The sequence below is a fragment of the Salvelinus fontinalis genome, chromosome 6 (genome assembly GCF_029448725.1).
Source record: "Salvelinus fontinalis isolate EN_2023a chromosome 6, ASM2944872v1, whole genome shotgun sequence".
In the NCBI taxonomy this organism is placed as follows: Eukaryota; Metazoa; Chordata; class Actinopteri; order Salmoniformes; family Salmonidae; genus Salvelinus; species Salvelinus fontinalis.
Genome location: NC_074670.1, coordinates 68,927,963 through 68,994,922, shown reverse-complemented (window position 1 = coordinate 68,994,922; position 66,960 = coordinate 68,927,963). Strand labels below are relative to the sequence as shown.

At 43.3% G+C, this 66,960-nt stretch overlaps 4 protein-coding genes across 4 annotated transcripts; 3 read left to right on the top strand and 1 right to left on the bottom strand.

The window, feature by feature from the left end:
• Positions 1-8,255: 8,255 nt before the first annotated feature.
• On the top strand, positions 8,256-18,989 carry dnajc4 (DnaJ (Hsp40) homolog, subfamily C, member 4). Its single transcript, XM_055927520.1, has 8 exons — positions 8,256-8,419; positions 9,119-9,207; positions 9,862-9,996; positions 10,220-10,310; positions 11,780-11,952; positions 13,591-13,758; positions 15,352-15,438; positions 15,603-18,989. The coding sequence occupies exons 3-8, from the start codon at positions 9,905-9,907 to the stop codon at positions 15,700-15,702; spliced, it is 711 nt and encodes a 236-aa protein (XP_055783495.1). The 5' UTR covers positions 8,256-8,419; positions 9,119-9,207; positions 9,862-9,904; the 3' UTR covers positions 15,703-18,989.
• A 581-nt stretch (positions 18,990-19,570) lies between these two features.
• Positions 19,571-35,118, top strand: LOC129858351 (vascular endothelial growth factor A-like). The gene is made up of 8 exons (XM_055927519.1): positions 19,571-20,665; positions 26,070-26,115; positions 26,386-26,582; positions 26,745-26,818; positions 26,943-26,975; positions 29,399-29,479; positions 29,887-30,072; positions 30,262-35,118. The coding sequence occupies exons 1-8, from the start codon at positions 20,594-20,596 to the stop codon at positions 30,281-30,283; spliced, it is 711 nt and encodes a 236-aa protein (XP_055783494.1). The 5' UTR covers positions 19,571-20,593; the 3' UTR covers positions 30,284-35,118.
• A 5,406-nt stretch (positions 35,119-40,524) lies between these two features.
• Positions 40,525-49,529, top strand: LOC129858349 (syntaxin-5-like). Its single transcript, XM_055927516.1, has 11 exons — positions 40,525-40,633; positions 41,164-41,418; positions 45,703-45,773; positions 46,090-46,145; positions 46,254-46,324; positions 46,538-46,654; positions 46,776-46,832; positions 46,941-47,019; positions 47,156-47,262; positions 47,340-47,461; positions 47,664-49,529. Exons 2-11 carry the CDS (start codon positions 41,356-41,358, stop codon positions 47,821-47,823), a joined length of 903 nt encoding a protein of 300 aa, XP_055783491.1. The 5' UTR covers positions 40,525-40,633; positions 41,164-41,355; the 3' UTR covers positions 47,824-49,529.
• Positions 49,530-49,630: 101 nt separating this feature from the next.
• LOC129858350 (protein RD3-like) lies at positions 49,631-51,373 on the bottom strand. Its single transcript, XM_055927517.1, has 3 exons — positions 51,262-51,373; positions 50,270-50,574; positions 49,631-50,076 (listed from the first exon to the last, which is right to left on the bottom strand). Exons 1-3 carry the CDS (start codon positions 51,364-51,366, stop codon positions 49,707-49,709), a joined length of 780 nt encoding a protein of 259 aa, XP_055783492.1. The 5' UTR covers positions 51,367-51,373; the 3' UTR covers positions 49,631-49,706.
• Between the last annotated feature and the right edge of the window lie 15,587 nt (positions 51,374-66,960).

Here is a 66,960-nt window from a genome sequence, read left to right as displayed (position 1 = left end):
TTGAATATGACATTATTTGTGAAGAGGTGAAATGTAATTTTTGCTTCCAAATGAGAGATATGGACTTTCATAAGTGTTCCTCTGCTCACAGTGGCCCGCCCCTGTGAAGAGGCATGGGTTATAAACTTTTCAGACACACCCCTCTCTCTCCACTATAAAAGCCATTGACAAGAATATAACTTCCTGTTCCGGGTACACTAGGATGACGGTCCGGTGTCAGAATGGTTCAGATAATAACTACAGAACTAAGCCAACATCAGCATGGACTTTGATTGTGAATGGTATGAACTTTGAACTCGTATTCACTACAGAAGTGATATCTCCTAGCTGTTGCGTTAGCAACAGCTAAACGCAGATTAGGAAGGAATTTTGAGTATCCCGTCTACTACACACAACGTTCCTCCAACGTATCCAGTAAGGCACCAGAGACAATCTTCAAAGGACAGAGGACTCGGGTTGGCGACACGGCCCATCTACCACCAACCTACTGAAGCGCAGCTCAGAGTAAATATTTATTGCATTTTCCTTTTCGAATGGGCGGTAATTTAGAATGCATAAGATACTGTATTTACGATAGCACAGCTCGCCTATGTTCCAGTCTCCCGCTCTTTCACTAGGACTCAGCCCCTTCCCTTTGTGTAACAAGCTGTCATATCTATTCCGCCCGCTAGGGACGTTTTTCTGTATGACGTAATTTGTGATCAAGTTATGATTTAATTGTATATGTGTGATTCTGTGTGATTAGTTAGGTATTTAGTAAATAAATAATTAAACCCAATTTTGTATTGCTGATTCAACTTGTTAGCCAGGATTCTTGCAGATAATCAAGGATTTACAACTTTCAGATGAGACTAAATAAAAAGACGATTAATGTGACTTATGGATGTAAAATCTTACTAAATCTTTAAGAGTTTATTCGAAAGATAACAGCTCTATAAATACTATTTCGTGGTGTCCCTCTAGTTAATTAACATTTACATGATTAGTTAAATCAGGTAATATTAATTACGGAGAAATTATTTTATAGAATAGCATGTCATAGCAATTAATCTGGCATAGTCAAAGACACGACAACTCCAATACCATCATTAAGTTTGCCGATGATACAACAGCGGTAAGCCTGATCACCGACAACAACGAGACGGCCTATAGGGAGGAGGTCACAGACCTGGCCGTGTGGTGCCAGGACAACAACCTCTCCCTCAACGTGATCAAGACAAAGGAGATTATTGTGGACTACAGGAAAAAGAGGACTGAGCATGCCCCCATTCTCATCGACAGGGCTGCATTGGAGCAGGTTGAGAGCTTCAAGTTCCTTGGTGTCCACATCACCAACAAACTAACATGGTCCAAGCACACCAAGACAGTCGTGAAGTGGGCACGACAAAACCTATTCTCCCTCAGGAGATTGAAAAGATTTGGGTCCTCAGATCCTCAAAAAGGTTCTACAGCTGCACCATGGAGAGCATCCTGACTGGTTGCATCACTGCCTGTTATGGCAACTGCTCGGCCTCCGACGGCAAAGCACTACAGAGGGTAGTGCGAACGGCCCAGTACATGACTGGGGCCAAGCTTCCTGCCATCCAGGACCTCTATACCAGGCTGTGTCATAGGAAGGCCCTAAAAATGGTCAAAGACTCCAGCCACCCTAGTCATAGACTGTTCTCTCTGCTACCGCACGGCAAGTGGTACAGGAGCGCCAAGTCTAGGTCCAAGAGGCTTCTTAACAACATCTACCCCCAAGCCATTAGACACCTGAACATCTAGTCAAATGGCTACCCAGACTATTTGCATGGCCCCCCTCCCTTCTCCACACCACTGCCACTCTCTGTTGTCATCTATACATAGTCACTTTAAGAACTCTATCTACATGTACATACTACCTCAACTAACCGGTGCCCCCGCACATTGACTCTGTACCGGCAACCCCCTGTATATATTGTTATTTTTTACTGCTGCTCTTTGATTACTTGTTACTTTTATCTCTTATTCTTATCCATATATATTTTTTTTTAACTGCACTTTTGGTTAGGGGCTCGTAAGTAAGCATTTCACTGTAAGGTCTACACCTGTTGTATTCAGCACATTTTATTTTATTTGATCTGAGAAGCGCCTGAGTGCCAGATACTTGGGGTAATTGACATCAGTGTCCCTTTCCCCTGAATCAAGTTACCATTGTACAGCACACCCCACCCTCCGTGGGGATAGAAAAGTGTGATACGTGAGTGAGTGTTGCTAAAGACCCAGAAACGGAATGCGCTGAGATGGAGTCAGACAGCTTTTTTCTGGTTTCTTATGAAGCCTAGAGACTGAATACGGGACAGTAGCATGGTTGTGTGCAACACTGCTTTCCCCCTTGACTCCCCCATCACCAGCCAATCACTGTAATAGCATTCTGAATTTGTAGACTCCGAGGTGCTTGTTGAGGGCTTGTAGGCCTAGAATGGGACGCAAAGTCCCGTCCCTTTTCGCAACCAGGAATATCAGCTGTACTAGCAGTCCCAAATCTTTGACATAGCAACCACTCGGACTGCTTGCTTCTGAAAACGGGAGGATATTTCCTCCCTCAAAACAGACACTGAGGCCTCGGGAACCGTAGATGTGATGCAGCTGCAAGAGTGTGGGGAACGCACAACAAATTGTAGCCTGTACCCTGACATTACTGTTTGCATGATCCATGGCGAGGTGGTAAGATGTGTTCCGGTAACCAGCTGGCACCCAGTGCTGGACCGCACACATTAAAAATAGACGCAGGGAACTTATCATGGAGGCTACCCTACCGACCAGTCATAGGTACTGGTGACAAAGCACTTTGTAAAATAGCTGGGAATGGGACAGAGAGCTCTGAAAAATGGACACTTTCGGGTGTAACAGAAAGGGCCGATTTGTAAATTAATATAATTCCCAGGGACGAAAAGTGCTAAACTGGAGACAGACGGCTCGTTCGGAAGCGAATGTGAACCATAGAGACTGCGTGTGGGATAATAGCGAGGTCATGTCCAACCCTGCTCGTTCCCTCAACTCCACTACCAGCAACTAATCGACTTTGGAGCCCATAACCTGTACCACTAGACACTTCATAGGGACTAGTGAGCTACAGGCAGGAATTAGCAATGAATCCCAGTAATGAGCCATTTATGTGGGAAGAGTTCATGTTTTTGCTGATGGGCGCACTGGTCACTCAGACCCGTGTCAAGGACCTTCGCTCCGGGGGACACCCCAGCCAAGTGCTCGGGGGGCTGCTTCTTCATCAGAGGTGCACGCAAACCCTGTTTCATTCACTCCCCCCCAACTCCAGGAACTGAAAATAGGAATGGGTTTGCAATAAAGCCAGGTGAAAGCTAGCAGGTTTCACTCCCGGAAGTTAAGCATGCTAGCTAGCCTCTTTGGCCACAGCAAGTTCCGTTTAGAATAACCAAGCGACTTAACACTACGTATACTCGACAAGACAGCTACCCAAGCAACTCCACCATGGGGAGGCAGGAATAGCTAGCTCGCCTCTGTGAGTTATCCAACCTGGTTAGCAGTACTCAACCAGGATCTCAGCGATCACTGCCTCATTGCCTGCGTCCGTAATGGGTCTGCGGTCAAACGACCACCCCTCATCACTGTCAAACGCTCCCTAAAACACTTCAGCGAGCAGGCCTTTCTAATCGACCTGGCCCGGGTATCCTGGAAGGACATTGACCTCATTCCGTCAGTAGAGGATGCCTGGTTATTCTTTAAAAGTGCTTTCCTCACCATCTTAAATAAGCATGCCCCATTCAAAAAATGTAGAACCAGGAACAGATATAGCCCTTGGTTAACTCCAGACTTGACTGCCCTTGACCAGCACAAAAACATCCTGTGGCGTACTGCATTAGCATCGAATAGCCCCCGCGATATGCAACTTTTCTGGGAAGTTAGGAACCAATATACACAGGCAGTTAGGAAAGCAAAGGCTAGCTTTTTGAAGCAGAAATTTGCATCCTGTAGCACAAACTCCAAAATGTTCTGGGACACTGTAAAGTCCATAGAGAATAAGAGCACCTCCTCCCAGCTGCCCACTGCACTGAGGCTAGGAAACACTGTCACCACCGATAAATCCACGATAATTGAGAATTTCAATAAGAATTTTTCTACGGCTGGCCAAGCTTTCCACCTGGCTAACTCTACCCCGGGCAACAGCCCTGCACCCCCCACAGCAACTTGCCCAAGCCTCCCCCATTTCTCCTTCACCCAAATCCAAATAGCTGATGTTATGAAAGAGCTGCAAAATCTGGACCCCTACAAATCAGCTGGGCTAGACAATCTGGACCCTCTCTTTCTAAAATGATCCACCGCAATTGTTGCAACCCCTATTACTAGTCTGTTCAACCTCTCCTTCGTATCGTCTGAGATCCCCAAATATTGGAAAGCTGCCGCCGTCATCCCCCTCTTCAAGAAGGGAGACACTCTAGACCCAAACTGTTACAGACCTATATCTATCCTACCCTGCCTTTCTAAGGTCTTCGAAAGCCAAGTTAACAAACAGATCACCGACCATTTCGAATCCCACAGTACCTTCTCCGCTATGCAATCTGGTTTCCGAGCTGGTCATGGGTGCACCTCAGCCACGCTCAAGGTCCTAAACAATATCATAACCGCCATCGATAAAAGACAATACTGTGCAGCCATATTCATTGACCTGACCAAGGCTTTCGACTCTGTCTATCACCACATTCTTATCGGCAGACTCAACAGCCTTGGTTTCTCAAATGACTGCCTCGCCTACTTCTCAGACAGAGTTCAGTGTGTCAAATCGGAGGGCCTGTTGTCCGGACCTCTGGCAGTCTCTATGGGGGTGCCACAGGGTTCAATTCTCGGGCCGACTCTTTTCTCTGTATACATCAATGATGTCGCTTTTGCTGCTGGTGATTCTCTGATCCAGACGACACCATTCTGTATACTTCTGGCCCTTCTTAGAACACTGTGTTAACTGACCTCCAGACGAGCTTCAATGCCATACAACACTCCTTCCGTGGCCTCCAACTGCTCATAAATGCAAGTAAAACTAAATGCATGCTCTTCAACCGAACGCTGCCCGCACCTGCCCACTCGTCCAGCATCACTACTCTGGACGGTTCTGACTTAGAATATGTGGACAACTACAAATACCTAGGTGTCTGGTTAGACTGTAAACTCTCCTTCCAGACTCACTTTAAGCATCTCCAATCCAAAATTAAATCTAGAATCGGCTTCCTATTTCGCAACAAAGCATCCTTCACTCATGCTGCCAAACATACCCTCATAAAACTGACTATCCTAACGATCCTTGACTTTGGTGATGTCATTTACAAAATAGCCTCCAACACTCTACTCAGCAAATTGGATGCAGTCTATCACAGTGCCATCCATTTTGTCACCAAAGCCCCATATACCACCCACCACTGCAACCTGTATGCTCTCGTTGGCTGGCCCTCGCTTCATATTCGTCGCCAAACTCACTGGCTCCAGGTCATCTATGTCTTTGCTAGGTAAAGCCCCACCTTATCTCAGCTCACTGGTCACCATAGCAACACCCACCCTTAGCACGCGCACCAGCAGGTATATTTCACTGGTCACCCCCAAAGCCAATTCCTCCTTTGGCCGCCTTTCCTTCCAGTTCTCTGCTGCCAAAGACTGGAACGAATTGTAAAAATCACTGAAGCTTGAGACTCATATCTCCCTCACTAACTTTAAGCACCAACTGTCAGAGCAGCTCACAGATCATTGCACCTGTACAAAGCCCATCTGTAAATAGCCCAAATAACTCTGTGTTGTTATTTGTGTCGCACTGCTTTGCTTTATCTTGGCCAGGTCGCAGTTGTAAATAAGAACTTGTTCTCAACTGGCCTACCTGGTTAAATAGAGGTTAAATAATAAAAATTTAAAAAACTTGTTTAGCTAACCGGTCGCGAGTGTCCACGTAAAACCGGATCACCAAGTTGGGACCGGACCCTTCTTCAAAAAGTCTGGGAAGAGAGGCAAGTGGTGCTTGACCGAGGCAGACAAAGGCGACGGGGGGTACCCACCGAATCTGACCGCCCTCTCTCTTCTAGTAGCCTCCTGTAACTGGCAACAGTGAGCAGCCACCGCATACCCCATACCCAGGCAGACAAGACATTTGCTCTGACCACGGTCCCAACCGAGGTATTGGAAAGTCGCCATCCATAATTCCTAGCTTCCTCAAGAATGCTACATGTCTTTCCAGGGAGTGTGTATGCAGTACGTGGCAATATGCACACGGACTTGTTCAAGGGAGGGCAGTCTGAGCGCACTCCAAACCAAGACAAACTACACATAGATCGTGAGTATCTTTCATAGAAATGCTATAACCACATGACTGGAGGCATGATCTTGTCCCCGAACACGGCTTAGCCATCGTCGCCTCGGGTGTTTTCTTAGTCCTTTTACTAATTGCACCAGTAAATTGAAGAATAACACATTGTTTGTGGTTAGAAAATTAGGAGAACAAGTACAACCTTTAGCACACAACGTCCAGGGGGTGAGCACGCTCTACCACTAGGGGTAAGTTTTGTTGGCGCAATGTAACACAGTCTTGTTTTCCAATTGTTTGTTTAGTAGTGTGAATCATTCCTGTTCACACCGAGGTGAAGAGCGGAATAATTGAAGGAATGAATACCAGCCTCACATTTATCACTTGTGGAAGGCGGGGCTTCCAGCAAGGCACGGATTTCATCGGGCTCATCAGGCGTGATTGTAGATCCTTCAACCAAAGTCGCGGGAGTACCGAAGTTGACTGACTGAAATGTGATGCTTTTCATGGCACTCCGATTCCGAAGTGACTTTTTCGTAGCAGGTTAGGAGACTAATGTTAGGAAAATGTTAGTGAAAATGCTCTCCTAACCTGCTACGAAAATCACTTTTAAAAGTGTTGTGGAAATTAATTTTCGGGTTGAATCGGTTTATAAAATGTCCCCGAAATTACAAGAGTCCAATATCGGGAGAAAACTGTAGCTATGGAGCTGCTTTAAACTGAATAGCTAGTAAACTGGTTTGGTAGTAGCCCTTCATCATGACTCTCAGTTACATTAGATTTCACATACAGTGCATTCAGAAAGTATTCAGACCCCTTGACTTTTTCCACATTTTGATAAGTTACAGGCTCATTCTAAAATGGATTAAATTAAAAATGTTCTTCATCAATCTACAATGTGTGTATTCAGACCCTTTGCTATGAGACTTGAAATTGAGATCAGGTACATCCTGTTTCCTTGAGATGTTTCTACAACTTGATTGGAGTCCACCTGTGATAAATTAAATTGCTTGGACATGATTTGGAAAGGGCACACACCTGTCTATATAAGGTCCCACAGTTGACAGTGCATGTCAGAGCAAAAACCAAGCCATGAGGTCGAAGGAATTGTGGGGAACGGTACCAAAAAAACAACTGCAGCTTTGACGGTCCCAAAGAACAAAGTGGCCGCCATCATTCTTAAATGGAAGAATTTTGGAAACACCAAGACTCTTCCTAAAGCTGGCCTCCCGGCCAAACTGATCAATCGGGGGAGAAGGGTCTTGGTCGGGGAAGTGACCAACAACCCGGTGGTCACTGACAGAGCTCCAGAGTTCCCCTATGGAGATGTTAAATCAGTTTCTCACCAATATTCGTTTGACAGTTTGAAATAAACAACACCTTGTCCTGACAAGGTAACGCACACAAAAATAGATCTAGTTATAAAGATGCTTACCACATACGGTTCCCTCCACCGCTCTAGGATAAACAAGTAAAGTCAAGCCTGAACAACGAACATGTTTCGTTACAATTTCTGGAGTCGGCGCTGACTGAACTAAAGCCTTGAGCGTAAACATGTTCAAAAACGGTCGGTGAGAGACACAAATGTGTGGTCTCAAGTTTAAACAAAAGTAAGCCCAGGAAGTGATTTTTGGGATAGAGGGTCATAAGAATCAGGTCAGCCTCGCCCACTCTCACAACAGAGGTGTGTTCAGTTCGCTTGAACATTTGCTACGTTGCGGAACGGTTTGTATTGAACAACACGTTTCCCCAATACGTTATTGAACAGACTTTTGATTTAATGTAGATAATTGCTGTTAGCAAGAAAAAACAATCCACTTGATGCATATCTTGTAGAGAATGGAAAGGCATGAAAGGGTTAACCTTCAAAATAAAAAACGTTTAGTAGCGTATGGTCGTGGTCAGTATGGAATAAACGTTTAGAAAGGGAATGAAACTGGGTACTATCGTCCTGAATTTGTCCAATAGGAACACATGTGTTTTCCGTTGTAAAACATTTTTGCTACAGCGTTCCTTACTGAAAACTACTCTACCCAGACAACAATGTTGCAGACATCAGCACTGCAATCTGTTAAAGACACTTGTGTAACAACCCGTTCCCATTATTTTTTTGTTATGAAACGAAGAAAATGCAGTATTATGGTACGTCTGTGCTTCTTTACCCTTGATTCTGTCTTTTGTTAAAATACTAGTGTGTTTTTGCCACATGAAATCATAGGTCAACAGTCTTTTTAGTTGAGTTAGCTAGCTAACGTTAGCTACTACTGGCTAAATTCTTCCTAGTTAGCTAGCCATGCTAACTAGAGTATACTGTGTGTTGACTGTACAATTTCGACTGATAATAACTAAAGGTATATGCATAAAGTAAGTTAACTCGGTAGCCAGCTATGTCCACAAGTGTATAGCTACAGATACTATCAAGTTTGTTTAATGCTTCTCCACACTAGCTAACTAGCCAGTACAGCTAACAAATGCTCAAAACATAATCAAATGGAGTAACTAGTTAGATGATTTGCAAGGGACAGAACGTGTAACTTGCTGTGAATTACTGTAGGTAATGACTGAACTGTTGTTGTATTCATGCTGTGACTACAGTGTCTTCAAACTCTTCTAACTTTAAATTGGCCAAGCGTCAATCTCAGTGGAAAGATTCAAGAGACTAGCTATGTTGACTATATTTATCAAGTAAAAAAAATACTAGCTATGTTGACTATATTTATCAAGTAAAAAAAATACTAGCTATGTTGACTATATTTATCAAGTAAAAAAAGACTAGCTATGTTGACTATGCTCAAAGCCTGCACAATATATGACGCCCTCTTTGCTCTTGTTGTGTTGCAGTGACGTCACGTGCCCAGTGACTGAGTGGACTCTCCTCTTTGTCCTGTTGCTGACCACTATCTTTTCAATGACATCCTACTGACTGAACGGTATATGTGACAACGGCACCCTATTATCACATTATATGGGGAAAGTATTTGTAACTGTCTTTGATGCAATAGGCATATTTCTTTATACTGTATATTTTTTTTATTTCACCTTTATTGAACCAGGTAGGCAAGTTGAGGTCAAGTTCTCATTTACAATTGCGACCTGGCCAAGATAAAGCAAAGCAGTTCGACACCTACAACAACACAGCGTTACACATGGAGTAAAACAAACATACAGTCAATAATACAGTAGAAAATAAGTCTATATACAATGTGAGCAAATGAGGTGAGATAAGGGAGGTAAAGGCTAAAAAAGGCCATGGGGGCGAAGTAAATACAATATAGCAAGTAAAACACTGGAATGGTAGATTTAAAGTGGAAGAAAGTAGAAATGTGCAAAGTAGTGTGCAAAGTAGAAATAGAAATAATGGGGTACAAAGGAGCAAAATAAATAAATAAATACAGTAGGGGAAGGGGTAGTTGTTTGGGCTAAATTATAGATGGGCTATGTACAGGTGCAGTAATCTGTGAGCTGCTCTGACAGCTGGTGCTTAAAGCTAGTGAGGGAGATATGATATGATTGATAACTCATCCCCAGATATAGTTTTTATACTTCCACTACTGATATTTTCCTACGTCTTTTCTCCTCCGTAGGTCATTTGTTTTGTAAACTCTATAGGCAACAATACTTCCCACCATGCAGTTGGAGGCCCAGCTGCGTCTTTGTCAGAGCTGTCTATGGTGCTGCAAGAGCGGACTGCGCCTGCTCTTTCAGAGCTCTGTGCACAGGTATGCTCTCTCCCTCTACAGTATTTACCTTTGTGCACAGCTATACAATGTGTGTTTGTGTGCATTTGACACTTGTCTAATTACACTGTACTTACACTAGTATGCTGATGATTGTGGTCTGTTAGGCATTGTTGAGTCCATGGTCACAATACTGTACTGTATGTGGTCCCAGTACTGTGTGTTGTTATCCTGTATAATTAGGATTCCTTGTGTCTCATTGCAGAGCGGCATTTAACCACTACGACCTTCTTGGTGTGAAACCTGATGCCACACTGGAGCAAATCAAGAATGCATTTTTCGATAAATCAAAAAAGGTACGACAATCTCCGAACCTATCAACTAAAAGCTTTAAATACTTAGTAAATTCATAAAAGGCACATGGTTTAATGGTTTAAGCAGCACATATTTAGGGTTTATTGTTGCATGCAATTATGGTTTATAAGGAATTGCAGCTTCTCTCTCCGACCACACGAGTGCACTCTTCCACAGTATTTTTCTATCTTCCAACATCACATTCCCACTGTGTTCATGAATAAATATACAGTGAGCTCCAAAAGTATTGGGACAGTGACACGTGTTGTTTTGGCTCTGTACTCCAACACTTTGAATTTGAAATGATACAGTGACTATGAGGTTAATGTGCATTTTCATCCATATCGGTTGAACCTTTTAGTAACCCCAATTTTAGGGGACCAAAAATATTGGGACAAATTCACTTATGTCTATTAAAGTAGTCAAATTTAGTATTTGGTCCCATATTCCTAGCACATGATTACATCAAGTTTGTGACTCTACAAACTTGTTGGATGCATTTGCTGTTTGTTTTTGGTTGTGTTTCAGATAATTTTGTGCACAATCGAAATTAATGGTAAATAATGTATTGTCATTTTGGAGTCACTTTTATTGTAAGTAGGAATAGAATATGTTTCTAAACACTATATTAATGTGGCTGCTACCATGATTACGAATAATCCTGAATGAATCGTGAGTAATGATGAGTGAGAAAGTTAGACACACAAATATCATACCCCCAAGACATGCTAACCTCTCACCATTACAATAACAGGGGATGTTAGCATTTTTTAGGGGTGTTATGATATTTGTGCGTCTAACTTTCTCACTCTTCCTTATTCACGATTCATTCAGGACTGCCCGTAATCATGGTAACATCCACATTAATGTAGAAGAGAAGAATATGGGACCAAATACTAAACTTTTGATTACTTTAATACACATATAAGTGAATTTGTCCCAATACTTTTGGTCTCCTAAAATGGGGGCGACTATGTATAAAAAGTGGTGTAATTTCTAAACGGTTCATCCGATATGGATGAAAATACCCTCAAATTAAAGCTGACGGTCTCATACTCGCGTATCATTTCAAATCCAAAGTGTTGGACTACAGAGCCAAAACAACAAATGTTTCACTGTCCCAATACTTCTGGAGCTCACTGTTGTACTGTTTGTTTTGGTGTTGTGAGGATCTCTATGTTAACAGGGATGTACAGTATATTTACCAGTACATATTTGTATTGTGTGTGTGTTGTATTATGTCAGTACATGAGTTTTCTGCAGTTTGTAGCTACACAGTAAGTTTATATCTATCTGTATGTATGCATGTACAGTAGTAACCCTGGTTTGTCCTAATCCTCATCCTGACTGCTCAAATGTAGTGTACACACATCCATTTAGCACCGACTGAAACAGCGGGAGCATTCAACAGTGTGCTGGTATCGACTGCTTTTTCATCACTAATCTTCACTGCCCCCTGTCTCTCTACCAGATGCACCCAGACAGTGACCCGTCTAACCCGGGGCTGCATGGCCAGTTTGTGGAGCTGAACGAGGCCTACAGGGTGCTGAGTAAGGAGGTGTCTAGGAGAGAGTACGACCTGCGGCTACGGCACCCTTACACTGGGGGACAGGCCTTCAGACCCACCTCCACATACAACCCCAGGTACATAAACAAGTGTGCACACACTCAAGCAAGCAGGAACTAACCCATGCACACACACACACACACACACACACACACACACACACACACACACACACACACACACACACACACACACACATACACGTGTCCCATTATGCCTGGTGAAAACCAAACACTGCATTCCACAGTAAGAAGCTCATACAAATGGTCAAGCATGGTGTTTGTGGTAGTGTAATGGTTTGGGGATGCTTTGCTGCCTCAGGACCTGAACGACTTGCCTTAATAGAAGGAACCATACATTCTGCTCTGTATCAGAGAATTCTACAGGTGAATGTCAGGCAAGAATGTCAGGCCATCCGTCTGTGAGCTGAAGCTGAAGGACAGCTGGGTCATGCAGCAAGAGAATGATTCTACATAAAAAATGGCTAAAAATAAACACATTTGACGTTTTGGAATTGCCTAGTCAAAGTCCAGACCTAATCCCAATTGAGAATTTGTGGCAGGACTTGAAACAAGCAGTTCATGGTTGAAAACACACATATGTCGTCGAGTTAAAGCAGTTCTGCATGCAAGAGTGGGCTAATATTCCTCCACAGCGATGTTAGAGACTGATCAACAACTACGGGATTGGTTGTATTTGGTTGGAGTCATTGCAGCTAAAGGTGGGGGGGAAATTACTTTTTCACACAGGGGAATCGGGTGTTGCACAACTTTGTTAAGTAAATAAATAAAACAAGTATCAATTTTGTTTATTTGTAAACTCAGGTTCCCTTTATCTAAATTAGGTTTTGGTTGAAATTCTGATAACATTCAGTATCAAAAATATGCAAAAGTAGAGAAAATTAGAAAGGGGCAAATACTTTTTCACAGCGCTGTATATACTATATTTGTATTTATTATGGATCCCCATTAGTTCCTGCCAAGGCAGCAGCTGCTCTTCCTGAGGTCCAGCAAAATTAAGGCAGTTTATACCATTTTAAAAACATTACAATACATTCACAGATGCTATCTTCTGTACACCACCCCTACCTTGTCACAGCACAACTGATTGGCTCAAATGCATTAAGAAGGAAAGAAATTCCACAAATTAACTTTTAACAAGGCACACCTATTAATTGAAATGCATTCCAGGTGACTACCTCATGAAGCTGGTTGAGAGAATGCCAAGAGTGTGCAAAGCTGTCATCAAGGCAAAGGGTGGCTACTTTGAAGATTTTCAAATATAAAATATATTTAGACTTGTTTAATGCTTTTCTGGTTATTACAGGATTCCATATGTGTTATTTCATAGTTTTTATGTCTTCACTATTATTCTACAATGTAGAAAATAGTACAAACAAAGAAAAAGCGTTGAATGAGATTGTGTGTCCAAACTTTTGACTTGATTTAATTTACTGTATATATACTCTGGACTGCGAAATTGCTCGTCCTAATATTTCTTAGTTCCATTCTTTTACTTTTTAGATTTGTGTGTATTGTTAGATATTACTGCAGTGTTGGAGCTAGGAACACACGCATTTCGCTACACCCACAATAACATCTGCTAAATATGTGTATGTGACCAATAGAATTGTATTTTATTTGACAAACAGCCCTGTGTGAGTTCATACACAAATCTCAAGAGTTTTATTCCCCTTTTCTCTCTCTCTCTCTCAGGGCGGAAGCTCAGGAGAGTATGCGCTACTGGGATCAGTTCAAACACTCTCAGCCTCAGGAGACCACAGCTGAGGAGTGGGAGAGGAAGAGGAAGAGGAACTTTAGAATAGTTAGCTACTGTATGCTCATCATGGGCCTGAGCATCAGCACTCACGTTCTCTTCTTCAGGTAACATCATGGGCCTGAGCATCAGCACTCACGTTCTCTTCTTTAGGGAACATCATGGGCCTGAGCATCAGCACTCACGTTCTCTTCTTCAGGTAACATCATGGGCCTGAGCATCAGCACTCACGTTCTCTTCTTCATGTAACATCATGGGCCTGAGCATCAGCGCTCACGTTCTCTTCATGTAACATAATGGGCCTGAGCATCAGCACTCACGTTCTCTTCTTTAGGTAACATCATGGGCCTGAGCATCAGCGCTCACGTTCTCTTCTTTAGGTAACATCATGGGCCTGAGCATCAGCACTCACGTTCTCTTCTTCATGTAACATCATGGGCCTGAGCATCAGCACTCACGCTCTCTTCTTTAGGGAACATCATGGGCCTGAGCATCAGCACTCACGTTCTCTTCTTTAGGGAACATCATGGGCCTGAGCATCAGCGCTCACGTTCTCTTCTTTAGGTAACATCATGGGCCTGAGCATCAGCACTCACGTTCTCTTCTTTAGGTAACATCATGGGCCTGAGCATCAGCACTCACGCTCTCTTCTTTAGGTAACATCATGGGCCTGAGCATCAGCACTCACGCTCTCTTCTTTAGGTAACATCATGGGCCTGAGCATCAGCACTCACGTTCTCTTCTTCATGTAACATCATGGGCCTGAGCATCAGCACTCACGCTCTCTTCTTTAGGGAACATCATGGGCCTGAGCATCAGCACTCACGCTCTCTTCTTTAGGTAACATCATGGGCCTGAGCATCAGCACTCACGTTCTCTTCTTTAGGGAACATCATGGGCCTGAGCATCAGCGCTCACGTTCTCTTCTTTAGGGAACATCATGGGCCTGAGCATCAGCGCTCACGTTCTCTTCTTTAGGTAACATCATGGGCCTGAGCATCAGCACTCACGTTCTCTTCTTTAGGGAACATCATGGGCCTGAGCATCAGCGCTCACGTTCTCTTCTTTAGGTAACATCATGGGCCTGAGCATCAGCACTCACGTTCTCTTCTTTAGGTAACATCATGGGCCTGAGCATCAGCACTCACGCTCTCTTCTTTAGGTAACATCATGGGCCAGTGCTCACGTTCTCTTCAGGTAATATGGGAAAAGACCAGAGTGAAACTGATACTTGGACATTAGTACTGTATGTATGTACACTCAGCACATAATTAAATAAGAAATGCAGTACTTCTGTCACGTTCAAGGAAAGGAATCACACTTCTGTCACTCAAATGCATTTCTGGGTAATGTGCCAAAATGTGACATTTGACTATTACTGCTACTACTATGTTTTTACTCATTCATAGTCTAGACTAAATAGTCTGTAGACTCCGATAACTGTCTGTTTTGTAGGCACAGGTGCCCCTGGCTCAGACCCAGGTTGTGCTGTCATATATCTGGTAATCTGTGTTTTGGCACGATGACTTGAAAGCACTTTTATTGTTTTTAGAAATTCAACTTTTCCTGGTATGACTATTTGTACTAGTACAGAATAATAAAACATGAATAATAATCAAAATACCAATTGAACTGGCAATGATATTCCACTGTGTGTAAGTCTGTTGTCTGACAGGTCTCTCTGTCTTCCGGTCACACAGAAAGTTGGAGTCAATCCATAACAACTTCATGGACGAGAAGGACAGGGTCATCACACAGATCTACAAAGAGTCCAAAGAAAGGGCAAGGTGTGTGAGAATTCAAACGTGTTATAAGTGTTTATTACATGTGTTACTACACTGTTCTAGTTACGGTAGTGGTAATTATCAACATTGCATCAAGTATGTATTAATATGATTTGTTTGTAGGATATACCTGAGACTGGATCTGATTTCTTCATTTTGATTTGCAGAGTGAACGGGTTTAAGAAGCAGACACAGATTCTCAGACAGAAACATGCAGACTTCCTGGAGAAATACAAAATCACTCGCAACAATGGAGAGGACAAGTAGGAGTTTCGTAGAATAAGAGTACACCTTAAAACAAGGTAGATTGAGTTGGCGGAAGGCCAATGAAGAGGAATGGAGTCAGTCAGGATGGGGAGTGAACGGTTGAATGTGTTAGGAGTAGTTAGCTTTCAAAGAAAATAACATTGGGGCAAACGTTTATGATGTGCACAGCTGACGTTTATGATGTGCACAGCTAACGTTTATGATGTGCACAGCTGACGTTTATGATGTGCACGGCTGACGTTTATGATGTGCACGGCTGACGTTTATGATGTGCACAGCTGACGTTTATGATGTGCACAGCTGACGTTTATGATGTGCACAGCTGACGTTTATGATGTGCACAGCTGACGTTTATGATGTGCACAGCTGACGTTTATGATGTGCACAGCTAACAATTATGATTTGCACAGCTGACGTTTATGATGTGCACAGCTGACGTTTATGATGTGCACAGCTGACGTTTATGATGTGCACAGCTGACGTTTATGATTTGCACAGCTAACAATTATGATTTGCACAGCTGACAATTATGATGTGCACAGCTGACGTTTATGATGTGCACAGCTGACGTTTATGATTTGCACAGCTAACAATTATGATTTGCACAGCTGACGTTTATGATGTGCACAGCTGACGTTTATGATGTGCACAGCTGACGTTTATGATGTGCACAGCTAACGTTTATGATGTGCACAGCTAACGTTTATGATGTGCACAGCTAACGTTTATGATGTGCACAGCTAACGTTTATGATGTGCACAGCTGACGTTTGCTTGGACCTCGGATACTAAACTGAGGAGTAAAATAAAAAAAAGACGTGTATTAGCTGGGATATTGTAACAACATAGTATGTAATGCCTGGGTGAAACTGGAACAGCATATGGGGTACATGTCTTTGTCACAGTAGAAAGTCGACCCCAGCCGTTCTAGGTTTCTTCAGAAGGAGAATGTTTGTGGAGGTTTAGTCCGGTATCACAAGACTAACGGCAGTAGGACCTGGTCGTTAGCAGCACTTCTCTTCCTCTGTTGGATGGAACCAAGACTCCTGTTAGCCAGTTGCTAATTGGTTCGCAGTGACATGCCGTTTTCCCCCACGCCCGTTCAGAGGCAGTCTGATGGGGGTTCATATGACAGTGTGAATTTGCCCACTGGAGGTGCAGTACAGTGTTGCGTACTGAAGACAAATCAAAGGTAAAGTCCCTTAATGATGGATAAGGGGTGCTGTGCACAGCTGCCCTTGAACCAATGGGATTCAGTCATTGTGCCTCTCTGTGAGTCAATGATATCATGGAACTCTTGACATCGCTACTGGGCCCATGGTGGACCCAAATACAGTCATAAAGAGTTTTTCCTGACAATGATACCTATAGGCAATATTTTGGGCCTAGAGCATTTCCTGGTCATATGATGAGGGAAAACTGTTCCCAGATACAGTGCATTTGGAAAGTATTCAGACCCCTTGACTTTTTCCACATTTTTTTACATTACAGCCTTATTCTAAAATTGATTAAATAGTTTCCCCCCCCTCATTAATCTACACACAATACCCCATAATGACAAAGTAAAAACCGGTTTTTAGAAATGTTTGCAAATTTTATAAAAAACTAAAAACTGAAATATCACATTTACATAAGTATTCAGACCCTTACCCAGTACTTTGTTAAAGCACCTTTGGCATTCTTTTCTGCAGGTTTTCTCAAGCTCTGTCAGGTTGGATGGGAAGTGTTGCTGCACAGCTATTTTCAGGTCTCTCCAGAGATGTTTGATCGAGTTCATGTCCGGGCTCTGGCTGGGCCACACTAGGACATTCAGAGACTTGTCCCGAAGCCACTCCTGCGTTGTCTTGGCTGTGTGCTTAGGGTCGTTGTCCTGTTGGAAGGTGGACCTTCACCCCAGTCTGAGGTCCTGAGCGCTCTGGAGCAGGTTTTCATCAAGGATCTCTCTGTACTTTGCTCCCTTCATCTTTCCCTCGATCCCGACAAGTCTCCCAGTCCCTGCCGCTTTAAAACATCCCACAGCATGATGCTGCCACCACCATGCTTCACCGTAGGGATGGTGCCAGGATTCCTCCAGACGCGACACTTAGCATTCAGGCCAAAGAGTTCAATGTTGGTTTCATCATACCAGAGAATCTTGTTTCTCATGGTCTGAGAGACCTTTAAGTACCTTTTGGTCACTCTCCCATAAAGGCCTGAGTGGTGGAGTGCTGCAGAGATAGTTGTCCTTCTGGAAGTTTCTCCCATCTCTACAGAGGAACTCTGGAGCTCTGTCAGAGTGACCATCGTGTTGTTGGTCACCTCCCTGACCAAGTCCCTTCTCCCCTGATTGCTCGGTTTGGCCGGGTGGCCAGGTCTAGGAAGCGTCTTGGTGGTTCCAAACTTCTTCCATTTTAGAATGATGGAGCCCACTGTCTTCTCTGGGACCTTCAATGCTGCAGAAATGTTTTGGTACCCTTTCCCAGATCTGTGCCTCGACACAATTCTGTCTCTGAGCTCTACGGACTATTCCTTCGACCTCATGGCTTTGTTTTTGCTCTGACATGCACTGTCAACTGTGGGACCTTATATAGACAGGTGTGTGTGCCTTTTGAAATCATGTCTAATCAATTGAATTTACCACAGGTGGAATCCATGTTGTCAAAACATCTCAAGGATGATCAATGGAAACAGGATGCACCTAAGTTCAATTTCGAGTCACATAGCAAAGGGTCTGAATACTTATGTAAATAAGGTATTTCTTTTTTAAATTTATACATTTGCAAACATTTCTAAAAACCTGTTTTCGCTTTGTCATTATGGCGTGTTATTTGTAGATTGAGATTTTTTTTATTGAATCCATTTTAGAATAAGGCTGTAACGTAACAAAATGTGGAAAAGGGGAAGGAGTCTGAATAGTTTCTGAATGCACTGTATAATGTATATTTTTTTATTGAAAGGACATGGAATCAAGAAAAACTTGAAAATTAAGTCATATTATGACTTTCTAGAAGTGTATTTAATTGGACCCTTGTCTGATGTTGACAAATTTATTTTAGGAATGTTAATTATACTATGGAAATATTTGGTTTTATTGCCCGTGTGGGCAGCTTCAATCTCTGAGATGAGTAAATTGTATTTCATTTATTGCTATGTTGACTGCTGACTGACACTAACCATAATGCCTTGTTTCAGTGTCTTATTAGTCACAGATTGTGTTTCAGAGTGATTTTTTTATGACCGCATTTAACTCTTCCCGGTGTCATTATAGATTCATTCAATGATAAATAAACACTGTTCCTCTGGTCTCAACCCAAATCATCCAATGTTTATTTTTGAGTTTGTTTTTCACTGATTTCAATATTGCGTGTCGTGTCAAGTTTGAGAGTGAGTGAGGGGTGCTGAAAAACATGGGGTGCAGAGTGTTTTAATGACTCCCTGGCCTCATGTTGTTTCGCAAGGCCTTAGCTGAAACCACAGGAGCGATAACAGGTCCTGGCATACCCACATCCCCCATGTGGTGTATGAGTGCCCCCTCATAACCCAAACACACTACACTGACAGGCTCTTCTTTCAATGTAAAGACAAACTGATGGAAGACAGGGTTCACTGTAGTCTGTGCTGCTGACAGAGGTTTTGTAACTCTGTGACTTAAAGTAGTTGGGGAAAATGTGTTCTTCTTTTCAAGTAAATTCACTGGGGGTGATCAGAGATTTTATAGTTTTGTGTGTCCTGTCAGTCTGAGAGAGAGAGCTTGGAGGTGGATTTGAATGAATGATAAAGGGATTTTCATGTAATACAATACCCCTTTAATTGTATTCTTAGAAAAAAATTATCGTGTGGCTGAGAAAGTGAAGTGGTAAATTATTGACCGTCTGAATGATTAATTGAAGGGCGACGTTCATCTGTATCCATTGCGCGGGTGCGTCAGTGTCATTTTGAAAAAGTTGGCAGTGCAACGGTTACGCGGAATTCGGAGTGCGTCGAGTGGAGTGCGCCTTCTAATTGTGATCTGAAGGGCAAAGGATATGAGGAACCGATCATGACAAACCAAGAAACGCTGTCAAGGACATTTTCTCTTTATGGACTGCTTTGGCACGACGAACTTTAATATCTTATTCTCAAAAGAGGACATATTGCTTAAAGTATAAGTCGTTGCGGTGCAAGCGTCTTCAGCAAAACGTCATCTATAGGCTCTTTCTCAGAGACACCGCTCTGTATAGGCTACGCAGTGTCATGAAATGTGCGTGTGGCACCGTACCTTATGTGATTCAAGACAGTCGTGTTGGAACTTAAATAAGGGATATTTGTCCTATTTTAACGTTCCTTAAGACAAGGATACAATATTGAACATTTTCTACTCAAGACTATAAATGGACCTGCAGTCACGCCACCCCTGACGCTCACCCACAGACCGTTTCATGGGTTCCCGACCAACAATGGGCGAACCTAACCGGCTTACATGCCCAGACCTCCGGCTTTGGAATATTGGGGGCCATCATTCAAAGTTCGCACAACTCTCAGTAAAATAGAGGCAACCAAATTGTATTGCATTGAAAGTGATCGACTGAGATTTATAAAATTAGGCTATTTGTAAGAGGCATCATATCTGTGCGCTTGATTGCCAAGAATGATTATTGATGGCAATCAATACGTTGTTACATTGTAGCTAATTACATTGTGTAATTGTTCATTAATTAATCAAGTTACAGTTTTAAGTCAATCATTGGAGTGTTTGCCTACTCATTTGCTCATGATTTTTCACGTTCATGCGTAACGGTATGGGAATGCCACCAGCGCTGTCATTTCATAGGATGGAACCTAAGGACAACAGATGGAATATTGATTGAGTGGAGAGAAAAGCAAAACACCAATTCATTGACCAACATTTGGCGTGACTTTTGGTGTACTGCACAATGGGGATTTTGCTTCAAGTCATTCTAGGAATGTTCCTCTTGCTCTCAAGAATACGCACATCCCATGCCAAGGTATGTCAAATAATTAACTACACGCTGGTAGACTATTGTCTGCATGGGAATATACAGAATTGAGATTGTTGTATTTCTTTGCACTGTGTTATGCTACAAAGCATCTGGTTTAGTTGAAGGGAAAGTAAAGATAGGAATACAAGGAATTTAGTAGCAGTACAAAAATATCGAATAAAAGTCTATTTTGAACTGATTCTTGTGTATACATTTCCCACTTTTGGATATTACCCCCATGGTCATTGACGGTCTTGTATGGAGATTACCCCTATGGTCATTGGCGTCTTGTATGGAGATTACCCCTATGGTCATTGGCGTCTTGTATGGATATTAACCCCATGGTCATTGACGGTCTTGTATGGAGATTACCCCCATGGTCATTGGCGTCTTGTATGGAGATTACTCCCATGGTCATTGACGGTCTTGTATGGAGATTACCCCCATGGTCATTGACGGTCTTGTATGGATATTACCCCCATGGTCATTGACGGTCTTGTATGGAGATTACCCCCATGGTCATTGGCGTCTTGTATGGAGATTTCCCCCATGGTCAGTGGCGTCTGGTATGGAGATTACCCCCATGGTCAGTGGCGTCTGGTATGGAGATTACCCCCATGGTCAGTGGCGTCTGGTATGGAGATTACCCCCATGGTCAGTGGCGTCTGGTATGGAGATTACCCCCATGGTCATTGACGGTCTGGTATGGAGATTACCCCCATGGTCATTGACGGTCTGAGTTTACAAAGGTTGATAGAATTGTGTGTAGCACCACTCGCGCTCTCCTAGACTCATGTACCATGTTGATACAATGTGGCACAACTCTGCCATACTGACGGGCTGTACTTTGTAACACAAGGCAGATGTAGGCTACTGTACATGAGTTACATATGGGGATAGATAATAATTTGCCAACACAGTAGTCTCCATAAACTTCCAGACACACAATTCTTCACATGGCAGATTGGTTTTATTTATGTCTGGAGTCTTCATATCAAGAACATGTAGTGCCCTGAAGCTGCCCGCCCTGATTGAGCTGTGTGGACGTGGGATATATCAGGTTGGAGGTCCTGGGAATCATCCTGGAAATCATGTTGCACTGGGGCCCCCATATCACACACACACACACACACACACACACACACACACACACACACACACACACACACACACACACACACACACACACACACACACACACACACACACACACACACACACACACACAGTGTTAGTGGTCACAATGGCTTTTTCTACTCGTCCCCCTGGGAAAGGCTGGGTTAATGTTTGCAGTTAGAGGGTAGAAGCGTCTGATGCTGCAGCTAGCATTGTGTGGTCTGTTGCAAGAGCTTGGCTGGCACTGTTTAGATTACTTGTGTGTGTTTTGAGAAAGCGCAAGTGTGTGTGTCAGAGAGGGAGACAGAGTGAGAGTGTGCCAATGCCTGTGTCGGACAGGATCAGATACAACCAGACTGGGAGGGAGCTATAGACCACTGTGGAGCTATAGGCCACCCTACTCATTCTAGGGGCCAGTATGTGGAGCTATAGGCCACCCTACTCATTTTAGGGGCCAGTCTATGGAGCTATAGACCACCCTACTCATTCTAGGGGCCAGTCTGTGGAGCTATAGCCTGCCCTACTCCTTGGGATGTTGTGTACTGATTGATTTATGATATGAATGAATCACCAGTGTGATCTGACATGTTTCTTGTTGCTCAGACACTTACGACAGTAAAATGGCCACACACACATCGGTAAACTCAGAGTCAAACTGTGCCAAACCAGAAACTGTGGAGAAAGCACGTGGGTGGTGGGGTATGGGGGTGTGGCGATTGAAATGGGGGCAATTGGGCAAAGTCTACATTCCCTCAGCAGTGGCCTTGGTCTACTCAGACCTGATAACGACATTGTGTGTGTGTGTGTGTGTGTGTGTGTGTGTGTGTGTGTGTGTGTGCGTGCTTCCATGCTTGTGAGAGTGTGTGTGTGTAAACTACATAGTATGTATTTTGTGTGTTATTCACCTGGCTAAGGTATTTGATGTCAGTGTAGAGCGTGACAGTGTAGTAGGGGCTGTGAGGTACTAGGGGCCCTCACTGTATATAGGGTTATAAACACAGTGACACCAGGGATGTAGGGCTGTCGTAGCGCAGTTGAGCGGTGCTCCCTCATGTTTTTCAATTTGAAAATATACAGAGCTGGTAGAAACATTTCTGGAAAATGAATTTGAATAAATTATATTAAATTACCACTGAAATTCCATGAAAAACAATAGAAAGACAAACTATATAAATACTGTATATAGGCTATAGCAGCCTATATACAGGTAGGAAAATGTTCTTCCCAGTCTTAGCGGTGGTCCAAATGATGAATAACTGTAGCATGTGCAGCATGTCCAGCCTCCAGCCTTTGGTTGGAGGCAGGACCACTTTGAGTGGGACAAATCCCATGGAACAAGAACTGCCACAGACAGGAAACTCCAGGGGTTGCTAAAACGACTATGGTCAAAACAGTTTGTTATGCATTTGGGCTCATGTACGACGCACTTAACTCACCTTATTGTCCAGATGCCTAGCTTACGGAAACGTACCACCTCTATTGCGTATGCAGACAAACTGAATCCCCACATGAACCTTATCATCACAACAATGAGATCTAGGATCCAAATTCACTGTGTGTCTGCCTTGATGTTCATAAAACTCCACAGAGCCCATCTTGTGCAGTGGAACCCAAAACGACATGTGACCACTTGTTTAGGGTGCTGTCCTTTCAGCACTACTATTCGAAGGGTGCTCGAACCACTTAAAATAACCCTCATAACCAAGAGCTGTTGCCGACACCTAATAGTCCTACTCATCATTTACTATTATTATTATTATTACAAATAGAAGATTATCACTTCTCACAATGGTGCTTGTTTAGTAAAGCTAGATCAAAGCTGAATCAATGTCTCGCAAGATCACAATGATTCATTAGTATTTTACATAACAGAACCAAATATCATCGCATATACTGTATCACAGTTACACCAAAAACACCTCTTCAGTAACTTCTTAACCGAAGGCGTTCAAAACTCAACAGAGCACCATTAGACAGGATATATAGTTGAAGTCGGAAGTTTACATACACCTTAGCTAAATACATTTAAACTCAGTTTTTTACAATTCCTGACATTTAATCCTAGTAAAAATGTCCTGTTTTAGGTCAGTTAGGATCACCACTTTAATTTTAAGAATGTGAAATGTCAGAATAATAGTAGAGAGAATTATTTATTTCAGCTTTTATTTCTTTCATCACATTGCCAGTAGGTCAGAAGTTTACATACACTCAATTAGTATTTGGTAGCATTGCCTTTAAATTGTTTAACTTGGGTCAAACGTTTCGGGTAGCCTTCCACAAGCTTCCCACAGTAAGTTGGGTGAATTTTGGCCCATTCCTCCTGACAGAGCTGGTGTAACTGAGTCAGGTTTGTAGGCCTCCCTGCTCACACACACTTTTTCAGTTCTGCCCACAAATGTTTTATTGGATTGAGGTCAAGGCTTTGTGATGGCCACCCCAATACCTTGACTTTGTTGTCCTTAAGCCATTTTGCCACAACTTTGGAAGAATGCTTGGGGTCATTGTCCATTTGGAAGACCCATTTGCGACCAAGCTTTAACTTCCTGACTGATGTCTTGAGATGTTGCTTCAATATATCCACATAATTTCCCATCCTCATGATGCCATCTATTTTGTGAAGTGCACCAGTCCCTCCTGCAGCAAAGCACCCCCACAACATGATGCTGCTACCCCCGTGCTTCACAGATGGGATGGTGTTCTTTTGGAAGACCCATTTGCGACCAAGCTTTAACTTCCTGACTGATGTCTTGAGATGTTGCTTCAATATATCCACATAATTTCCCATCCTCATGATGCCATCTATTTTGTGAAGTGCACCAGTCCCTCCTGCAGCAAAGCACCCCCACAACATGATGCTGCTACCCCCGTGCTTCACGGATGGGATGGTGTTCTTCGGCTTGCAAGCTTCCCCCTTTTTCCTCCAAACATAACGATGGTCATTATGGCCAAACAGTTCTATTTTTGTTTAATCAGACCAGAGGACATTTCTCCTAAAAGTAGGATCTTTGTCCCCATGTGCAGTTGCAAACCGTAGTCTGGCTTTTTTATGGCGGTTTTGGAGCAGTGGCTTCTCCCTTGCTGAGCGGCCTTTCAGGTTATGTCGGTATGTGACTTGTTTACTGTGGATATCGATACTTTTGTACCTGTTTCCTCCAGCAACTTCACAAGGTCCTTTGCTGCTGTTCTGGCATTGATTTCGCATCAAAGTACGTTAATTTCTAGGAGACAGAACGCGTCTCCTTCCTGAGCGGTATGACGGCTGCGTGGTCCCATGGTGTTTATAGTTGCGTACTATTGTTCGTACAGATGAACGTGGTACCTTCAGGCATTTGGAAATTGCTCCCAAGGATGAACCACACTTGTGGAGCTCTATAATTTTTTTTATGAGGTCTTGGCTGATTTCTTTTGATTTTCCCATGATGTCAAGCAAAGAGGCACTGAGTTTGAAAGTAGGCCTTGAAATACATCCACAGGTACACCTCCAATTGACTCAAATGATGTCAATTAGCCTATCAGAAGCTTCTAAAGCCATGACATGGTTTTCTGGATTTTATTAAGCTGTTTAAAGGCACAGTCAACTTAGTGTATGTAAACTTCTGACCCACTGGAATTGTGATACAGTGAATTATAAGTGAAATAATCTGTCTGTAAACAATTGTTGGAAAAATGACTTGTGTCATGCACAAAGTAGATGTCCTAACCGACTTGCCAAAACTATAGTTTGTTAACAAGAAATTTGTGAGTGGTTGAAAAACAAGTTTTAATGACTCCAACCTAATTGTATGTAAACTTACGACTTCAACTGTATGCTTTGATTGAAACAAAACACAAGAAAGACAAATTGTTTGTTAACACCATCTGCTCAAGTTCTATCACGAGACAGGATTTAAAGAAGATCTAAATGCATATTCCCATGAAACTGATTGAGATCAAATGATTGACATGGAGATGCAGTTTGGACATTTCACCGGTAAAACGTAAAGAAGTATCATTTACAATTAACAGTGATGATGACCTATTTTGAAATGAAGTATGCCTAACTTGGTGTTTGAGGGTATTCAAAATCTGAAGTTTACTGAGACAATATGTGTGGGCCTAGGCAGACGTTGCAATTGGAGGATGCATTTTATGTATATAATTCTATAATGATATTCAATAGGCTACCTCTGTCTGTGCAAACTTTGATTGAGAAATTATAACGTCATTTAAAAAAAGATGTGCGCTCCCTCACCTAAAAACATTGCACTTCACCACTGCCTGACACACCTCTTCTTCTGCCACTCTCCTCTTCCAGCTAGCCCACTGGAGACCTGCAGACACCACCCCCAAATCCAGAGAAGGTACTTCCTCTTCCCCAATGTGATAATCCCAGCATATGTGAACAGGCTGATGATGAGTAACTATGTGTGTATAAATAACAGATGTGAGAATTAATACTATATTTGTGACGTGTGGTGACCTTGTAAAACGTATGCATCTGAAATGTAAATCTCCCTCCCTCCCTCCCTCCCTCCCTCCCTCCCTCCCTCCCTCCCTCCCTCCCTCCCTCCCTCCCTCCCTCCCTCCCTCCCTCCTTGTGTCTCTTTCTCTCTCTCTCTCTCTCCATCCAGTGCGTCGGTGGTTGGAGGTGTACTCTCGTAGTGTTTGTGAGCCCAGGGATACCCTAGTGGAAGTATGGCAGGAGTTGCCAGGGGAGACGCATCACCTCTTCGTGCCCTCCTGTGTGTCGGTTCGCCGCTGTGGCGGGTGCTGCTCCGACGAGGCACTGGAGTGTGTGCCCTCACTCACACAAACTATCACCATGGAGGTACACACACGCACGCACGCACGCACGCACGCACGCACGCACGCACGCACGCACGCACGCACACACACACACACACACACACACACACACACACACACACACACACACACACACACACGCAGGATTATTAGTAACTATAGTTTGTGTCTTTGTACTCTGCAGCTAATGAAGACCTCCTTTATGAAGCATGAGCTCATCGAGCTGGACTTTGTTGAGCACAGCCAGTGTGAGTGCAGGTGAGCACACACACACACACACCACACACACACCACACTCACACACACACACACAAACCACACACACGGTATATGCATAAATGTATTCTCAGTGTGTGTCCTCACATAACCTCTCTCTCTTTAGACTAAAACAGGATCTTCAGTCAGCCCCAACCAGGTACAGTACTGTATGTATGTGGCTATCTGTGTACACTACCATTCAAAAGTTTGGGGTCACCTAGAAATGTCCTTGTTTTTTAAATAAAAGCAAATTTTTTGTCCATTAAAAGAACATCAAATTGATCAGAAATACAGTGTAAACATTGTTAATATTGTAAATGACTATTGTAGCTAGAAACTACAGATTTTTTAATGGAATATCTACATAGGCGTACAGAGGCCCATTATCAGCAACCATCACTCCTGTGTTCCAATGGCACGTTGTGTTAACTAATCCAAGTTTATCATTTTAAAAGGCTAATTGATCATTAGAAAACCATTTTGCAATGATATTAGCACAGCTGAAAACTGTTTTGCTGATTTTAAAGAAGCAATAAAACTGGCCTTCTTTAGACTAGTTGAGTATCTGGAGCATCAGCATTTATGGGTTCGATTACAGGCTCAAAATGGCCAGAAACATAGAACTTTCTTCAGAAACTCGTCAGTCTATTCTTTTTCTGACAAATGAAGGCTATTCCATGTGAGACATTACCAAGAAACTGAAGATCTCATACAACGCTGTGTACTACTCCATTCACAGAACAGCGCAAACTGGCTCTAACCAGAATAGAAAGAGGAGTGGGAGGCCCCGGTGCACAACTGAGCAAGAGGACAAGTACATTAGAGTGTCTAGTTTGAGAAACAGACGCCTCACAAGTCCTCAACTGGCAGCTTCATTAAATAGTACCAGCAAAACACCAGTCTCAATGTCAACAGTGAAGAGGCGACTCCGGGATGCTGGCCTTCTAGGCAGAGTTGCAAAGATAAAGCCATATCTCAATCTGGCCAATAAAAATAAAAGATTTAGATGGGCAAAAGAACACAAACACCTGACAGAGGAACTCTGCCTAGAAGGCCAGCATCCCAGAGTCACCTCTCACTGTTGACGTTGAGACTGGTGTTTTGCGGGTACTATTTAATGAAGCTGCCAGTTGAGGACTTGTGAGGCGTCTGTTTCTCAAACTAGACACTCTAATGTACTTGTCCTCTTGCTCAGTTGTGCACCGGGGCCTCCCACTCCTCTTTCTATTCTGGTTAGAGCCAGTTTGCGCTGTTCTGTGAAGGGCGTACACAGCGTTGTATGAGATCTTTAGTTTCTTGGCAATTTCTCACATGGAATAGCCTTCATTTGTCAGAAAAAGAATAGACTGACGAGTTTCTGAAGAAAGTTCTACATTTCTACGGCAGTGTACATTTATAGATACTCGTCTAAATGTTCCTTTTATGTCCTAAACTGTTTATCACATCAAATTGTATGCGCCGAATACAACAGCTGTAAACCTTACCGTGAAATGCTTACTTACAAGCCCTTAACCAACAATGCAGTTTTAAGAAAATAGAGTAAAGAAAATATTTACTAAATTAACTCAAGTAAAAAATACAAAATACAGTTTTTGAAGGGTGCTGTGCTGAGCTGTAGAAAGTTATGATTTGTGCAAAACTAAAGTAAGTCTAAGGCAAGGCTTTTGACCATACAGAGGAAGAGCTACTTTTGCTCTGTCACAGCCCACCCCTGACCCAGTAGCAGACTGACTAGCTGGCCTTAGACCAACAGAGCTGAAAGGAGGTCAACGCCCACAGAGAGGAAAGTTAGGGAAAGGGTGAGAACAGGCTGATAGAGGTCAACGCCCACAGAGAGGAAAGTTAGGGAAAGGGTGAGAACAGGGGGACAGAGGTCAACGCCCACAGAGAGGAAAGTTAGGGAAAGGGTGAGAACAGGCTGATAGAGGTCAACGCCCACAGAGAGGAAAGTTAGGGAAAGGGTGAGAACAGGGGGACAGAGGTCAATGCCCACAGAGAGGAAAGTTAGGGAAAGGGTGAGAACAGGCTGATAGAGATCAACGCCCACAGAGAGGAAAGTTAGGGAAAGGGTGAGAACAGGGGGACAGAGGTCAACGCCCACAGAGAGGAAAGTTAGGGAAAGGGTGAGAACAGGCTGATAGAGGTCAACGCCCACAGAGAGGAAAGTTAGGGAAAGGGTGAGAACAGGGGGACAGAGGTCAACGCCCACAGAGAGGAAAGTTAGGGAAAGGGTGAGAACATGCTGATAGAGGTCAACGCCCACAGAGAGGAAAGTTAGGGAAAGGGTGAGAACAGGGGGTTAGAGGGAAAGAGTGAAAGCTAGAAACGGAGACGGAGGTTAGGGAAAGGGTGAGAACAGGGGGAACAGGGGGATTTTCCTAACTTTCCTCTCTGTGAGCGTTGACCTCTATCTTCCTGTTCTCATTTTCTTTTCTAATAAGGCTGTTGGACTCTAAGGGAATCCCCCAAAAATGTCATTTGAGGCAATAACTCAAAAAATCTATTACATATCTATTTAGATTTTGATCTGCTATGGTGATGTATTGTTGTTTGACACAGATGTATGTCTCTGACTAACAGGCCTGTGAAGCCTCTGAGGAAAGGCAGGAAAAGGGACAGAGAAAAATCCAAAAGAAAGAAAATTGGAACTATCAAAACCACGTAAGTTCAACTAAACATGCAACTCATACAGGTGCCTCAAAATAATGAACCACTAAGTTGTTGCTTCTTTCTCCATTTATAACACTATCATTTAAATGTTTTATCACAAGTCTAAGCAAGTGTCTGTTTCTCTGCGGGTTTGTGTGTTTCTGCACACATACATCATTCCTAGAAAATCGCTCTACCCAGAGAGCAGAAAGAGAGAATTCAGTTCTTCTCCTTTTTCATCCCTTTTCATCAATTCTCCATTCATCATGCTGCTGTCAGTTATTTGCTGTTATAGGGGTCAGAGTTCACTCAGTGTCTCTCAGGCTCGTCCATCATTCAGATCAGAATGCCAATGGTGTCTGTTTAAAGGTTCTATATTTATTCTATTCATAAATAGACTATTCTCTTTATCACTCCAGACCCTCCTCTCCCCCCACTACCCCATTTCCTCTCCCTACCACCCTGTCTTCCTTGCCAGGCCCTCGATGTACCCCTTGTCCTGGGAGGAAGTGGACGCTCGATTTACAGTCTTGTCTGTGTCGCTGCAACGTGACCACAGAGAGCTGCAGTCAGAAAGGGAGGAGACTCAACCAGCACCTCTGCAGGTCAGTGTCCAGTGACGGCAAACCACCATCAGAACCAGAGCGATAGAAGGAGAGCTCTGACCACTACCACAGACATAGTACCAACCGTGACCATGCATCACAGCCACATTCAACATGGCTGAACCACAACCAAACATTACACATTTAATCAATCTGATCTGAACTCTCTCTTGTTTCTTTTTGTTTTAGATGTGAGGCCATGAGGCGGTGATGCTCTCTCTCCCCTCTCTCTGTCTCTCCACTGGTTCCAATGTCACTCTCAGCCATGCTTAGCGCAATCCTGGGTACCTCTCTGTCAGGGGTGGGATGGGGAAGAATATTCCTAAGTACTCCCTTCTGTGTCCCTCCTTGTCCTCCAGAAACCCCTTCGGGAAGTTTTCAGACCCCTTGACTTTTTCCACATTTTGTTAGGTTACAGCCTTGTTCTAAAATTGATAAAATAGTTTTTTTTCTTCATCATCAATCTATACACAATACCCCATAATGACAAAGCAAAAACAGGTTTGTAGAATATTTTGCTAATTTATTAAAAATGTAAAACTGAAATATCACATTTACATAAGTATTCAGACCCTTTACTCAGTATTTTGGTGAAGCACCTTTGGCAGCGATAACAGCCTCGAGTCTTCTTGGGTATGACACTACAAGTTTGGCCCACCTGTATTTGTGGAGTTTCTCCCATTCTTCTCTGCAGATCCTCTCAAGCTCTGTCAGGTTGGATCGGGAGTATTGCTGCACAGCTGTTTTAAGTTCTCTTCAGAGATGTTCGATCGGGTTCAAGCTACTCCTGTGTTGTCTTGGCTGTGTGCTTAGGGTCGTTGTCCTGTTGGAAGGTGAACTTTCGCCCCAGTCTGAGGTCCTGAGCACTCTGGATCAGGTTTTCATCACGGATCGCTCTGTACTTTGCGCCGTTCATCTTTGCCTTGATTCTGACTCGTCTCCCAGTCACTGCCGCTGAAAAACATCCCCAAAGCATGATGCTGCCGCCACCATGCTTCACCGTAGGGATGGTGCCAGGTTTCCTCCAGATGTGACGCTTGGCATTCAGGCCAAAGAGTTCAATCTCGGTTTCATCAGACCAGAGAATCTTGTTTCTCATGGTCTGAGAGTCTTTAGGTGCCTTTTGGCAAACTCCAAGCGGGCTGTCATGTGCCCTTTACTGAGGAGTGGCTTCCGTCTGGCCACTCTACCATAAAGGCCTGATTGGTGGAGTGCTGCAGAGATGGTTGTCCTTCTGGAAGTTTCTTCCATCTCCACAGAGGAATTCTAGAACTCTGTCAGAGGGACCATCAGGTTCTTGGTCACCTCCCTGACCAAAGCCCTTCTCCCCCGACTGCTCAGTTTGGCAGGGTGGCCAGCTCTAGGAAGAGTCTTGGTGGTTCCAAACTTCTTCCATTTATCAATGATGTTCACTGTGTTCTTGGAGTCCTTTAATGCTTCAGAAATGTTTTTGGTACCCTTCCCCAGATCTGTGCCTCGACACAATCCTGTCTTCTAGCTCTACTGACAATTCCTTCAACCTCATGGCTTTGTTTTTGCTCTGACATGCATTGTCAACTGTGGGAACTTATATAGACAGATGTCCAATCAATTTAATTTACCACAGGTGGACTCAATCAAGTTGTAGAAACATCTCAAGGATGATCAATGGAAACAAGATGCACTAGAGCAGAATTTAGCAAAGGGTCTGAATACTTATATAAACAAGGTATTTCTGTTTTTTATTTTTAATACATTTTAAAAACCTGTTCTTGCTTTGTCATTATGGGGTATTGTGTGTACATTGCTGAGTTTTTTTTATTTTTATCGATTTTAGAATAAGGCTGTAACTTAACAAAATGTGGAAAAAGTCAAAGGGTCTGAATACTTTCCGACACCACTGTATATATACACATGCCCCAACTGTGTCTAGATCTGTATATGCGCAGTCAGTCAGTCTCATCATCACACAGCTTCTTCAGGCACTTAGTCAACATGTTTAGAAACACCGTCTCCTTCACAAGGGACAATGATGGGACCAAATGTAAAGCACAGTTTAGATGTCCGGTATCATGATGGCAATGTGAGGCAGTGGGTGGCCAGGACGTTAGTTGTGGACCGGACAGGATTCAACACTCACACCTCCACTTCTGTATGAGACATTGGGACATGAAGAGGATTTAGAGACTGATCACAGATTAGATATAACAGACATGTTCATGTTGAGTTTTGTTTCTTGTCTTCATAGACACGGTGGGTCAGTGTTGCCCATGAACTGCAGTTGGACTGTTTTGCAGAAAGACAATGGCAACAGTGATGATGATCCTGGTCTTGAAACACGTGTTATATTTTCTACAGGGAGACTCCGATAGGAGAATGATTCCAGGGTCAAGTCATTAAAGTGCAGTAAAGATATAGAATACTGAATGGACACACACACACATGGACAAACACATGCACACACACACACACCAGCTCTGTGTATAAAGCCGTCAGGCTGCACCCCCATAGACCTATAGCTAAGTGAGTTGAATAGCTGCATAGACTGTATTTGTGTGGTCTACACACTGAATGGCACAGATGGGTTACCCTGCTGTCTCTCATTCACAGCGTATGGTCACAGGCTGAATCACTGAGGGGTTTTCTGTCATTTGTTTGATTTGGTTTTTGTCTCCATCTTTCTGCTCCGGAGTGAAAGGGCTGTTCACGCCGACAGGGCAGTGAGGGGAATGACAATGATGAAGCCTGGCCATCGTCCAAGGGTTCTCACACACGCACGCACGCACGCACGCACGCACGCACGCACGCACGCACGCACACACACACACACACACACACACACACACACACACACACACACACACACACACACACACACACACACACACACACACACACTTACTTCTAAATAGAAATGAATGCAGGTATCTTATAAGATTTTCTTTTACATGCAATATAAAGAGTGGAAATAAGTATAACATTTTTAAATCCAAATGTTTTTTATACTTCATTTTATTGTATTTGTATAAGTTGTTATATTTTGGCATAATTTTGTCCTGTTGACTTAAAAGATGTTCTATATTGTGAAATGTTTCTTTGTTTTTGTTTGTTCTTAATCCGTGGACATAAAGAGTCCCTCTGGGTGGCCGACTAATACCACTACGTAGACATGAGGCGTCTAAACATATGGATAACTGTGAGGCATTTAAACAGGGAGAGACTTCTCAATGGCCAAAAAACAATATACATTATAATGTGCAACAAAAATATTCCCCAGGGAAATGTTGTCTCGCAAAAGGAAAACATTTAGTATTATATAGCATTATATGGTGTTTGTATTGTTTTGTGGAGCTGAGATGGGATGGGTGTCTGGAACATAACGGATTTATTTACTGATAGAGTCAGTCACCTCTCCTACCCCCCATATAGCATGTCACTGGTGAAACAGGATTTGGTCCATAGCTATCGTCCACGGACGTGTCAGAAATCGATCAGTGTTTGAACAACTTGTCCATTAGCATGGTAAGCAAGCTACAGATACAGTTACGGGTCTATTTACTTTGGGTAGCCATCAATCTGAATCAGGGTGGCAGGCTTTCTGTCTGTGAGGGATGCTTAGAGCTGTGTGGGTAAGGATACAGCTACAATATAATATTGTTTAGCAAGAATCTCATTCAACAAACAAGCAAATGATCTCTCTTCTTTCTCATCATTGTTCATGTTTCCATACCTGTTAGCAGTTCTAGAAGCCTCCTCATGTAAAACAGATTGCAATTCCAGAACCTGAGTGTCACATTCCAAATGTTATTCCCCTGACATTCCTTTTATTTTGTCCTTTTATATTGTCCTTTTATTTTGAACTCGGTCTGAAATGTTTATTTTCACTAAGCAATAAGTATGGCCTCTGATTGAGAGACTGGGATGAGCATACAAATATTTTAGCTGAAGTAGCAGATTCCTCTCCAAAAATAATGAGATGAAACTCTGACAACATATCAATGATTCTCCTGAAGTCTGCCTGTTAACAGATTTAGCTGAGGGATTTGTGAGCTGTATGTGAAAAGTGCGTTTGAATTCAGGCTCTGAGATTGGTCCTGTGATGGCAGTCAGACCAGACACTACGCAGCTCTACTGAGTATGTCTCCCCTCCCCTCTCTATACATCGAAGCATCTGTGAGCTCCTCCTCTGTGAGCTCCTCCTCTGTGAGCTCCTCCTCTGTGAGCTCCTCCTCTTAATGGTGGCCTGTGAATGCCAAAACAACCCCCCCTGCTGTAGAGTTTGCAAAGCGTCATTGTCAAACTTTGTGTGGGTCCACAGGAAACTGTCCGTGACCCCACTCTCCGAGGGCGTCTCAGGGAGAGTTGGGATATGCAAAAAATGCATTTACTATTCACACATGAATATAATACACACTTGTGGATGTGTGAAACAGGACAGATATAACCACCCCACATTATCATTATGAAACTTGCCAGTTACAGAAAGACTTGGAGAAGGGACTATATTCTCCATTCATACAGTAATATACTACAAATGTCCATTACATATCCAACATGAATGTGCTGGTTGCGCACCTAGTCTTCCCTCAGCCACTGTGTTGTAGACCCATGAGTTTGGCAAAGCGAGTCTAGCACATACCCTATCTACTGTCTAGGTAGACCTATTCAAGCCCTAACTGTCTTATACTCCGCTATAGCAGGCAGACCCTGACTAAAAGTAGATCATAATAATAATAATACTATATAATGTCTTATATCCAACCACCATCATGTGTATGACATAGAGCATACTTTAGAATGTCTTGTAATTCATTCCAGCTATACTCCCATGTTACAGAATCTACAATTACAAATGCGTTGTAATGTGTATAACACTGATATTGCTGCTACACCATTTATGCCCTATTTGATGTGTGTGTGCCGCTGTACCATGCCGTTTTGTGTCACAGTATATTATGACGATTAATCAGTTCGATGTTTATGTAAGGATGTTAATACTACTAGGAAATGTTCAAAACAAAACAACCATGATACAATGTTCCAGATATTATTAAAGGAAATGTCTTATTTTTTGTAAAATGTTTTGTTATTGGTAGTCTCTCCAATGCTTCCAATGCCCTTCCTGTAATCTCTTTGATGTCATCCCTCTTTTACCACCATGCCTCCTCCCTCTCTTCTTTTTCATCCCTCTCAGCAGTAATGAAAGATAAACAGGCTGATGATTGAAGTGACATCTTGGGAGTGAGGGATGGAGGGATAGTGACACCCTGGGAGTGAGGGATGGAGGGATAGAGAGCGTGTGAGTGACATGATGATATGAGAAATAATATTGACTCTCCTCCTGAACTGTGCTGAGTCAGCCGCGCGGCAAGTACTGTGTGTGTGTGTGTGTGTGTGTGTGTGTGTGTGTGTGTGTGTGTGTGTGTGTGTGTGTGTGTGTGTGTGTGTGTGTGTGTGTGTGTGTGTGTGTGTGTGTGTGTGTGTGTTGCTGAGTGCCAATTATTTACATCTTCAAACAAGTGATGATAGTATGATTTTATGGGAATATACTCCATTGTCCTCATATTGACTTTTCATGTCAGAGGCTGTGAGAGGCAGTGACAGTGCAATATCCGATAGCGGATTATATCTTGAAACTGGCTTCTGAGAGGAGTAATTATTTCTCATCCAGTCTCTATATCTCTCAGTGATGCAGTTCATTTTTTGGGGCCCTCCCCACCCTGAGACAGCCATGCCTGTCTGTTTCTCTGTCTGTCTGTTTCTCTGCCTGTCTGTCTCTTTCAGTGATGCAGTTTGTCTTCCTCTCCACCCTGAGATAGCCATGTATGTCTGTCTGTCTCTTTCAGTGATGCAGTTTGTCTTCCTCTCCACCCTGAGAGAGCCATGTCTGTCTGTCTGTCTGTCTGTCTGTCTCTTTCAGTGATGCAGTTTGTCTTCCTCTCCACCCTGAGATAGCCATGTATGTCTGTCTGTCTGTCTCTTTCAGTGATGCAGTTTGTCTTCCTCTCCACCCTGAGAGAGCCATGTCTGTCTGTCTGTCTCTTTCAGTGATGCAGTTTGTCTTCCTCTCCACCCTGAGAGCCATGTCTGTCGGTCTGTTTCTCTGTCTGTTTCTCTGTCTGTTTCTCTGTCTGTTTCTCTGTCTGTCTGTCTGTCTGTCTGTCTGTCTGTCTGTCTCTTTCAGTGGTGCAGTTTGTCTTCCTCTCCACCCTGAGATAGCCATGTCTGTCTGTCTGTTTCTCTGTCTGTTTCTCTGTCTGTTTCTCTGTCTGTTTCTCTGTCTGTTTCTCTGTCTGTCTGTCTGTCTGTCTGTCTGTCTGTCTCTTTCAGTGGTGCAGTTTGTCTTCCTCTCCACCCTGAGATTGCCATGTCTGTCTGTCTGTTTCTCTGTCTGTTTCTCTGTCTGTCTGTCTGTCTGTCTGTCTGTCTGTCTGTCTGTCTCTTTCAGTGGTGCAGTTTGTCTTCCTCTCCACCCTGAGATAGCCATGTCTGTCTGTCTGTTTCTCTGTCTGTCTGTCTGTCTGTCTGTGTGTCTGTCTGTCTGTCTGTCTGGCTGTCTGCCTGTCTGTCTGTCTCTTTCAGTGGTGCAGTTTGTTTTCCTCTCCACCCTGAGATAGCCATGTCTGTCTGTCTGTTTCTCTGTCTGTTTCTCTGTCTGTTTCTCTGTCTGTTTCTCTGTCTGTCTGTCTGTCTGTCTGTCTGTCTGTCTGTCTGTCTGTCTCTTTCAGTGGTGCAGTTTGTCTTCCTCTCCACCCTGAGATTTCCATGTCTGTCTGTCTGTTTCTCTGTCTGTTTCTCTGTCTGTCTGTCTGTCTGTCTGTCTGTCTGTCTGTCTGTCTGTCTGTCTCTTTCAGTGGTGCAGTTTGTCTTCCTCTCCACCCTGAGATAGCCATGTCTGTCTGTCTGTTTCTCTGTCTGTTTCTCTGTCTGTCTGTCTGTCTGTCTGTCTGTCTGTCTCTTTCAGTGGTGCAGTTTGTCTTCCTCTCCACCCTGAGATAGCCATGTCTGTCTGTCTGTTTCTCTGTCTGTTTCTCTGTCTGTTTCTCTGTCTGTTTCTCTGTCTGTCTGTCTGTCTGTCTGTCTGTCTGTCTGTCTGTCTCTTTCAGTGGTGCAGTTTGTCTTCCTCTCCACCCTGAGATAGCCATGTCTGTCTGTCTGTTTCTCTGTCTGTTTCTCTGTCTGTTTCTCTGTCTGTTTCTCTGTCTGTCTGTCTGTCTGTCTGTCTGTCTCTTTCAGTGGTGCAGTTTGTCTTCCTCTCCACCCTGAGATAGCCATGTCTGTCTGTCTGTTTCTCTGTCTGTTTCTCTGTCTGTCTGTCTGTCTGTCTGTCTGTCTGTCTGTCTGTCTGTCTGTCTGTCTCTTTCAGTGATGCAGTTTGTCTTCCTCCCCACCCTGAGAGAGAGCCAGTCAGCTCCAGTGAGATTGAGCTCAAGGCTGATGCTGCCTGGCCTACCTGTCATGGAGGGCATCCTGCCAGTGACTAAATATAGAAGCCTGCACAAGATTAGGGAGACAGAGAAAGGGAGGGAGGGAGAGACAGTGACTCATCCATCAGAAGACATGGATGTATTTTCAACCTTTAATCCTATTCCCCTTTTTGTAAAAAGGTTTTCTACTCTCTGAAAAAGTCCCAGAACCTTGTCATGTTAGTGCAGAATAATATTGGAACTGTCTAACTGTCTCTGATTCGATGGTGGTGCCCCTGAGAACCAGTGACTCGTTGTGTGTCCCTGAAACTCCTCATCTCTCACCCGCTCTCTTTATCCTTCACTCCCTATCTCCCTCTCTCTCTTCTATCTGTGGAAGTGGTTTCCTGTATTTTTCCATCGTTCTCTGTATGTATTCGTACTATAACCCTAGAGACGTGTTTTCCTCTGCTTTTGTAGCAGCAGCTGTGTGTGAGAGGCAGAGACAGAGAGAGAGAGAGAGAGAGAGAGAAAAAAAAAATGCAGACTCGTACATTTTCTCAGTGAAAACAATATACTGAGCAAATGTAAAATTGGCTTTTTACCAAATTACCGTACCACAGACCACGTATTCACCCTGCACACCCTAATTGACAAACAAATAAACCAAAACAAAGGCAAAGTCTTCTCATGCTTTGTTGATTTAAAAAAAGCCTTTGACTCAATTTGGCATGAGGGTCTGCTATACAAATTGATGGAAAGTGAGGTTGGGGGAAAAACATACAACATTATAAAATCCATGTACAAAAACAAGTGTGCGGTTAAAATTGCCAAAAACACACATTTCTTTCCACAGGGCTGTGGGGTGAGACAGGGATGCAGCTTAAGCCCCAACCTCTTCAACATATATATATATAAACGAATTGGCGAGGGCACTAGAACTATCCGCAGCACCCGGCCTCACCCATCTAGAATCTGAAGTCAAATGTCTACTGTTTGCTGATGATCTGGTGCTTCTGTCACCAACCAAGGAGGGCCTACAGCAGCATCTAGATATTCTGCCCATATTCAGCCAGACTTGCCCTGACAGTAAATCTCAGTTAGACAAAAATAATGGTGTTCCAAAAAAGGTCCAGTCACCAGGACCACAAATACAAATTCCATCTAGAAACCGTTGCCCTAGAGCACACAAAAAACTCTACATACTTCAGCCTAAACATCAGCGCCACAGGTAACTTCAACAAAGCTGTGAACAAGCTGAGAGACAAGGCAAGAAGGTCCTTCTATGCCATCAAAAGGAACATAAAATTCGACATACCAACTAGGATCTGGCCAAAAATACTTGAATCAGTTAAATAACCCATTGCCCTTTACTTCCAAACCTCCTGCCAAATTTATGACCATATTAGAGACACACATTTCCCTCAGATTACACAGATCCACAAAAAAATCGTTTAAAAAAATCACTTTTTGATGAACTCCCATATCTACTGGGTGAAATACCACAGTGTGCCATCACAGCAGCAAGATGTGTGACCTGTTGCCACAAGAAAAGGTCAAACAGTGAAGAACAAATACCATTATAAATACAACCCATATTTATCTTTATTTATTTTCCCTTTCGTACTTTAACTATTTGCACTGTATATATACATAATATGACATTTGAAATGTCTTTATTCTTTTGGAACTTCTGTGAGAGTAATGTTTACTGCTAAAAAAATGTGTTCTTCACTTTTGTTTATTACCTACTTCACTTGCTTTGGCAATGTTAACATATGTTTCCCATGCCAATAAAGCCCTTGAATTGAACAATTGAATTGAATTGAGAGAGAGAGAGAGAGAGAGAGAGAGAGAGAGAGAGAGAGAGAGAGAGAGAGAGAGAGAGAGAGAGAGAGAGAGAGAGAGAGAGAGAGAGAGAGAGAGAGAGAGAGAGAGAGAGAGAGAGAGAGAGAGAGAGAGAGAGAGAGAGAGAGAGAGAGAGAGAGAGAGAGAGAGAGAGAGAGAGAGAGAGAGAGAGAGGAGAGAGAGAGAGAGAGAGAGAGAGAGAGAGAGAGAGAGAGAGAGAGAGAGAGAGAGAGAGAGAGAGAGCAATGTGCGTGTGTTGACTATGGCCAGCCATGTCTCTCTCTGACAGGAAAATTAATGTTGTTTAAAGTCCCCTGTGACGCATGAAAAAACAAGCTGTTATCTGTTACGGAAACATGCATCTCTGTGGTGCTTTGATAATTCTTTATCATTTCAGACAACATAGAAGCCATTGAAAGATTTATGGCAATGGCATCAATTTGAGACATTGTAAAATGTGAATGCCCTCAAATGCACAGATATTGTTAATTTATGCATTATCAGAGAACATATGTTGTTTTTTCACAGACGTGGTGTTCAGGTGGAAAGAGAACAGTCTATAGGAGGACCGATTGAGTGGGAATAGAAAGGTGAGAATTGAAGATCGGGAGAAGATAGGTGAGGGCATAGTTGTGGTCTGAACATGCCAGCTCTTGTTGAGGTAAGGATGTGGGAGCCAGTAGGTATAGAATGAGATCTGAGCAAGTCCTGGATGTTATCTCTCTACCTGTATTCGTGTGTGTAGCTTAACTTCGCTCTGTCTCTCTACCTCCCTTTCCCTCTCACATTCTGGAGTTTGGTAATCACGGTTATCTCCACTATACTCTAAAGCAGGTTAGCGTTTTTGGTTATGAATCTTGTTCTGGAGGCAGCTCTGCAGAGTTGTCAGTAGCTGGCACAGTCACAAAGTATAACCACACTGCTAACCCAAATGCCTAAAAAATTTTTTTTCGTGAATGTTTACAATATAACCAATTTTGACTTTGCAGCTGACCTATGTAATGGGAAATCGCTTATTTCTGCCTCCAGGACAATACTCGTGACAATAAACATCAACCTTCTACTCTGTATGCGCTTCACTATCCACGCATAATTGAATACAGTCCAGTTGATTTTAATGCTGCACAAGTTGACATATATGTTAGAAAACATAAGATATGGCGACATCTGGTGGTATGTGGTGACTCCTTTCTCTAATATATCTAATTTAAACAGTGGTGGACGTGGCAATGACGTCAGGATCCGGAAATGACCCGGATTCAAACTTTCAGTCCCGGCTTTGTAAAAACATCGAACGATCTGTGAATTCTTGTGGAATTTTGCTAATAGTAAGTTGAAACTGATCACGTTTATCGAGGGAACCTAGATATATATACACATCTGATTGACGTGGTGATGAGAGAGTTTTCTTTATTCAAACAAAACATTCAAGCCACGTCTTTAGGGTTAGCTAAAAATCAGCTGTGATGGAGTCGGCTCTTTAAAACTAGCTAACGTTAGTTAGTCAACGGTAGCTTGGCATAACTAAATAGCTCAGTATCTAAGAACATTTAAATGACAACAGATATCTAGCTAGTTAGAATTTTATATTTCATCACTGTCAGATAAGCTGTCTGGTAGCATTTCGTTTCAGTTTGTGTTGCCGTGGTAATGATGGCTTTGCTAACATTAGCTTACTTGTTACTAACTAGACACATAAATGGGGGTGGGGGCTTGATTGCAAAAAAAATGGCCAAGCTCCGATTTGTTGGGGGAACTGAGACAACGTATTGGTAGCTAGTTAGGTAGCCCGGGGCACGACAACTTAGCAAACTGTAATTTTAATTAATTTGGTTATGTTACTCCTATCATATTACAGATACATTGAGAATGCCTGTGTGCATCATTGGACACGGATTGACGCCTTGCAGTTAGGAGTTGACATCAGGAGGTGTAGTGACTGTTTCCACGGAGCACGGACCGGTCTATAGTACACTACCGAGATCTTTCAAACGTCAGACCCTTTCTCCTTGGCGTGCCCAGTGCAGGCTGGTGATATACATTCGGCAGGATGACGTGCAGGGATCGAACCAACGAGTTCCAGTCCGCCTGCAAATCCCTACAGAGCAGACAGGTATGTAGGTATGGGAGAGGCAGTGGCGATTTTAGCATGTAAATCTTGGTGGGGCAAACATTTTGGGGGGGATGCAGGCCAGCAAAGCCACAACACTAAACAATACATTTATTGCACTCTAACGGTGACAAACGGTGCCCACAAACTGTTCGGGCCTACATAATTAAAAATAAAACATTCTTCACCTTTATTTAACCAGGTAGACCAGTTGAGAACAAGTTCTCATTTACAACTGCGACCTGCCAAGATAAAGCAAAGCAGTGCGACACAAACAACAGTTACACATGGAATAAACAAATGTACAGTCAATAACACAATAGAAAAGTCTATATACAGTCTGTGCAAATGAGGTAAGATTAGGGAGGTAAGGCAATAAATAGGCCATGGTGGGGAAGTAATTACAGTATAGCAATTCAACACTGGAGTGATAGATGTGCAGAAGATGAATGTGCAAGTAGAGATGGTGGGGTGCAAAGGAGAAGAAAAAATAACAATATGAGGTAGTTGGATGGGCTATGTACAGGTGCAATGCTCTGTAAGCTGCTCTAACAGCTGATTCTTAAAGTTAGTGAGGGAGATATGAGTCTCCAGCTTAAGTGATTATTTTTTTTGCAATTCGTTCCAGTCATTGGCAGCAGAGAACTGGAAGGAAAGGTGGCCAAAGGAGGAATTTGCTTTGGGGGTGACCAGTGAAATATACCTGCTGGAGCACTTGCTCCGGGTGGGTGCTGCTATGGTGACCAGTGAGCTAAGGCGGGGCTTTACCTAGCAAAGATTTATAGTTGACCTTGAGCCAGTGGGTTTGGCGACGAATATGAAGCGAAGGCCAGCCAACAAGAGCATACAGGTCACAGTGGTGGGTAGTATATGGGGCTTTGGTGACAAAACGGATGGCACTGTGATAGACTGCATCCAATTTGCTGAGTAGTGTTGGAGGCTATTTTGTAAATGACATCGCCGAAGTCAAGGATCAATAGAATAGTCAGTTTTACAAGGGTGTGTTTGGCAGCATGAGTGAAGGAGGCTTTATTGCGAAATAGGAAGCCGATTCTAGATTTAATTTTGGATTGGAGATGCTTAAAGTGAGTCTGGAAGGAGAGTTTACATTCTAACCAGACACCTAGGTATTTGTAGTTGTTTACATATTCTAAGTCAGAACCGTCCAAAGTAGTGATGCTGGACGGGCGTGCGGGTGCGGGCAGCGATCGTTTGAAGAGCATGCATTTAGTTTTACTTGCATTTAAGAGCAGTTGGAGGCCACGGAAGGAGTGTTGTATGGCATTGAAGCTCGTCTGGAGGTTAGTTAACACGGTGTCCAGAGAAGGGCCAGAAGTATACAGAATGGTGTCGTCTGCGTAGAAGTGGATCAGAGAATCACCAGCAGCAAGAGCAACATCTTTGATGTATTCAGAGAAAAGAGTTGGCCCGAGAATTGCACCCTGTGGCACCCCCATAGACTGCCAGAGGTCCGGACAACAGGCCCTCCGATTTGACACACTGAACTCTGTCTGAGAAGTAGTTGGTGAACCAGGTGAGGCAGTCATTTGAGAAACCAAGGCTGTTGAGTCTGCCGATAAGAATGTGGTCATTGACAGTCGAAAGCCTTGGCCAGGTCGATGAAGATGGCTGCACAGTACTGTCTTTTATCGATGGCGGTTATGATATCATTTAGGACCTTGAGCGTGGCTGAGGTGCACCCATGACCAGCTCGGAAACCAGATTGCATAGCGAAGAAGGTACGGTGGGATTCGAAATGGTCGGTGATCTGTTTGTTAACATTGCTTTCGAAGACCTTAGAAAGGCAGGGTAGGATAGATATAGGTCTGTAACAGTTTGGGTCTAGAGTGTCTCCCCGTTTGAAGTGGGGGATGACCGCGGCAGCTTTCCAATATTTGGGGATCGCAGATGATACGAAAGAGAGGTTGAACAGACTAGTAATAGGGGTTGCAACAATTGCGGCGCATAATTTTAGAACGAGGGGTCCAGATTGTCTAGCCCAGCTGATTTGTACGCGTCCAGATTTTGCCGCTCTTTCAGAACATCAGCTATCTGGATTTGGGTGAAGGAGAAATGGGGGAGGCTTGGGCAAGTTGCTGTGGAGGGTGCAGGGCTTTTGACCTGGGTAGGGGTAGCCAGGTGGAAAGCATGGCCAGCTGTAGAAAAATGCTTATTGAAATTCTCAATTATTGTGGATTTATCAGTGGTGACAGTGTTTCCTAGCCTCAGTGCAGTGGGCAGCTGGGAGGAGGTGCTCTTATTCTCCATGGACTTTAGTGTTCCAGAACTTTTTTGGAATTTGTGCTACAGGATGCAAATTTCTGTTTGAAAAAACTAGCCTTTGCTTTCCTAACTGCCTGTGTATTTTGGTTCCTAACTTTGCTGAAAAGTTGCATATCGTGGGGGCTATTCGATGCAAATGCAGAACGCCACAAGATGTTTTTGTGCTGGTCAAGGGCAGTCAGGTCTGGAGATAACCAAGGGCTATATCTGTTCCTTGTTCTAATATTGGGACATAAAGCTGTCACAACACCTTACCACTGCTACAGTTCATTCAGCCTCATTTACTGCCTTTAAAAAAAACATAGCTGATAATGCTGACTTGCTTAAACAAATGTGGTTTCTACTGGCAATTGAGATGTGCAAACTATGGCAATAGGGGACGACAAGTGGATATGAGGCAAGCTATAATTTCGATGAAGACATTAATGAGCGAGAGACGACGGATGTAGTCAATATAACTCTTTGTTCAGCACTTTTGAAATGTACAGCGACAGAATTCAGAACATGGACCGCTCTTACATATAAACAGACAATGAAAGCTCTTACAATATTCGATGATTACATTTCTCTTAAATTGTTTTTTGGCAAACAGGCACACACCGGCTGCGAACGATGTGTTTACAATACCGCGTTGGTGAAAATAGACCAAATTGTTAGGGTGAGGCACATGTGCTACTAACAGCTTACTACACAATATTCACTTAGTATTACTTTATTAGCTACAGAATACATATCTCTCTGGCATCCTACATCATTTATGAAGCAGCGTAAGTCATTTTTGGACTCACGTTGTTCTGATGTGCTTGAACAGAAAAGTGGCGCGGCGGTCCTTCGTGGGCAAATTTTGTCATCAAAGAGAAAGATGCCGGATTTGCAATTCCGAGTTGAATGACCGTTCAAAACGTGTTTTTCCCTGAGTTCCCAGTTGTCTTGAACTCAGTTAGCCACTGATTCCTTCCCAAACCACTCATTGTTGAATTTGCGACTTCCAACTTGTCTAATGTTTGTGTAATGTTTATGTCCAATGGCCGATGAGCACCGAGACGTTATATCTCTAATTTCTCTTCATATGACAAGGATGGAAAAGGATTTGATTGTTGACTTGATTCATGGTGACGACTGCTAGCTAAGATTTTGAAAGTATGATGTTGACAGTCCAATCAAAGCTACTGTAGATTTAAAGATGTCATTCTATCTGTGGCAAATGACCTTGAGCCTTCTTGGATGGGCACTTCTTTTTTCTATTTGTTACTTTTACCCCTTTTTCTCACCAATTTTGTGGTATCTAATTGGTAGTTAGTCTTGTCTCATCGCTGCAACTCCCGTACGGACTTGAGAGACAGGCGGAGATCGAGAGCCATACATCCTCCGAAACCCAGTCAAGCCGCACTGCTTCTTGACACAATGCCTGCTTAGCCCGGAAGCCAGCCACACCAACGTGTCGGAGGAAACGCAGTACTCCTGGCGACCGTGTCAGCGTGCATTGCGCCCGGCCCGCCACGAGTTGCTAGAGCACGATGGGACAAGAACATCCCTGCCGGCCAAACACTCCCCTAACCTGGACGATGCTGGGACAATTGTGCGCCGCCCCAAGGGTCTACCGGTCGTGGCTGGGTGAGACAGAGACTGGACTCGAACCAGGATTTCTAGTGGCACAGCTAGCACTGCGATGCAGTGCCTTAGACCACTGCGCCACTCGGGAGGCCGGATGGGCACTTCTAATATAACTCTAATCTTAGAATTGGCGATGACGTACTGTTCCATGAGTGACACTTTTTTTTTACCTAAAAATGCAGGGCTGAAAACAGTTGGGGCTCTGCACTAAATGACGGGTCGCCACTGGGGAGAGGCAAGGGCAGTGATGTTGAAATAGCCATCTGATAAAGGCCGGGGGATACTAAACAACCTATGGGAGATAGAGGAACCTATTCATTCCCCCTCTTGTAATCTGTCACAGATGATGTGTCTCTTTTAATCCCTCTTTGTCATTCTTTCTCTCTGCAGAATGGTGTTCAGCACACCAAGCCAGCCCTCAGTGCTCTCAAGCAACGCAGTGACTTCACCCTCATGGCCAAGTGAGTCCCACTGCCAGCCAACTTGCTCACGTTACACAGTTAATCCACTCAGGGGTGTAGTTGGCACCTGTGTCTGATTTGAAGTTTGGTAAATAGCCACTTGTTGCTGTTAGTTTCTCCATGGCGTTTTGATCATATTGTAGATCTGCATGATCTCTTTGGAATGCAGGCTGTTCTTTTCTGTTGTCTTATCATTTTACCGAAGGACATACTTTACATTCTGCGTATGTACATGCGCTAGCAGTTTCTTTTCACTGTATTCATGTTTAGGCCTATCACTGTGATACCAATCTTGTGTTGTTTTGAACCCCTCCAGGAGAATAGGGAAGGACTTGAGTAATACATTTGCTAAACTAGAGAAACTCACCATATGTAAGTATATGTCAATATTTCTGTTTCAATATTTATGTGACAAATAGCTATTTGGAAAAACTCTGCGTTTTTCTATAGTTCTGGATATGTCTGTTTTGACCTTTTCAGTGGCTAAAAGAAGATCTCTATTTGATGACAAGGCAGTGGAGATTGAAGAGTTAACCTACATCATCAAGCAGGTGAGATTTGTTTTTGTTTGAATTGACACCAATACAGGAAAAGCTGTCGGCTGTTTCTCGTTATGAACTATAAATCGCAAACACGATGACCAGTCAGTCAGGTGGAATCTCTATGCAAGTGACAGACCTAGCTGTTTTAGTGGGCGCAGTCTGTGTTACACTGCTGTGCCCTGTTTGACTCCCTCCGCCTGTCTCCCACTATTCCCCTCGCAGGACATTAACAGCCTGAACAAGCAGATAGCCCAGCTGCAGGATCTGATCCGTTCACGTGGAGCGCCCAGTGGCAGACACATCCAGACCCATTCCAACACCATCGTCGTCTCCCTGCAGGTCTGACTGCCAGTGCCTCTCTACTGCATTATGTAACTGATGTGGATGAGTAAAATGATGTAGCCATATGAAACCTGAGGCTTTATAAAATCAACAACTCCTTGTTTTTGTTTTGTTGCAGTCCAAACTGGCGTCTATGTCCAATGACTTCAAGTCGGTTCTAGAAGTAAGAACAGAGGTAAGATTCACTGGAACTTTCTGTCACTCTGGAACTTTCTGTCATTAAACCTCAAGAATCCTCATAATTGTAGGTTGCCTATAACGTTCTCATTTTCTCTTTTTCTAGAACCTGAAGCAGCAGAAGAACAGGAGAGAACAGTTCTCTCAGCGTCCTGTCTCTTCTCCTCTCCACGCCAACAACTTCAGTAAGAAAACACACCACGTTTACCTCACCTTCAGCCTCTAATTCCTATACCAGATCAAATGTCTCTGTGAATTCCAATCACAGAAGTTTCTTTTCTCTTCCTTCTAACTGACTATCGTTTCTCTCTCCTCTGCCAGAGAGTTCAGTGTTGATGCAGGATGAGTCAAGGAGTATGGGGGCTGAGGTCGCCATCAACATGGACAACCAGTCTAACCCTCTACAGCTCCAGCTCATTGATGATCAGGTACAAACACTTTATTATCACCTGTATTGTGTGTGTGCGTCGTTGTGTTAGTATAATGTTGTGTCTCTGTGGTGCAGGACTCGTACATCCAGAGCCGTGCAGACACCATGCAGAACATTGAGAGCACCATCGTAGAGCTGGGCTCTATCTTCCAGCAGCTGGCTCACATGGTGAAGGAGCAGGAGGAGACGGTACAGAGGTGAGGGAGGGGGAGGAGAGCAGTATGATGGGGAACAAGGTTGATGAGGGAAAGAGGAGTTGAGGGAGAAAGAGATGTGGAGGGGAGGAGGAGGGGAGAAAGAGATGTGGTGTAGAGGGGAGGAGGAGGGGAGAAACTTTGAGATGCTCGAGCACAACCCGGAGTGTCTCTCAAGCCCTGTGTGTCTTCCTCTCCCATGTAGGATTGATGCTAACGTGGAGGACACTCAGCTCAACGTGGACATGGCTCACACGGAGATCCTCAAGTACTTCCAGTCTGTGTCCTCCAACCGCTGGCTCATGGTCAAGATCTTCCTCGTCCTCATCGTGTTCTTCATCGTCTTTGTGGTCTTCCTCGCCTGAGCATGGAGAAATGATAGATAAAGAAGTGGAGGTTGAAAAGTTCATTGTCTTTTGACAGGTTGCGTCACTCCTATGAAACGGTAGTCCCTTGACCAATAGTTCAGACGGAGTCATGCTATCTGACATAAGACAATGGGAAAGGTTGGGCTGAGACGAGGGGTTGCCACAGCAACAGGACAATGGGACAGGTGGAGTGTTATTGAACGGTTTGGGACTTGAGGTCCAGCAGCCCAAGAAATGATAGTAATCTGCTGCCTAAAGCCCTGGAGAGCGTTTCTGGACCCTAGCAGATCTATTCTGTTCCTACAGACATTGATGAAATACCCCTAATGAAAAGGATATGCTATCGGAACACGCTTTGTATAGTATAAACAGAATACTTGTCATTCTGTTCTTTGTTACTTTAGAGAATAATTCATCTTAAACATTTAATCAAAAATGGCTTATTTAATGGTTTGATTCTGCAAACCTAGTTTTGTTTCTTGGTAGATTTTCTTTTACCCCTCATGTAGCTTATTGTTGAGTTGTTGTAAGATAGGGTGTAATCAACTTTCTCTCTGACATGAGGGCCAACACAACAGACTGGAGTTTTCTTGAATTGTAATCATTTCTTTCGATTTTAGTTTTATTAATGAGAGACTTGAACAATTCTCCCTCACTATCATTCACGCCACGCATGACTGGAAACTATTGTTGGTTTACTTTCTCTTTTTCTTTCAATGTTTCTTATTTGCCAAAAGGGTACTTTCAGTTTCAAAGAAATGTGACAAGACACCTGTGGTCTAAGCTGTTTTATGGCGTACAGGATTAAAGGTGGTTTAAACTGAAGAGGACATTCCCTTCATAGCCCCAATCATAAACACAATGTGACGAGTCAGACCTGAACAGTTTGTAACAAGTTACTTAATACTGTTATTGCAGATCTAACAGTTTAGATTGCCTGGTTTACCTGCCAGCAAGTCAGCTGGGGTAAGTCTGAATACTGTTGCCAATGGCTGCATCCCAAATGGCACTCTATTTCCTATATAGTGCACTACTTTAAACAGAGCCAAATGGCCCTGGACAAAAGTAGTACACTAAATAGGAAATGGGTTGCTATTTGGGACCCTAATTAACAGGTTGTTATAACATCTGTTATAAACATGTAGAGCTGAAAGTACACTAGTGAAGTCTCTCTACCAAACTTCCCTGCAACTTGTGCGTTTGGACCTCACTGCTTTATTGGGGACTGTCCTATTCATCTTCTCTCATTCTTACTGAGGACAGATGTTTATGTACATGCTATTATTTAATGACCAACCAGAACTTTTTTAATAAGAAAACACTCCCATTTCTTCCCTCTTTTTTTGCTAAATGCCTGGACTTCTACAGTGTGTAAAGTGAAAATACTGCTAATGTATTGGATAGAAGTGCATATTAAAAAAGAACAATGGGGAAGTTGTGCAAAGGACTAATTCTTTACTGAGTAAGAGGATTATAGAATATTGATATAATGAATTGTTATAGAGTAACCATGCCAACCAAAGGACTGGAACTAAGCTATGCAGTAGTAATGGCCCCACAGTAATCCACACACAAACTAATTTATTATCAAGGATCTGTTGGAAAATAAGACCTGTATTTTCTAGTTCATTTTACATGCATTTCAAGTGTTAACGCATTCGGAAAATGTAATTCACAATAAAAAAACGAAATAGTGTTGTATATCTGCTGGCTAAGCTTGCAATTCTACTCTTGTATATGTAACTGCATTATGTCTAAACAGTCAGTGGAAATCTGCTGAGGTGTGAGCTGTCCTCATGTTGCATTTCATCTTGACCTTCTCCCCTATCAATCTCTCATCTCCTATTCTCTTTCTCCATCCCTCCCTCCCGCTCTCTCCCTCAGCCAAGTGCACTCTGTTCGATGGGGGTGATATCAGGCATGCTCATGCTCCTCCCCTTCCTGGCCGCTCTCGCCACGTTTGCTGCTCCCTCCTGCTGCTCCACCTCGTCCTCTTCGTACCAGCTCGACTCCTCCTGCAGGTTGCCACGTGACCCGCCCAGGCCCCCACCCCTGAAGGGAGCGGGGCGGAACTTGGAGCGGAAGGATACAAAGGAGAGGCTCTTGCTGCGTTGTTTGTCCCAGCCGGCTGACCTCATCCTCATCTCCTCGTTCTCCTCTTCTCCCTCCACACAGTCACGTAGAACCGTGCGGAACAGACGAGCCACCTCGTGAACCTCCGGCTCAATCTCCGTCACCAGATTCCTGAACCTGGGGTAGAGGGCAAAGGTCAAAAATGAGTTTGCGTGATACTGACAAAGGGTTAAGGTGGCACCAAGTTCACTTTGGAGACATCAGAACCTGTTGAGAATGATCATGAATCCATTTCCATGATCTACCTGAGACATTCACGATATGTGTTGTGTACATACACCTCTGACACGGATAAGGTACTAAATCCCACCTAACAATGACAGGGCCACACTGAGACGGTGGCACCCTGGCACACAGGTCCTGCAGTTCTATCAGGTCTCGGGGGGTCAGCTCGTAGGGTTGGTGGGTGGGGGCAGTGGCCAGCCAGCTGTAGTCAGCGGAGGAAGAGCTGCGCCGGCGCCGGCCCTCTTTTGTCACCCTTTCCAGGCGGATACGTTCGGTGCGCTTCACCATGGCACCCAGCTCCAGCATCAGGGTGTTGGTGACTAGTTCTTCTGCCGTACGCTGTCCAGGCACTTTCGGCTCCAGAGAAAACACTGCTGACCAGGGGAACATCTAGGGAGGGATAGAATTCAATTCAACTTGATTTATTCCAGATGGGCAATTATTGTGAGAGGAGGAGAGAGGAATCAGCCATGGGGATGGGACCAATACAAGTTATTGAAACTGTTTTCATGCTGAAAGCTCATGCTATTAATTTAAACACACTTAAAGTAAATGTTGTAATGTATCTTAATTGTTCAACTTTTGTTTAATTTTGTTTTTAAATCTTAATAAAATAATTGCTTCATTAGGTAGACAAACATGCCTGGGGATGTTACTTGATTGATAGAACTGTAAATACAGGTAATTAGATTCACTGATTCTTTTCTGCTTTAGGTGACCTTCCTTTTTCACAACACAATGTAAAAGTTAATTTACCTGTAGTCAAACAAAAGCTTGATAGCTTACCTTTTACAAAAGTCAATTATTGAATAGTCTCCTTGTTGGTTAGAAATCCTCTTATCAAGATACAGACAATGCCTTCATTTCACAGTATACTTTTTTTGTTGTTTCTGTTGTCTTTGTTGTGCAGCTGCTAAAAAGAAAATGTCAAAAACTTTCACTCCTACACACCACTAACTGACCACCTTGCTACCTCGAAGGTCCGTGGCAGATAGGTATGTGTTCGTTCGTGATTGACAATGAATGTAATCCTGTATTAATATACAGAGTGATTGACAGGTCTTTTACCGGACTAACCTCATAAGCACACCTGGAGGTGTTGCTAGATGTGTCAGTCTGTACATATCCAGTCAGCCAACTAGAGCAGCGTAGCAGCAGGGGGTACCAGCAAGCATCTGTCATCTGTGAATCAAAACAGAGACACTGGACCTAAAATAAACAGTAAAATACTAACAATATCCTCAGTGATGACAATGAGCATTTTCATGGAAGGAGGACATAGGCCTACCATTTCATCACTCATCTGTGGCATTTAGACAGCACTCCAGAATGTTTTTGCTCAGATAATGGGCTAGAATAATGGCTATGCTTGGATGCTGGTTGGTAAAGGAATGGTGTAGGTTTTGTCAATGATACTTGCATTTGATGAAGTTGCAATTGTAAACTTCAGATAGATTTGTTTAGAAACCCTAGACCTATATTAGGCTGAGTGTGACATTGGCAAGTCATTTCTGCTCTTCCTGGAAGACCAAGGCTCATACAGTGCGTTCGGAAAGTATTCAGACAAATCCAAATCAAATGTTATTGGTCACATACACATGCTTAGCAGATGGTATTGCGGGTGTAGCGAAATGCTTGTGCTTCTAGCTCCGACAGTGCAGTAATATCTTACAATTTATATCTAACAAATTACACAACATACACACAAATCTGGGTTGGAATGAATTAAGACTATATACATATGGACGAGCGAGGTCAGAGCGGAACGGACTTAGTTCCATTAGAATAGTATAGAATACAATATATACATATGAGATGAGTAATGCAAGATATGTAAACATTAAGTGAATGAGATACCGTAGATTAGTATAGAAAACAGTATATACATATACAACCTCTAATGGCTGTGTAGCAGTCTGATGACCTTGAGATAGAAGCTGTTTTTAAGTCTCTCGGTCCCAGCTTTAATGCACCTGTACTGACCTCGCCTTCTTGGACGATAGCGAGGTGAACAGGCAGTGGCTCGGGTGGTTGATGTCCTTGATTATCTTTTTGGCCTCCCTGTGACATCGGGTGCTGTAGGTGTCCTGGAGGGTGGGTAGTTTTCCCCCGGTAATGCATTGAGCAGACCGCACCATTCTCTGGAGAGCCTTGCGGTTGCGGGCGGTGCAGCTGCCGTACCAGGTAGGGATACAGCCCGACAGAATGCTTCAATTGTGCTTCTGTAAACGTTTGTGAGGGTTTTAGGTGACAAGCCAAATTTCTTTAGCCTCTTGAGGTTCTGTTGCACCTTTCAGAGACTTGTCCCGAAGCCACTCCTGCATTGTCTTGGCTGTGTGCTTATGGTCATTGTCCTTTTGGAAGGTGACCCTTTGCCCCAGTCTGAGGTCCTGAGCATTCTGGAGCAGGTTTTCATCAAGGATCTCTCTGTACTTTGCTCTGTTCATCTTTCCCTCGATCCTGACTAGTCTCCCAGTCCATGCCGCTGAAAAACATCCTACAGCATGATGCTGCCGGCACCATGCTTCACAGTAGGGATGGTGCAAGGTTTCCTCCAGACGTGACACTTGGCATTCAGACCAAAGAGTTCAATCTTGTTTTCATCAAACCAGATAATCTTGTTTCTCATGGTCTGAGAGTCCTTTAGGTGCCTTTTGACGAACTCCAAGAGAGCTGTCATGTGCCTTTTACTGAGGAGTGGCTTCCGTCTGGCCACTCTACCATAAAGGCCTGATTGGTAGAGTGCTACAGAGATGGTTGTCCTTCTTGAAGTTTCTCCCATCTCCACAGAGGAACTCTAGAACTCTGTCAGAGTGACTATCGGGTTCTTGGTCACCTCCCTGACCAAGGTCCTTCTCCCCCGACTGCTCACTTTGGTAGGGTGGCTAGCTCTAGGAAGAGTCTTGGTGGTTCCAAACTTCTTCCATTTATCAATGGTGGAGGCCACTGTGTTCTTGGGGACCTTCAAGGCTGCAGAAATGTTTAGATCTGTGCCTCGACACCATCCTGTCTCGGAGCTCTACAGACATTATGGGATATTTGTGTGTAGATTGATGAGGGGGGAAAAATGTAATACATTTTAGAATAAGGCTGTATCTTAACCAAATGTTGAAAAAGGGAAGGGATCTGAACACTTCCAGAATACACTGTATAAGACAACTGTCTCATTAGTGACAGCAATAGTAACATCAACAACTATATTTAGATCGTAATCATTGTCCTAATAACTCATACTAATAACGCCGATGCTGTTCCAGGTATCGTCGTCTGGATTTGAGCGTAATCTGAGATTAGGTCTATACATGAGGTAAAGCCGCCTCAATGCTGAGTGAAGTGGAAACCCAGCGGGGTTAGAGAAGTAACCACGTCTTCAGACTACCCCATATAGACAGAGAGAGAGAAAGAGAGCAAGAGAGAGAGAGAGAAAAAAGAGTGAAAGAGAGAGAGAGAGAAATTTGGAGAGAGGAGAGAAAAAGAGGGAGAGAGAAAGAGAGAGAGATGGCTGGTGGGTGAGATTGCTGTAGCCTACTAATGAGAGAGACAGTTGGATGGGTGGGTGGATGTGGGTAGTCACTCAGATGGCTTATAATGGATGACACACTCATGTTATGTAATCTGAACATAAGCGTTATAGTCCGAACATAATACTCCGGGGCATTATAATCATCTTTCAGATGCTTGTGTTTTCATATACAATGTAAAAAACAATGGGTTGTCCTTGACATTGGCAATGTCGGCAATTTCTCAATTTGTATCTGTTTCACAAACTAGTCAGTTGGCCTAATGTGACAATATGGACATAACATGGACAGAATTTGTATCCAGAGAAAAAATTATCTTCCTATTTTTTTAAAATGATTGTAATTTCTGCAATGATTGATAATGGAATAACTTGTTGTCTCAGGCTAAAGAAAAGCTAAAGTTCCCCTTTTGAAAAGCTTTCTCTTAGATACCTACTGCAGCCCTCATACTTCACATACAACATCCATTCTGCCAGTCACATTCTGTTAAAGGTCTCCAAAGCACACACATCCCTGGGTTGCTCCTCTTTTCAGTTCGCTGCAGCTAGCGAATGGAACGAGTTGCAAAAAAACCTCAAACTGAACAGTTTTATCTCCATCTCTTCGTTCAAAGACTCAATCATGGACATTCTTACTGACAGTTGTGGCTACTTTGTGCGAAGCTTCCAGAAAAGAGACATTCAATTCTACAACCACCTAAAAGGAAGCGATTCCCAAACCTTCAACAACAAAGCCATCACCTACAGAGAGATTAACCTACAGAAGAGTCCCCTAAGCAAGCTGGTCCTGGGGCTCTGTTCACAAACACAAGGCCCCAGAGAGCTCCAGGACAGCAACACAATAAGACCCAACCAAATCATGAGAACACAAAAATATAATTACTTGACACATTGGAAAAAATTAACCAACAGAGCAAACTGGAATGCTATTTGGCCCAAAATAAAGAGTACACAGTGGCAGAATACCTGACCACTGTGACTGACCAAACTTAAGGAAAACTCTGACTAACTGTTCCTAGGCCGTCATTGAAAATAAGAATTTGTTCTTAACTGACTTGCCTAGCTAAATAAAGGTTAAACACTAAATAAAAATGTACAAACTCAGTGAGCATAGCCTTGCTATTGAGAGAGGCCGCCGTAGGCAGAACTGGCTCTCAAAAGAAGACAAATGTATTACCATATTAGAGACACATATTTCCCTCAGATTACAGACCCACAAAGAATTTGAAAACAAATCAAATTTCTGTTAGGTGAAATACCAGTGTGCCATCACAGCAGCAAGATTTGTGACCTGTTGCAAAGGGCAACCAGTGAAGAACAAACACCATTGTAAATACAACCCATATTTATGTTTATTTATGTTATGTTTTGTACTTAACTCTTTGCATATCATTACAAATTCCTTTGAAACTTTTGTGAGTGTAATGTTCATTTCTGATTGTTTATTTCACCTTTGTTTATTATCCATTTCACTTGCTTTGGCAATGTAAACATGTGTTTCCCATGCCAATAAAGCCCTTTGAATTGAATTGTTCTCTACCTTGCCTTTGTGCTGTTGTCTGTGCCCAATAATGTTTGTACCGTGTTTTGTGCTGCTACCATGTTGGGTTTCTACCATGTTGTTGTCATGTGGTGTTGCTACCATGCTGTGTTGTTGACATGCTATGTTGTCTTAGGTGTTACTTTGTCTCTCTTCTCCTGATGTATGTTTTGTCCTTTATTTTTAAACCCCGTCCCCGCAGGAGGCCTTTTGGTAGGCCGTCATTGTAAATACGAATTTGTTCTTAACTAGTTAAGTAAAGCCTAGTTAAGTTAAGCCTAGTTAAGTAAAGGTTAAATAAATACATTTAAAAAATATGTTTAATCATAGAGAATCGCTAGGTGTCATCAAAGAGGCCTTCCTAAGTTCCCCATCTCTTCTGGCCATACCTCACCGACCCCCTCTCATGGCAAATCGTTTTCTTGTTGGCTTGTCAGGCGGCACGAGACTCGCGGGTTTTAGCATGCAGTTGTTGAAATGAAATGCTAACAAATGCTAACAAAATATTTACATTAAACTTGTATTCCAACACATGTGAAGGAACAAATCGAAGTGTATCATAAGTTGTCGCGTTGGAGCATTTGGATTTCACATCAATATAAACAGGATTGCGACATAAATGGTAAGTCATCATAGCGAGCTAGCTGGCTAACGGCTAGTCTGGTTTGGCTAATTCAACTAGTTAGTTACATTGCTTGCATAATAATGCCTGTGTAGAATTGTCAATACTGGCTAGCCGTCTTTACGCCACTCTGCTGTGATTACATTTCTATCTAAAGTAAAGACAAGTTGATTCAAAACGAGTTAGCTTATTTGAATATTCAAAACAATGCCATTGCGTGTTGCATGATGTGTTCTTTCAGTGAATCAAACAGACAACAATATTGTCTTCCTTCACTTTCCTGATTTCATTCAAGTTGTTGAAGACGAGTGACAATCCTGGCAAGAAACCGATTCGAAATATATGTCTGTCTTGCTGGTTTGAGCAACGTTGCCACAGCTGTCTCCTAAGCACATAATTATTTATTGTCAAACAGTACTTCCTAGGAAGGGCCACATCATGGTCCTTTCAGTTTCAGCAACTCTGTTTCTATGATTAGCTGTAGCTAAATACTATTAAGATTTTCAGAACGTTGAGCTGTGAATTGCACTATAGCCTCTACCTAGTATGTAGTAAGGTTTAAAAGCAGCATGCGACCAGGCCAACTTTACGTTCTAACCACAATGTGATTGTTGTCACAGTAGAGAGACTGAAACAATAGTATTGCAGTGCCAGCCATACATTGCCATTCTCAACGCTATCACTGTCAGTGCAGGTGACTGTCATGTCATCATTGTGTAGGATTCTACCATAATTTTAAATAAAGAATAATCCCTAGTTTACAATTGGCTCATTCATCCCCCTCTCCCCTGTAACTATTCCCCAGGTCGTTGCTGCAAATGAGAACGTGTTCTCAGTCAACTTACCTGGTAAAATAACGGATAAAAAAAAAAATAAAAAAAAATAAGAATTTGTTCTTAACTGACTTGCCTAGTTAAATAAACATCATGTCTGACCTGCTGTCAGTTCAGTTCAAACCAGCGTCCTTTATTTATTTGGCGTTTCGTTGACTCATTCTTTACAGACAAACTGTACGTAAACAATGACATAACATTGAGCAATGACAACCAAGAAATTCTCTCTCTTGAAGGACCTGCCTCCTGCTCTCGCTCTCTCTCTTTCCCAAATGGCATCATATTCCCTATATAGTCTAGACGTTTTGGGCCCCCTGGTCAGAAGTATTGCACTACATAGGGAATAGGATGCCATTGAGACGCAGACTATCCGTTTGTAGCCTGAGGCGCAGGGTGCATAGCTACACGCCTTTGCATGGAGGGACTTGATTGAGCCATGATGGGTTCGGTTAGATCATGATCTTCAATCAGGATTTTCTTCATTCCTCGGCTCAAACCGTCTCTGTGTATCTCATTGCCTCTGTGTTATTGTCATGGCTATAAACCAGAGGAGCTGGCCAACCCGTAGGCTATTGCAAAAGTGAAAACATGCGCACAGTGTTACAGGAAATGTGTTGTGTAGACAAACAAATAGAAGACTAAACATTCAAATAAGATGTATTTGAATCAGGCCACTTTTCAGGAAGCATATCCCTGAAGGAGGCGGTCTGTGCTGGTGGAAACTGACAAGTTCTGTCTCCTAGGAAAACACTGAGTCACACTCCCCAGTCCCCACAGCTCTACTGTAAAAAGGAGATCTAGCCTTGGTTACACGGTTCAAACTAAGGTAAGCTCCATGATAGACTGAAGCATGTTCAGACTGAGACACACTTTCTTTTTCTTCTTTATACAATTTCTTATTTATCTCTATCTACTTCTTTTTCTTCTACTTTATTGAAGTCACTGTGTGTTTCTATTCCAGCCTTAACTTCCTGGGGCATATTGTCTTACCAGATTGGTTCTCCAGTGTACCAACCCTGGTGTCTGAGAGATCTACCCTGATCGGGAGGAGATGAGCTGGGCAGAGGAGGACTGGACGGTGGGCCTGTCTGGCCGGGCCCTGCAGAAGGTCAAGGAGCTGCAGGTCCAGCAGGAGAGGCTGAACAGAGAGAGACAGCAGAAACAGCTGCAGCTGGACAGCACACAGACCTCACTCAACAAACAGACTGTCAAGGTACTGTACGAACAAGTCAAAGTTAGGCAGAGAAAGTTGTCACCTGAGTTAGGTTATGATTACAGTAGAGATATAAGAGATTGAGCTGTAAGAAGAACAATAGCAATGCAGCACTTTGCTCAGCTGGTTTAATACTAATTTAACATGCTTCTCCTCTCATTCTTTCCTTATGCTGTGAAAACCCTTTTGCTTTAGTCATGTTTGTCATTAGTAGCCTAAACACCAGTCTGTTGTTGCTTTTATCCAATTGCTATGTTGTCATGCCAAGATGGTGAAAGTAGAAACAGACTGGCACCCAGACTGGTGTCTGTATACTACTTGTATGTCAGGAAGTAAATAGAATTTCTCCTGGTATTCTTTAAATTGTTATTTCCTGGTATTATTGAGTTGTCTATCCTCTGTCTGCCCTTCTCTCTCCTCTCCAGTATGAGGAGGTGCGCGGGGAGCTGCAGTGTGTACAGAGGGAGTTACAGGGGGCTCGTGAGGAGGTGCAGGCAGATGTGTGTGTGCGGGAGCGTCTCTCTCAGGATCTCCAAGTGAAACAGGCCCAGGTGTGTTCACTGGAGGGACAGCTGGGCTCGGCACGAACCCTCACACACACCCTCGAAAAGGAGGTCAAAAGGTTAGTAGCAGCAGCTACGTGTGTGTGTGTGTGTGTTTGTAGGGAAGTGGAACATGTCTCGGAATGTTTGAGATTAAGAACTGCTGAGTGGCATACATTTTTTATTATGTTTATATGCACAGAAGGAGGGTGTGTGTATGTGCGCGCAGTTCAAAGGTTGGCTTTAAAACATATTTCTGTCCTTTGTTTCCCATGTTCTCTCTCTCTCTCGCAGGTTGGAGGCAGAGCTAGAGAAGTTACAGAACACTAACAGCTCTGGAGATTCCATGTTGTTTTCCACCCCATGCTGGAGTATGACATCGCCATGGGACCACAATGGTAAAGCACTCTACTCACTCTCTTGATGTCCTCCCGCTCTCTCTTGGTATCTTCCTTCTATTTTCTCCCATGGCACTCCTAGTCTTCTCTCCCTTTGGTCCTGGTCTCAGGCTGTGAAAGACAGGAGAGCTCTTTCTTAGCTGAGTGAGTGTGGCTGAGTATCTGAACTATGTGTGTTGTATCCCTGTAGGTGGGAGACAGGAGGAAAGGCAGGGACACAGAGGCGAGGGGGACAATAAAGCACCACACGTCAGAGTGAGTTCAATACCTAAAACTGAGGCCTTCTCAGCCACACATGTTCTGAACACGCTGTATTCTCTCTCATCCTACCATATGGGTTCACAGTGCTATAACCCAGTGCTGGAGCTGCACTTTTCATCCCTCCCTATTTTTTTCCTCACACTTTCAGCAACAGCTCAAATTCTCTGAACCTGGATTCTCACCCACGCCTATGTTCCCACAACAACAAGCCAAGGGCACGCCCCACCAGCGCCTGTCACACCAATCAGACTCCTCCACTCCCTCAGCTATGTTTCCGTGGGAACGAGAAGACCCAAAGCCTTCCACCAGGGGACGACCAGCTCCTCCTCCTCCTCTCCCCTCCAGCGATGTCATCAGACGAGGCCAGGAAGCTGGGGATTTTGGGATGGTGGAGGACTTCAGGAGAGAGACAGACAGTATGTGTCACTTTCTCACCACACCACTCTGTGTTATCACTTGTTGACAGATTATGGATGTGCTCTGATGTCAAACTCCACTCCAAACACCTTGGTTTATCATAGTGTCACAACAGTACAGGCTGATCATAGGCCAGTAGTGCTGAGCAATTCACTAACATTTTGATACATTTTTTTTATATAACTAATTGACCGATGTGGGTTCAATTATTTGAATGCCATTTCATTATTTTTTTTCCTGTTAGCTCAATGTGCAGTTTCTCTAGAAATAAATCAGATCAAGTCCAAACTGTGCGATGTAAAGTGTATTCGGAAAGTATTCAAACCACTTTACTTTTTCAATATTTTGTTACATTACAGCCTTATTCTAAAATGTATTTAATTGTATTTTTTCCTCATCAATCTACACACAATACCCCATAAGGACAAAGCAAGTATTCAGACCCTTTACTCAGTACTTTGTTGAAGCACCTTTGGTAGCGATTAAAGCCTTGAGACTTCTTGGGTATTTGGGGAGTTACTCACATTCTTCTCTGCAGATCCTCTCAAGCTCTGTCAGGTTGGATGGGAAGTGTCGCTGCACAGCTTTTTTCAGGTTTCTCCAGAGATGTTTGATTTGGTTCAAGTCTGGACTCTGGCTGGGCCACTCAAGGACATTAAGACTTGTCCCAAAGCCACTCACTCCTGCATGGTCCTGGCTTTGTGCTAAGGGTCGTTGTCCTTTTGGAAGGTGACCCTTTGCCCCAGTCTGAGTTCCTGAGTGCTCTGGAGCAGGTTTTCATCAAGGATCTCTCTGTACTTTGCTCCGTTCATCTTCCCCTCGATCCTGACTAGTCTGCCAGTCCCTGCAAAACATCCCCCAGCATGATGCTGCTGTCCTTCACCGGACCTCCAAAGCTGCAGAACATTTTTTTACCCTTCCCCAGATCTGTGCCTCGACACAATCCTGTCTTGGAGCTCTGCAGACAATTCCTTTGCCCTCGTGGCTTGGTTTCTGCTCTGACATACACTGTCAATTGTGGGGCCTTATATAGACAGGTGTGTTCTTTTCAAAATCATGTCCAATCAATTGAATTTACCACAGGTGGACTCCAATCAAGTGGTAGAAACATCTCAAGGATAATCAATGGAAACAGGATGCACCAGAGCTCAATTTCTAGTATTATAGCAAATGGTTTGAGTACTTATGTAAATAAGGTATTTCTGTTTTTTCATTTGAAAAAAAATCTAAAAACCTGTTTGTGCTTTGTCATTATGGGGTATTGTGTGTCGATTGAGGAAATATTTTATTTAATCCATTTTAGAGTAAGGCTGTAACGTAACAAAATGTGGAAAAAGTCAAGGGGTCTGAGTACTTTCCGAGTACACTGTAGTAGCGAGGCCATTATTCTACATCAGTGGTATTCAAAATCAGGGTCGAGGGGCAACTGCAGTGGAGTCGTCAAACTGTACAATAATAATAATGGGGGAACAAAATGTAAGAGTACAGATTATTGTATGGGGCAATATACACATGTTTTTGAGAAGGCTAATTTGAAAGATGCAGTTTTATTGTGTAAATGTATTTATTGGTTTCTTTTCATTTTGATGAGATAAAAATGCAATAGATTTAAGTTTATTTGTTGATGTAAAAATCGAAATTCAGATTTTAATGTTGTCGTTAGATTTAGGGTGTGGTGGGGTCACAAGAAATTCTTGGGGGAAAATGGTGTCCATGCTCAAAAAGTTAAAATACCACTGTTTTACATAGTTTAGTGCAGGAAACGTGGTAATTAACTACAATGATCATAATCCGTGTCGCGCCTACTTGTCCGGTCTGTGTTTCGATTACAGCTGCAACGAGAAGAGATGGAAAAATGTGCGATCGACAGGTATAGCAGTTTCTTTGAGGTATCTAGCTGAAAATACATGATCTAAGTGATTGCTAGTTGTTATTCAGCAGTCATAAAAGTATGCCTTATTTACTTTGAAGAACTTCTGAAATGGTGACAAAAAAAAAATATATATACACAACCGTTCAAAAGTTTGGGGTCACTTAGAAATGCCCTTGTTTTTGAAAGAAAGAAAAAAAAGTCAATTTAAAATAACATCAAATTGATCAGAAATACAGTGTAGATGTTGTAAATGACTATTGTGGCTGGAAACTACTCATTAAAAAAAATATGAATATCTACAGAGGTCCATTATCAGCAATCATCACTCCTGTGTTCCAATGGCACGTTGTGTTAGCTAATCCAAGTTTATCATTTTAAAAAGCTAATTGATCATTAGAAAACCCTTTTGCAATTATGTTAGCACAGCTGAAAACTGTTGTTCTTATTAAAGAATCAATAAAACTTGCCTTTAGACAAGTTGATTATCAGCATTTGTGGGTTTGATTACAGGCCCAAAATTGGCAGAAACAAAGAACTTTCTTCTGAAACTCGTCAGTCTATTCTTGTTCTGACAAATGAAGGATATTCCATGTGAGAAATTGCCAAGAAACTGAAGATCTCGTACAACGCTGTATACTATTCCCTTCACAGAACAGCACAAACTGTCTCTAACCAGAATAGAAAGAGGAGTGGGAGGCCCCGGTGCACAACTGAGCAAGAGGACAAGTACATTAGATTGTCTAATTTGAGAAACAGACGCCTCACAAGTCCTCAACTGGCAGCTTAATTAAATAGTACCCGCAAAACACCAGTCTCAATGTCAACAGTGAAGAGGCGACTCCTGGATGCTGGCCTTCTAGGCATATCTCAGACTGGCCAATAAAAAGAAAAGATTAAGATGGGCAAAAGAACACAGTCACTGGACAGAGAAAAACTCTGCCTAGAAGGCCAGCATCCCGGAGTCGCCTCTTCAATGTTGATGTTGAGACTGGTGTTTTGCGGGTACTATTTAACTATGATAAACTTGGATTAGCTAACGTAACGTGCCATTGGAACACAGGAGTGATGGTTGCTGATAATGGGCCTCTACGCCAATGTAGATATTCCATAAAAAAAAACGTTTCCAGCTACAATAGAAATGTCCTTGTTGTAAATTACTAAGTGACCCCAAACTTTTGAACAGTAGTGTATATATAAAAAACTCAACCAAAACGGTACCGAATTCAAAAAGCACTAATTGCTCAGTACTAGAGGCCATATTTGATCAATTCTAATGTGTCTGGTCTCATCTCTAGTATTTCCAAGAATCAGAGGATTTGTTTTCCGTTAGTAGGCCAATAATACGGTTGAAGTCGGAAGTTTACATAAACCTTAGCCAAATACAATTAAACTCCGTTTTTCACAATTCCTGACATTTAATCCTAGTAAACATTCCCTGTCTTAGGTCAGTTAGGATCACCACTTTATTTTAAGAATGTGAAATGTCAGAATAATAGTAGAGAGAATTATTTATTTCAGTTTTTATTTCTTTCATCACATTCCCAGTGGGAAGTTTACATACAGTCAATTAGTATTTGGTAACATTGCCTTTAAATTGTTTAACTTGGGTCAAACGTTTCACGTAGCCTTCCACAAGCTTCCCACAATAAGTTGGGTGAATTTTGGCCCATTCCTCCTGACAGAGCTGGTGTAATTGAGTCAGGTTTGTAGGCCTCCTTGCTTGCACACGCTTTTTCAGTTCTGCTCACAAATTTTCTATAGGATTGAGGTCAGGGCTTTGTGATGGCCACTCTAATACCTTGACTTTGTTGTCCTTAAGCTATTTTGCCACAACTTTGGAAGTATGCTTGGGGTCATTGTCCATTTGCGACCAAGCTTTAACTTCCTGACTGATGTCTTGAGATGTTGCTTCAATATATCCACATAATTTTACTTTTTCATGATGCCATCTATTTTGTGAAGTGCACCAGTCCCTCCTGCAGCAAAGCACCCCCACAACATGATGCTGCCACCCCCGTGCTTGGCGGTTGGGATGGTGTTCTTCGGCTTGCAAGTGTCCCCCTTTTTCCTCCAAACATAACAATGGTCATTATGGCCAAACAGTTCTAATTCTGTTTCATCAGACCAGTGGACATTTCTCCTAAAAGTACGATCTTGCAGTTGCAAACCGTAGTCTGGCTTTTTTATGGCGGTTTTGGAACAGTGGCTTCTAACTTGCTGAGCGACCTTTCAGGTTATGTCGATGTAACGGATGTGAAATGGCTAGCTAGTTAGCGGCATTTCAATCAGTTACGTCACTTGCTCTGAGACTTAAGTAGTGTTGCCCCTTGCTTTGCAAGGGCCGTGGCTTTTGTGGAGCGATGGGTAACGCTGCTTCGTGGGTGACTGTTGTCGATGTGTGCAGAGGGTCCCTGGTTCGCGCCCGTGTCGGGGCGAGGGGACGGTTTAAAGTTATACTGTTACATTGATGCTGTTGACCCGGATCACTGGTTGCTGCGGGGGAAAAAAGGAGGAGGTTGAAAGGGGGGTGAGTGTAACGGATGTGAAATGGCTAGCTAGTTAGCGGCATTTCAATCAGTTACGTCACTTGCTCTGAGACTTAAGTAGTGTTGCCCCTTGCTTTGCAAGGGCCGTGGCTTTTGTGGAGCGATGGGTAACGCTGCTTCGTGGGTGACTGTTGTCGATGTGTGCAGAGGGTCCCTGGTTCGCGCCCGTGTCGGGGCGAGGGGACGGTTTAAAGTTATACTGTTACATCGATATAGGACTCGTTTTTACTGTGGATATAGATACTTTTGTACCTGTTTCCTCCAGCATCTTCACAAGGTCCTTTGATATTGCACTTTTCGCACCAAAGTACGTTCATCTCTAGGAGACGGAACGCGTCTCCTTCCTGAGAGGTATGACGTCTGCGTGGTCCCATGGTGTTTATACTTGCGTTCTATTCTTTGTACCGTTGATCGTAGTATCTTCAGGCTTGTGCAGGTCTCCAATGTTTTTGAGGTTTTGGCTGATTTCTTTTGATTTTCCCATCATGTTTCTCATGATGTATTTGTTTCCATTAGACGGCCAATAATATATGGGTTGTATTTGTTTCCATTAGATGGCCAATAATATATGGGTTGTATTTGTTTTTCGAGTGCTGGCTGGAGCAGGAAGGATGCAGTAAAAATTAAATCAGTTAAAACTGCTAGCTTCCTTTGACAGCAGGAGGGGCAGAGAGAGAGGCAATGTTTACTTTAGGTGTGAGTCAGACAGTGTGTAATCAGAGACATCAGGGAGTGTGTTTAGCCCCCCCCCCCCCCCCCCATTGTCTTCCCTGCTGGTCGGTAGACGCTGGCTGCAGTAATGGGCTTTGTGTCATCCTGTATGGCTCCAGACACATTGAATTACTAGCCTTTCAGCACAGACACTGCGTTCCTCAACAGAGGAGACAAGACTGTTCAAATGTACTTTGAAATGAGCTCAAAATGGATTTCACATGACTTGGAATCTGTTGAAATTGTGGAACTCAAAACTAGAGTAAAGGGTATTGGGGAAACAGAGCTGATAGTGCCTTGACAGTTGACTGACTCCCATTAGTCATTCTGGATGGATTGTCCTACTTTCACAATAATCAATAGTCGCCACAGCTACAGTGTTAATCCGTGTGTTAGTCGTTCTGACAATCAATCTGACAGCTATCTGATAAATCAGTCACTTCCTTGTTTACATTCTAAACATGTTACAGCAAAACACTAGGTATCGACTATGAATCCCAAACACCCTCTCAACTTATATTAATTCACAACCCTTTGTTGACATGAAATGTGTAAGAAAGTCAGTCACATTGCCTAAATGCCAAAGCAAACGGGGAACATTCTCTCTCTCCATCTCTCCCAGTGGCGGGGTGTGTAGCAGAGCTGCAGGGGCGTATGCGTGGCCTACAAGGGGAGCTGAAGGCTGAGTGTGAGCGGTTCAGACAGTCCCAGGATGCTCTAGCCAACGCCAGGAAAGACCTGACCACCAGAGAACAAAGTCTACAGAGGGCCAAGGATGAACTGAGCCTCGCTCACACGCGCATCTCACAGGAGAGCGATCGGGTACGGATGCACACACACTAACACTGTATGAAACACAAAGACGTGACTGCCAAACACAGACTGCACTTAAGAGTGTGACTGGCAAGGCAGAGGGACACAGTCATACCTGTCACATTGTAATACTGTGTGTCTCTTCTCCAGGCCCAGTCGTTGGAGCAGCGTGTGAAGCAGCTGCAGGAGGAACTGAAGTGTCAGAGACAGAACACTGAGAGCAGCCGCCTGCAGCACCAGCAACGTGCCAGAGACCTGGACAAGCAACACCAGAGGGTGAGGAGAGGGGAGAGAGGCTGTGTGTGCATCTGAGGGTCTCATACGCCCCTGCAGCTACACACCCAGGTGTGACGGTGTGGAAGGTGATGTGGGAAAAAGTCTAGTGTCTATTTCGTGAGTGTATTATGAGTTCAAAGTGTCAAAGCATCCGGTTATTAAAATAGTATACAGGTATGTGTCCCAAATGGCTCTCTATTCCCTATGTAGTGCACTACTTTTGACCTGAGCCCATAGGGTAGTGCACTACATAGTAGAGAATAGGGTGCCATTTGGAACAGAGTTTGGGATCCTGTCTACTCTACTGATGATGCCCATGATGTTGGGTGTATTGCAGGACTTGTTGGAGCTGCAGAAAGAGTGTCAGTCTGTGGAGAAACAGCACCAGCTGGATGTTAACAAACTGAACCAGGAGGTCCAGCAGGCCAGAACACTGCACAACACACTACAGGCCCAGTCTGAGAAGGTAGAGACACACACTTTCTTTACTTCACTGTTTTCATATCTCTGGGTTTCAAAATGTCTTGTATGAACTCTTTGTTCTACTTTCTTGCCTCTTGTTCTTGCTCTCTCTCTCTCTCTCTCTCTCTCTCTCTCTCTCTTCTCTCTCTCTCTCCTCTCTCTCTCTCTCTCTCTCTCTCTCTCTCCTCTCTCTCTCTCTCTCTCTCTCTCTCTCTCTCTCTCTCTCTCTCTCTCTCTCTCTCTCTCTCTCTCTCTCTCTCTCTCTCTCTCTCTCTCTCTCTCTCTCTCTCCTCTCTCTCTCTCTCTCTCTCTCTCTCGCTATCTCTTCTCTCTCTCTCTCTCTCTCTCTCTCTCTCTCTCTCTCTCTCTCTCTCTCTCTTCTCTCTCTCATCTCTCTCTCTCTCTCTCTCTCTCACAATGGAGTTTAGCTATGTGCTGCTCTCAAGGTCAATGAACTAATGTTTCTATTTTCTTTCTTGACCTTGCTTGTTTTCTTTTTTGCTTCCTCTCTTCTCTCCCTGTCTCTGTCTCTCTCTCTGCGTATTTTCCTCCCCTCTTGGTTTGTCCCAGTGGAGTGTTGAGCGGGGAAGGTAATACTGGTGTGACTGACTGACTGTTCAGAACCTTTGACTTGATGTGCTGTTGTCTTCTGGGAAACATAACGCCTTAACGTAGTCATCATTCTCATCCAAGGAGGGTTGGTGGAAGTGGGTGGAGGCATGAGGGATACTTCCACTAGAGGCTGGAAG

What these genes read in the sequence shown, in the direction of transcription:
- LOC129858351 (XM_055927519.1), top strand. Translation starts at nt 20,594, where the DNA reads ATGGGGATTTTGCTTCAAGTCATTCTAGGAATGTTCCTCTTGCTCTCA. An exon ending in CACAGCCAGTGTGAGTGCAG is followed by an intron (nt 26,819 to 26,942) that starts GTGAGCACACAC and finishes CTCTCTCTTTAG; the next exon opens with ACTAAAACAGGATCTTCAGT. An exon ending in CTTCAGTCAGCCCCAACCAG is followed by an intron (nt 26,976 to 29,398) that starts GTACAGTACTGT and finishes TCTGACTAACAG; the next exon opens with GCCTGTGAAGCCTCTGAGGA.
- LOC129858349 (XM_055927516.1), top strand. Translation starts at nt 41,356, where the DNA reads ATGACGTGCAGGGATCGAACCAACGAGTTCCAGTCCGCCTGCAAATCC. An exon ending in GACTTCACCCTCATGGCCAA is followed by an intron (nt 45,774 to 46,089) that starts GTGAGTCCCACT and finishes GAACCCCTCCAG; the next exon opens with GAGAATAGGGAAGGACTTGA. An exon ending in CAGGAGGAGACGGTACAGAG is followed by an intron (nt 47,462 to 47,663) that starts GTGAGGGAGGGG and finishes TCTCCCATGTAG; the next exon opens with GATTGATGCTAACGTGGAGG.
- dnajc4 (XM_055927520.1), top strand. Translation starts at nt 9,905, where the DNA reads ATGCAGTTGGAGGCCCAGCTGCGTCTTTGTCAGAGCTGTCTATGGTGC. An exon ending in TTTCAGAGCTCTGTGCACAG is followed by an intron (nt 9,997 to 10,219) that starts GTATGCTCTCTC and finishes GTCTCATTGCAG; the next exon opens with AGCGGCATTTAACCACTACG. An exon ending in TTTTCGATAAATCAAAAAAG is followed by an intron (nt 10,311 to 11,779) that starts GTACGACAATCT and finishes TCTCTCTACCAG; the next exon opens with ATGCACCCAGACAGTGACCC.
- LOC129858350 (XM_055927517.1), bottom strand. Translation starts at nt 51,366, where the DNA reads ATGACAGATGCTTGCTGGTACCCCCTGCTGCTACGCTGCTCTAGTTGG. An exon ending in CCTCCAGGTGTGCTTATGAG is followed by an intron (nt 50,575 to 51,261) that starts GTTAGTCCGGTA and finishes ATCCCTCCCTAG; the next exon opens with ATGTTCCCCTGGTCAGCAGT. An exon ending in TGTGGCCCTGTCATTGTTAG is followed by an intron (nt 50,077 to 50,269) that starts GTGGGATTTAGT and finishes CCTCTACCCCAG; the next exon opens with GTTCAGGAATCTGGTGACGG.